General features: G+C 57.1%; 1 protein-coding gene across 2 annotated transcripts; it reads right to left on the bottom strand.

Annotated features, from left to right (window-relative positions):
* Nucleotides 1-6,842: 6,842 nt before the first annotated feature.
* Nucleotides 6,843-55,021, bottom strand: Fam222a (family with sequence similarity 222 member A). 2 transcript variants are annotated; one of them, XM_006993939.4, is made up of 3 exons: nucleotides 54,527-55,021; nucleotides 26,560-26,687; nucleotides 6,843-9,304 (listed from the first exon to the last, which is right to left on the bottom strand). In XM_006993939.4, the coding sequence occupies exons 2-3, from the start codon at nucleotides 26,639-26,641 to the stop codon at nucleotides 7,998-8,000; spliced, it is 1,389 nt and encodes a 462-aa protein (XP_006994001.1). In that variant the 5' UTR covers nucleotides 26,642-26,687; nucleotides 54,527-55,021; the 3' UTR covers nucleotides 6,843-7,997. The 2 variants fall into 2 exon arrangements, with proteins under 2 accessions (XP_006994001.1, XP_042123806.1); XM_042267872.2 differs by lacking the exon at nucleotides 54,527-55,021 and adding an exon at nucleotides 50,898-51,106.
* Nucleotides 55,022-61,839: the final 6,818 nt, after the last annotated feature.

Genomic DNA, 61,839 nt, shown 5'->3' with positions numbered 1-61,839 from the left:
CCCTGGAGTCAGGGCCTGCCTGCCTGAAGTGTCACTAAGGCTGGGGACTTGACAGACACCACATGGGGTCCCACAGCTTATCAATGACGGAGGGATCGACAGTTTGCTGGAGCACAGTCCCCGGCATGGGACAATTCCACTTAAAAATTTCAGACTTCACAATGATGGGCAAGTGATCCACTTGTGGTTGGGGCCATCTGTGAATTTTGATGTTTCCCCCCCAGTCTGGTGATCTGTGGGACAGCATTTTTTGGGAGAGAGCCAAAGCTCCCACCCTGTGCGGTGCTATGTCACCAAGCTGGGATTCTTTGAGAATTAGCTGTCTCATTAGGAATACTTAACCTGTGGAGACCGGTGATGGCACAGTTGGGCAGTGGTGTCACAATGAAGCACTGTGATGTCATAATTCGGAAGTCATAATTCATGACGACGGGGACATAGACCTGCTGATGCCGGCCCGAGGCCCAGTCCATCTCCTCCAGCGTTCCTTACGGTTCTGGAATGGAACCCGGGGCCTCAGGCATGGTAGGCAAGCACTCTGCCACCGGACCACGTCCCCCACCTTCCTTCCATGCTGTGAACTAAGTGCAGGGGTGTTTGGCTCAGGGGTACACAGCCACCCTGCGAGTGCAGACCTACAAGGACATCCCCCGCCCCATGCGCTCTTTTCGTTAACAGAGACAGACCCCTCCGGGCTTCTGTGTCACCTCATTTAAATCTCACGGGGAGTCTTACAAAGTTGACACTCGTTAGATTTTTTTTTTAATTCATTTTTTTTTGTGGGTGTGGGTATTTCGCCTGCATGTGTTAACCGTGTGCATGCAGTGCGTGCAGAGGCCAGAAGAGGGCGCAGATCCCTTGGAACTGGCGTTCCATACTGTTGTGAGCCGACTTGTGGGTCACAACATGTCGGCTAGGACCTAGGACAACGAAGCCATCTCTCCAGCCCCTCTTTTTAATTAAAATTTGTTACATTTATTCATTTTGTGTGTGCGTGGGAGCACACATGCCACGGCACAGGTGCGGAGGTCAGAAGACAACGGTCAGGAATCAGTTTCCCTCCCTCCACTATGTACTCAGATCACCAGTGTTGGTGGCAAGCCTCCTTGCACGCTGAGCCATCTTGCTGGCCCATGAGTAGTAGACATACTTTTTCTGTTATATGTGACATCTGCGTATGGCCTGGTGATTGAGTTTTCCTGGGTTGCCCAGCTCAGCCTCGAACTTGCTCTGTAACAGCTCGAACTGGCCACGAACCCAGCGCCCTAACTCAGCCTCCCAGCTGGAGGGGTCACAGACCTTCGCCACCTGGCTGGGCTCATAAATTGGCCCCTATGACCGAAAATGACCATGCAGCCTGGCTTCAGACATAGCTAATTCCAGGGGCTCAGCCGGGGTCCTCAAGACTCTGTCTTTTGGTCCTCAGTCCCGGCTTTTATGTGGCTTTTATCCCAGGACATCGTCACCAAGGTGCCGGCCCAGGAAGTTTCCAGCTTCATCCACCGTCCCAGGCCCAGACCCAGGGCTGCCTCTTGCTGGGCCGGCTCAGGACACGGGTCCACTCCTGAGCCAATCTCTGAGGGCAGGGAAGCGGAACGCTCTCTCATTGGTCAGACCTTATTTGCCCCGAGTCCCTTTTCCTGAAGACTGGACTGAGAAGGGGGAGCAGCCGTCTCCCCCACCCCAGGAAAGTTAGCTTTTAGCAGTTATGCTAGGTTGCACCACAGCCCTCTGCTCCCTTCTGCCCGGTACCCCAGACTGGCGAATGAGCTCTCAATCCCGTCTCCACCCCCCAAGTTCAGGTGTGACAGATGTGTGCCATCTGCTCGTCCCGCCCACTTCTCGTCCACACCCGTTAGCAGTTGAACTTTGCTTCGCCCCCTGCTGTGAGCTGAGCATAATTTCCTACACCTGGCCTTGACCATGTGACGTGTGTGAACCAATGGGATGCGAGCAGACCTTCGTGGCCAGGCGAGGATGAGCGTTTGCTGGTGCAGAGCTACCACAGATGCCTGAGAAGTGAACGCGTTTGGCTACTGCTGAGTTTTCTTGATTATTTTTTAAGTGATTTATTTATTTCTCGTTTTGCCTGCATGTGCCTGTGCACCACGTGAGTGTAGCGCCCATGGAGGCCAGAAGAGGGTGTGGAACTGGAATTACAGGTGGTTGTGAGCTACGGTGTGGATGCTGGGAACCAAACCCAGGTCCTCTGTGAAAGCAGCCGGTGATCTTAACGACCGAGCCATCTCTCCGGCCCTTTGGGGGTTTTGTTGTTGTTCATTTATTTATTTATTTATTTATTTATTTATTTATTTATTTATTTATTTATTTATTTATTTTGTGTGTGCGTTTGTTTTTGTTTTTGTTTTTTCAAGACAGAGTTTCTCTGTGTAGCTTTGTGCCTTTCCTGGAACTCGCTTTGCAGACCAGGCTGGCCTCGAACTCACAGAGATCCTCATATACTCTGCTCTGCCTCCCGAGTGCTGGGATTAAAGGCATGCGCCACCACCGCCCAGCTGGTTTTTTTTTTTTTTTTTTTTTTTTTTTTAAATAACGCCGTCAGCTATAGTTAATGGATTCGGAACCCACCCAGCCAAGTCCCAAACCAGAACTCTACGGCAGGCATTCAAGAGGCCGGGACCATCGCCAGGGCCTCCAACAGTGAAGGTGAGATCTGAACCCAGCACTGCGCCCTCATGGCCTCTGCCTCCCTGTGGAGGAGGCTGACTGTCAGCTGCCCCCCAGCCCCCATTGCTGTCTTGGCACCCTGTCCCTCCAGTGACTTCTGGCTTCCTGGGGGGGGGGCTCATTGGGGGTGAGTATGCATATAACATGTATGACGGACGCTGTCCCCCAAGTTTAAAGCTGTCTGAGAAATAACGGATACATAAGCAAAGGGTCGGGTCAAGTGAGGCTGTGCAGGAACTCGGGGGATTTTATAACCCGTATTGGCCCGGGCCTGTGGCTCCTGTGGATGCCTCTGTGCTTTGATTGGGTGATTAAGCAGCCCAGGCCTCTGTGCCTCCACTTCTGACTGGGCAGAAGCATGGACTTGAGGAAACTCCTGAGCCTTTTATTTTTGAGGACTCCAGGGTCCCTGAGGGCAAAGAGGGGGATTTTCCTAAAGGGGGGGTGGTGGGGATATGCGGCGGGGAGAGCGGCTGGGAGGAGGGCCGTGGCCAGCAGAGATCCACAACCCAGGGATTGAAGAGCCAAGGGGGTGTGGGGAGAGGCCAGGCTGGGAGTGCCCTTTGTGGAGGAAGGTTCAGACGACGGGAAGCCGGGAAGCCGATGACCAGGCAGAAGCCTGCTGTGTGTGAGCCTGAGGCTGGGCCTCCTCTTCCTCATACACCCTGCTCTACACAGTACGGACACCCCCACCCTATGACTATTTCCTCACTAGATGTTGGTATGGGAATAGCCCTGTGGCCCAGTTCTGATCCACAACGGGGCAAGTCTGATGGGGGAGTGGGAATTCTGGGAAAGCAGGAGAAACAGGAAGAGATGTGTGTGTGTCCGTCCGTCCGTCCATCCATCTGTCCCAGCTGCTCCTCACTGGTGGGTCTGGAAGTGGTGACTGGAACTGTAGCAGCTATCTTGTGACTAGGAAGGGAGGCTGAGAGACCAGACCAGATTGTGCTGGTTTGAATAAGAATGGCCCCCACAGGCTCGTGATTTGGATGCTTAGTCACCAGGGAGTGGCACTGTTTGGGAAGGATTAGGAGGTGTGGCCTTGTTGGAGGAGGCGTGTCACTGAGGTTGGGCCTTGGGATTTCAAAAGCCCATGTCAGGGTCAGTCTTGCTTTCTCTGCCTGTGGACCAGGATGTCGAACTCTCAGCTTCGGCTCCAGCACCATGTCTGACTGCTGCCAAGCTCCCACCACGGTGACAGTAGATGAAGCCTCTGAAACTGTAAGCCAGCCCCCAGTTAAGTGCTTTCCCTAATAATGCCGTGGTCATGGTGTCCCTCCACAACAATAGACTAAGACAGTGATGGGAAGGGCATGGGGTCCCTGATGACACCACTGAGCTCCTTATGACCCAGCCAACCTCTGGGCTACCCTGCCCTTAAGGCATCCTTTGATTATGTGAGAGAATACGTTTCTTTCTCACCTTAATGAGTGAAGCCATGGTCTCTGTCACTCACCACATAGGTAGGAAGCACAGTGTTTTAACTCCATTTTGTAGAGAAAGAAGTGAGACCCCCATAAAGGGAACCACTCCGGGACACACAGTGAGGATGTGGCTGAGGCAGGATTTGAACCTGAGTCCTGTCTTATTACAGGGTGCGTTTTCTAGTAGCCTTCTTGGGAGTTGCGGGAGGTGGAACCCAGATCTTAGAAGCAAGCGCTGTACCACTGAGGCATATCTCCAGCCCCACAAAAGTGTGTTTAAATTTAGTGTCTCAGGCCTTTACAAAGGTGCTGAGGTTTAACAGCTGGTGCTCCAGCTGTGGTCACATCTGGGGCCTCCTCAGAAGAGGCCAAAGGAACACGACTTGGGAGAAGCCTGTGTTCTCTCTGTGAGAAGAAGGTGGCCCAGCTTCTGGGGGGTTTAGGATCCAGTTGCTGTGTGATCTCAAGCAAATTGCCTTCCCTCCCTGGGCCTGTTTGCCCCTCAATATAGGGGTACCCACCTGGGTGTGCTAGGACATGCCGGTAACCTCAGCATTGGGGAGGCTGAGGCAGGGGGATCTTGAGTTCGAGGCTTCCTGCCTCGAACAAACAAATGGGTGTTCAGAGTGGCTGCCCACGGTCCTCCCCTTCCTAATAGGATGCTATCAACCTAGATATGAGGCCCAGCAACTCCTGGTTACGGTTGGATTCAAATCCTTGCTTCCCTGCAGCTCCTTATGAAGCCCGGTGTTACAATTGGGGAAACTGAGGCCCAGGGAGAAGGCCCTCATTTATTTTCCTCCACTGCAACACAAACACAATTTCCTGAACAAAGTTTTGTTCCCTGGGACATTAATAGAAACAAAAACTTAAGTTCAAATGTTGCCTGAAGGGCATCTAGCCTGCAGGACTTTTCAGAACCTTCAATATGCCGGTGTGGTCTGCGTAGCTCTGGGGTGCCGTTTCTTGTTTGGGGCAGTGCTGGGGCTTGGAACCTAAGGCATTTAGACTTGGTGTCTCTGTTCCAGTTGCTGTTAGTCCCTGGCTGTCCTGATCGGGTAAGATGCAGAAGCTGCCCCTTGGTGGCATTGCCAGGAGTGTGGTACAGCATGCCAGGACATGAGCAGCTAGGAGCAGAGATGGAACGGGAGGGCTTCCCGGCAGCCTCGGCAAGGGGGCTGTGGGCCGTGACTTTGCTGTGGGCCTCACCAATGACCTGTGCAGAGCGTGCTCCGTGCCAGCGGGGGCTGCTTGGTCCTGAGCCAGCTCTGACGGTCACCTTCCATGGCTCTGGTGGCCTGACCTGTCCCAAGGCTGCCCTGCAGTCCAGGGTCACCGTGAAAGCATGGGCCAGTGCCACAGCCTGGAGAATGCTCTTCAGGTCAGCCATCTCAGCTCCCAGAAGGGAAACTGAGGCCTGGGAAGAAGGAACCCAGCCACAGGGCAGACTGGTCTGCCCTCCTATGCATACTCCTGATGCTTTATTTCATCACAATATCAGGTTTTTTTTGGGGGGAGAGGGGGGAGCCCAGTTAAGAGCAGCTCAGTGTAGCAGCTGGGGCTCAGACCCTGTCCAGCTGCCTGCTGTGGCTTTAGGTGGTGTGGAGCTGCCATTATTTTCCAGGTGTTCCTCGGGTCCTGTGTCTGCGCTGGGAAACGGGTGTGATCTTATTCCTCACCTGATTGGGCCACTGAGGTCACTGCCGATTCTCTGGGTAGCCTGGTCTCCCACATCCCCCTGGGCTATCAGATATACCTGGCTCGCGAACTTCCCACGGAAAAGCCTGGTCTTGTCCACACGTGGCCACGTGGAGGCTGTTCCCTCTGAGTGGACTCTGGGTTGCTAAGAGGCTTCAGGAGACTGCAGCCCCAGCTGAGGGCTTGGCTGACTTGGGACATTCTTCCCTCTGCCCTAAGCCTCACCACACCGGCCAGGGCTCCACGTGGGGCGGGAGGGCTGCCTCAGACTGGAGGTCCCATTTTTTTTCCCTGGCATAGGTATGTGGCTCTTGGACAGGAGAGGAGCTGGAGACAAGCATGGGTGTGGATAGGGTGCAACGAAACCCACATGCTGTGGGGTTGGACCCCTCTTCCGGGCTCTCATCCTGCTGGGTGCTCTGGGCTCACACCCCCCTCCCCCACAGACTGTAGGACAGGTTTCTTGTCTTTCTCCATGTGGGCACCTGGTCCACGGCATTATATCCTTAGGCAAGAGACTCCCACCTTCCAAGAACATTGTGAGTCTCTGGCAAGTCCCAACTGGTCCCTGGTGAATGACGAGCTCTCGGTGACAGGATTGACAGGGTATGGGTATGTGCCAGGTGTCTGGCCCAGTGTCCTCTGGGCTGGCCAGGATGATGGCAAGCCTGTCCCCAGCTACTCTGCCACCATTTAGGCTGGGAGGATGATAGACAGAAGCTGGGGAGCAGCTTATGATGGGGCGGGGGGGAGTGGTGAAACCACCCCAGCCCTAGAGAGAGCTTTGGGCGCTCAGGTTTGACTCCGAGGTCTTGTTCCTGTGGATGGACCCTGGGCCACCGAACGTGACGTAGAACGCGTGGGGGCAGCACCCAGCTTGGAGAGTTTTGTAATAACTTGGGCATGGAACACAGCGTACGCCACCCTCCCGCCCCACCCCTGCAGGCTCCCTGGGGCGCCCTCCTGTGGATCCCTGAGGGAGGGAGCCAGCAAACAGCTTCACAGCGAGCTCACAGCTGAGACACCATCTGTTTTCTTTTCTTTTTTTTTCTCTTTCTCTTCGTTTTTAAAACAATATAGTGCAGGCTGCACTTCTCACAGTAGAATATAATGGTCAATTTTTAGTATAAAAAAAACATTCTCAGAGATTTGTAAATGCACTTAGTGCTTGGACAGGCCTTGGAGAGATACGGTACCGCTTCCGGAGCGAGCGCCGGGGGGCCGGGCTGGGGCCGGGGGACTGCAGGCCTTGACGACTTCGTGGGTTCATCTACCTCCCCTCCCCCGCCCATCTTACCCCCCCACAGCAGTGCAGGCCAGGCCTGGGGGTGGGGGTGGGGTGCAGAACAGGAGCTGGATTGGGTATTCCAGTTATAGCCAGTAGGTCACCCTCTCACTAGTTCCCAGGAGACCCCACACTGGAAGAAGGACAAGATCGTCCGTGTGAACGGAGTCGGAATTTAGCCCCTGTGACATCTTTGTGCGAATAGGGAAATGGTGGCCCTTCCTCGGAATGCAGACAACTGACATAAATATACAAGTCTAGGATGCAAGGGGAGTCTCCCTGGGCAATGTGCCCTTGTGCAGTGCACCGGCTGTTCCCGGCAGCCCTATAAGGTGTATGGGAGGGAACAGAGAAGAGGCTGGTCCAGGGTGTAGAGAGGAGGGTGGGGCGTGATTCCTATTAGGAAGGATGGGGAAGGGGAGAGTCAGGAGGAACAGGGGGGGCTGGTAGTCCTGAGGCCTCTAGGAGTCTGGAGTCAGAGTAGTCTTTACCTGGATTAGTTGGTGGAGGGGGGGCACTTTTGGACCCAGGGACTTCCTATGGATCCCTTCTGCTCCTTTTCTGAGAGACTAGGGAATTGTGGGTAGAAACCCAGTGCTGACTGGAGCACCCCTGGTCTGAGCGCCTCTGCTGGAGCCCCAGAAGGAACTTCCTGTCTGCAGAAGGTCCTCTCTCCCTGCCTCAGTGGAGGAAGGACAGTCGGGCCTTGCAGGCAGCCCTGGACCCCCCCTGCTTCCTGGGGCAGCAAGTTGGGGGAGAAGCCCTGGTATGTGAGGTCAACCTGCCTGCCTTCCGCAGCAGCCCGGACGGAGGGGTAACCAGCCTGTGCCGTGGCCTGCCAACCCCCAGCACCCTGTCCATCTGTCCGTCAGTCCACGTGCCCGCCGGGCGGGCAGACCTTATCTGTAGACAGGCAGGCGGATGTGGGCGTGCTGGTGGTCCAGCAGCCGGGGCACGGCCACCGTCTCGTACCCCTTGCCCAGCATCTGCTCCTTGATGCAGGGTGGCCGGATGTCATTGATGAGATACTCCAGCGACTGGAGACTGCTGCTCAGCACCGCGGTATTGCACACGCTCTTGCTGGCCAGGCCGGAGAGCGCGTCGGCGGGAGGCCCCGCTAGCTCCCTGGCAGCTCCTGGCCCCAGCTCTGTCACTGCCGCCGCCGCTGCCGCTGCCGCCGCCGCCGTGGGGTTGTAGCAGTCGCTGGTCGGCGTCACCAGAACACTGTTCCAGGGGGCCGCGAAGTACTGACCCACGGTGAAGCCGGCGGGCAGCCCCACGCCACAGTTGTGGGGCGACCCGTTGGCCCTCTCGAACGCCCGCCCGCCACACGTCTCGGGGGACTTGCTGGTGACAGTGCCGCTTCCTCCGTAGGCTCGGAGTGCCTGGGGCGGGGGCGGGGGCGGCTTCTGGGGCCACAGCAGGTAGTCCAGGCCGCCTTCGGCATACCCTGCAGGCTTGGTGGCCCCAGCCAGCGTCAGGGCCGACGTGGCCCCCTGGCTCAGTTCTGTGCCTTTCCGGCAGTCCGGCAGACCGGCCGTGGCCGAGTAAGCCATGCTAGGAAAGCTGGGCACCGGGCCGTGCTTGGCGGGGCTGGGGTGGGGCACAGCCACGCCCTGACAGGCGCTTGGTGCAGCCCCCGGGGCCTGGCACTGCTGGTTGAGCTGGCAGAGGAGGCTGTGGATAGAGGGCAGGTTGGAGGGCGGCAAGGGCAGGCCCCGGCCCGGCAGAGGGATCACCGAGGTGGCGGCGGTGGCTGCCGGCAGGCTGGGGGGTGGGGCGGGTGCCTCGGGTGGCTTCGGGTAAGCCAGGGGCCCCAGGGCGCTGGGCACCGGGTAGGGTGCGATGCCCACCCGCACGGGGGCCGGGGACAGTTTAGTCCGCTTGCCCTCCACACTCTTCAGCACACTCTTGGTGTGCCCCGCAGGCACGGCCGAGCCGGAGGAGGAGGAGGAGGAGACCGCAGCCTTGACGATGGCCAGCAGGCCCTGGTAGCCGGGCGCGTGCTGAGGGTAGGGGCTGTAGCGCTGGCCGCTGGTGTCATAGCCGTTGACCGTGCGGCTCAGGTGCTTGTGCTGGGGCACCCGGATGTTGGTGGGGAAGATTTTGATGGACAGTGGGCTGTTGGCCACCTTCTCGGCATAGGCATCCAGCTCGGCTGGGCTTGGGTAGCGGGCGGAGTGCATGGAGCTGGCCACTGACTCGCCTGCAGGGAGACGGAGGCACAGGTGAGTGAGGCCGGCGCCCGCCGCCCCTGACTCCCCACCAGGGCTCCAGGAGCTGCCCAGTCCCCTTCCTCTCTCACACTGGTCCCACACTTGCAACTTTTGAACCAAAGCGTAAGGTTCGTAGAGGACACCGCACCCATGCACAAGGTTGAGGTACAGGCCCCACCCACCACAGGCCCCACCCACCACTGGCCCCACCCACCACTGGCCCCACCCACCACTCCTCGGCCACAGCCAAGCTTGCCGCCTTGTTTCCTATTTGCAGCAGGGTGTGTGTGTGTGTGTGTGTGTGTGTGTTTGTTCGTTCCAGGTGGGCCTCAAACTTGATGCATATACAAAAATGACCTTGAACTTCAGATCCTGCTGCCCCTCTCCCCCAAGTGCTTGGGTCACAGCTGTGTGCCGTCACGACCTGTTACGCGGTGCCTATAATCGAACCCAGAGCCTCACGGTGCCAGGCGAGTGCCCGACCAACTGAGCATCCTCAGCCCCACCCCCACCTCTGGCGACCTAGACCAGCGGGGGCTGGGTGCTCATGGTGGCTGGCCCGTTAATACTGTGTGTGGCATTCTAAATGGTGAGACTTAACCCACTATAGGTGGTCACAACTGTCTCGGCCCTGGGGGAGGTGAGTTGCTGGTCCACAGACCCCCCCCTCCTGGCGTCCTGAGCCATTCCAGACCAGAGCACAGCCCAGAGCTTCCTCTGAGGCAGGGGGACAGGGAGGCACACAGGAAGACCTGTACGGGTGCTGGCAGGGTTGGGGTGGAACCCTGGTTATGTGGGCCCCAGGCAAGCTGTCTGCTTAGGCACGCTTCACTTCTCCCACTTGTGGAATGGGGATAATAATGGTGCCGGTCAGCAGGGTGACCTCAGCAGTGCCTGAGGGGCCCAGTGGCGTGAGTCACAGAGTGGGTGACAGGACATCGTAGCTCCTGGGGGACCTCGGGGCTTCACCATGCTGAGCCTCCCTTTCCTCATCTATAAAGTAGGGCAGTGTTGCTCCTAAGGCTGCCTCTCTCTCTGAGGGTGGCTGTGAGGAGTTAGCAGGTCCGTGTGGAGTAGGCGGTGCCGGAGGAGACCGGTGTTCGAGTCCGGCCCAGGGCAGGGCCTCCTCGGAGGGACAAACCCGCGAGGTCCTTTCAATTGCAAAGTTCCTATCTGTTCCTCCCAGGGCCCTGACCAGAGTGGCCCTGGTCCAGCGTCAGTCAGGATGATGGTTTTCTGTGTCGGGCAGGCTGGCGGCAGCAGAGTCAGCCTTCCCAGACAGGACTGCCAGGGGCAGCTGGGAGAGGTCGGGCCAGCCGGGGCAGCAGCGCCTGTGCACGTCAGGGCGGCTTCTCGCCACACTGCGCACTCCAAACAGTTGAGGATACGTGCTTGTCACGACTAGGGGTCTGCATACTGGTGGCTTCCAGTCGGTAGGCCCTCTCGGCTGCTTCACACCTCACACCCCACAGCACACAGAAGGGGTGATCTGCCCAGCCCCTCGGGCCAGCAAGGCCCAGGTGCAGCAGGGTAGGAAGAGGAGGTGACATGGGACAGGGAAGCATCCCTCTATCTCCCCATCCGTCAGGCCTCACCTGGGTCCAGAAGGTAAGTCCACCCCTGACCCTGCTCCGGGCATCCCCAGCTCCTAAGTGGCCTAAAATAAACTTGGTGTGGAGAATGGAAATGTCACTTTGGCCAACGGGGGAATCTTTCTCTGCGATTGGATTTAAACTACATTATACAAGCAATTTCATGGGCACTTAGCACCGCTCTGAGAGTCCCACAAAAAAAGGGACCAGCTCTTCATTTGCCAGCCATAAATCAGCAGTTGCTATAATGAGCCCAAAAATGTCACTTTTATGCAATTTTACAGATGAACAAAACTGGTGAAATTAGCTGTGGAAACCTACCAGACTCAGCAAAAGCAGCTGCCGGGAGGGGAAAAAAATGATAGCCGTGTGTATTTTCGTTCCCCTTAAACTCTCTTTCCAAGCAAGTGTCTGCCATTGTGGTGTGAAAACTCATTTGTCCCCCGCATTATGCTTTCATTCGGAGTTTATCTTGAGTATCCAATGAGCCACCAACTGTGAAAATGATTAAATCTACAAAATCTATCTAATGGATGGAATAAATTAGGTGTTCAAAACCTTAAGAAAGGAGAGGAAATGCCTACTTCCCTGGTCTTCTTACCAAAAGAGGGCGCACCTTGCCCCGATCTGGTTAGTGGGCGTCCTGCAGGTGGTAGCTCTCGAGGGCGAGGCGGTCTGGATACAGAGCCTCGTGGCCGGCACTGGCTAGGTACAGGCTCTGCAGCCACCATTTTCTGGGTGGCTTGTGTACAGAGGGCCAAACAACTGTGAGCGGGTGGGGGAGGCATCCCTGTGATGTACATAGAGATAGATGGGTGTGACGTGTGGCAGCCAGCCTGGAGACCCGCCTCCTTAATGATTCCGACCAGCTGGCACTCCAGCCCCTGCAGTCCCCAGGACCCACACCGGGCAGGGGTGACCTGTATAACCAGTAGGACCCTTTGGAAGGAAACATGGTTTTCTGCAGTCTGGTTCTCCCACAACACCCAGGCGCACAGGGACCTTGGGGAGGTCTATGGGGGTGAATAGAGGCCTTGGCCACAAGAGTCCTGCTCAGCCCCAGCTGAGCCTCCTGAGGGACCCCGAGTAGACACTCAGCCAAGCAGCCCTTGGGTTCCCAAGTCCTGTCAGCCACAGGGTGTCGTCACCTGATGCATGGTAAGATGACACACATCCCTGGTGGGACTGGAGCATGTCTGAGGGCCACCCTCATGAGCCATTCATCATCCAGCTGCTCAGGGTTGGTGTTTGGTGGGCGTCTTTCAGGCCGTGGCGACAGCGAGGCTGGAGTCCGCCATCACGGGCCTGGTTAAATCATGGGCTCCGCATACGCCTTTGAGATGGTATCCCCACTTAAAGCCTTGGTCCCTAAAAAACTTTTTTTTCTGGCTACCCCCGAGTGCTTCAAACACAGCCTCTTCTACAGTAGACCTGGCTTGGGACCCTAGGCTACTTGGCTCCTGGGCCCAGATTGTCAAAGTCCCAGTCACAAGTGCTCATATCCTCCCACGGTCTGGAAAACAGTGCCACAGGGAATAGGGAAGGGTCCTCTGGAGGGGCTGGGGAGCTCTGTGACAGTGGGTTCCTTAGGTGAGGACAAGGGGGAGGTGGCGTGACCCCACTGGGGAAGCCCGGCACCACCACCACCACCCCCGCTCCCCCCCGCCGCCCGTTCCAGTTGGTTTTTTGGAATCTCGGTGGCATCTGTCGTCGCTGAAGGGGGTCACAGTAGACTGACTGCAGCTGGCCTCGAGAGTCAGGGCTTCAGCAATGGCTTTTGCATGGCTGAGGCTCCGCTAACCACAGGACACAGTGGACGCTTGAGCCTGTCCATTCTGGCTTGAGCCTGTCCATTCTGGACCGTGGCCACCGCTCTGCCTGCCAGACATCCACCGTTCCCTGGGCCGTTCACTGTGCAGGCCGTGAGGGGAGGAGCCAGCACCCTGGATGGAGATGGCAGGCAGACAGGTGTGGTGGTGACGTCCACATTCTTGGGCACGTCTCCCATAAATAGTGGTACCTGGTTCCCCCTCGTTTGGCATGACCTGGACCAGTGGCTTCATTATATTGAGAAGAATGGAGTGTGGGTGAGCAGGGGGGTGAGACAGGGGTCTCTCTATGCAGCCCTGGCTGTCCTGGAACTTACTATGTAGACCTCACAAAACTTCTCACAGAGGTCCACCTGCTTCTGCCTCCCGAGTGCTGGGATTAACGGTGTTCACTACCACTCGTGGGGACTTGGTCCAAGGCCACGTGCCTGCCACTTGGACCCAGCTGTGTGGAGAGGCCCCAGACAGGTATCTTGCGTTCAGAAGACCCTCAACGCTTCCTCCTCCATCCCCGGGAACATCATGGGGCAGCTTCTCACTGTCATGTCCAGGGCATAGTGGCTGCTTGGCATTGACTCTGGGACAGTTTGACACGCTGCCCTGGGAATCGGCCGTGAGGCCCAGTGGACTGGAAGGGCTCGTGGCTTGGACCCAGGGGCCAGTGAGGAAGCAACCTTTGAAGGAGACGGGGGAGCTGTACAGGCTCTAAGCAGGGCTCAGCAACCCGGAGTTGGGTGTTGGAAACGGAAACATCCAGGCCACTGTGGCCAGCTGGTGTGTGCTTCATCATGTGACAGGCTCCCATCCATTATGAGTGGGGTATAAAATAGTCCCCTGAAGGGCCCACGTGTTGAAGGCTTGGTCCCTGTGGCTGGTGCCACAAAGCAGGGTTGACGGGGGTCTTAACGAGGGCACTAACAGGTTAACCCACCGATGTGTTCATCTTGAGTTGACCAGTAGGTGGGCCTGGCTGTGGGCGGCGACGGGGGTATGCCTTGGAGTATGGGCAGCAGGTGGGAAGGACAGGCCAACTGAGCACAGAGGGGTTTCTAAACCCCAGGTCTGCCCTGTGTACCCCAGGTCTGCCATGTGTACCCTCTGTGCCGCTGCCCCTCTCCACGCCGGGAGTAATTGGCTTCACACTGCTCGAGCCCCGGAGGGTCTTGGGAGCAGGCGCAAAGGACTGGCCTTCCTGGGTGTCCTTGGCCGGTGCCAGTGTTGACAGTGACTTTTTTTTTTGGAAGCTCTGGTGTGACACTCCCACTCAGCACCTCTGTCAAAGCCTTCACTAAGATGTGCTGTTCAAGGCGACGGTGGAGGTGCTAGCCCCCTGACCCAGACTTCCCTCTGCAGCCTCCTCTCTGGTGACAGGCCCTGAAGGCACACACACAGTGACACACAGTGTCACGCTTTCCCCTGGGTCAGCCACGGTGCCCTTGCGAGGCAGCTTTGGAGGAGGGCCCAACGCTCAGAAAAGGTTAGGCGTGCAGGGTTAGCCTCCAGAAAGGGTGACCTGGGCCGCTTCTCCCTGCTCAGCTCTCCCCCGATCCATCTCCATCCAGGAAGCCCCCATTAACGGCTTGTCTGGAGATTTAAAAGGCTGGCAGGAAGTGCCTGGCCGACTGTCGCCGCTATTAAGTTAATGTTATGGGCCTTTTACAGGTGCGTTAAATAGACGCGGTTATTAACGAGTATATTAAGCCAATTAAAACCAGCCCTCTGAGTGGGGTTTAATGTTGCCTCAGGGAGACGAGAGGGCTTCACTGCACTTGCCGCCAGCAGCGGCAGGGGAGGGCAGGGGAGGGAGGGCAGGCGGGCGGGCGGGGCTCCACGGTGGGGACCACAGAGCAGAGAAGCTAAGTGGTGGAGTTGGGTCACGGGCACCTTGATGGTGCAGACCTCGGGCAGCCTGCGTTCTTACCAGCGTGGAGCTGAAGGGTGGGTTCCAGGGGACTTGGGCATGCAATGAGATGCTTTTTTAAGGGTGAGTGGGGGGCCGCCATCCCAGAATGCCCGGCCCTGTGCTCCAGATGCCCTGCAGGAAGTGGCCTGGGGGACGGGCCGTTTTGTGAGGTGTATCCTGGGGCTAGCCTGCCTTGAAAAGAAATGAGGCTTTGGGAGGGCAGGCACCTGCTCGGGAGCCTGGGGCTGGGGGCAGCACACTTGGAACTGGGTCCTCCCCAGGTGGCCCGGCCCCCCTCCTGACTCATGGGCACATGCCCTGGAGCAGTAGTTCCAGGGGAACCTTGGACTTGTGGGTACAGAAGGGTGCTAGCTGTCACTCTCCCACAGGCGTGGGAGGGGGGCGATGGCGTCAGTGACATTCCTTCCTCTCTTCCGTCCAGCCCCTGCCTCTCCACAAGGGACCAGGAAGTCCTAGGGCACCGCCCTTCATCTGCATTCCCCTTCACTGTGACACCATGCCCTTGGAGGTGGCAGCCTCCTGAATGCTCAATTAACGTGACACTAATTAGCTGGTGGCACCAGGAGAATGCCTGATGAGGCCGCTTGGGGTCGGGGAGGGGGGGAGACGACTGGGCAGGGGGAGCAGCTGTTTTCTGGTCTTTATTGGGAAGGGACTCTAGCAGTCGTGGGGATGGATGGATGGATGGATGGCTGCTTGGCAGCATGCTGGCTGTCCCAGGGACCCCAGTCTGCTGCATGTGCTGACCCCTGCTGGTCGACCAGGGGATCAGACCCTGGATAATTCCAGGCGTGCTCTGTTAATGGCTGGGGACCTCCTGGTGTGTGTGTGTGTGTGTGTGTGTGTGTGTGTGTGTGTGTGTGTCTGTCTGTCTGTCTGTCTGTCTACAGCTCTCTGGCCTATCTCATCAGAGCAGGGGACGATGATGACATGGGAGAATATTCTAATGATCCAACACATGGATGAAGCCACTAGATCTAATCGGGGGACATCCTGCATTTACTGCAAGACACACACACACACACACACACACACACACACACACACACACACACACACGCCCGCCCCGAAGCCCCCCCCCCCGGTGGCCTCTGTGTCACCTCCATCCTTCCCCATCCTAATGTGCCTGTCCCTCACCTGAGCCTCGCGATCTCTTACCTGCCCCTCAGCCTGGCTGTTTCGCCCGCCCGTCTGACACGCTAATCTGCACCGTCCACACAAGGGGCAGCCTGAGTCGTCCCTGCCAGGCCAGGCCTCCTCCTCCGGGTCTCATGCCCTTTGCCCACTACCAGACCCCTACTTCCTTTCAGTTCTCTCTCTATATGCTCACATTTCAGAAGAGAAAATTAAATACTAGGGCTAAGGGTGTAGCTGGGGGGGGGGGAGCGGTTGCCGAGCGCGCACGAGGTCCTGGGTTCGATCCCCAGCCCTGGGAGAAACAACACCCAGAAACAAACCTCAATTCTGTTGAAAACAGCATCGAAAACAATAGGAGCAAACTTTCACAGAAGGAAGTGATCTACCAGTGACAGAATGCTGTTGAAAGAAATCACTTAAATAAATGGGAAGACAGTCCATGTTCATGGACTGGGAGACTTGGGATGGCAGCCGGCCGCCTTGCAGAAACTAAGAATCTTGTCCTGAAATTCTGCGACTCCAGAAACATCCAAACCATTTCTAATTCTGAATCTTAATGAAGAATTAAAATAATCGGGCCACTGTGGGTACCAGGCATAAAAACAGAGGCACCAGCATGTCATAGGACAAACTCATACCCACCCAGTAGGGAGAAATCGGCTTTTTCAGTGACTGGTATCAAAGACAACTAGATGTCTAGACTTCGGTGATAACTAGACAGCTGCATTCAAAATGATGATGTTGGATCATTTTCATATACAAAGATCAACTCAAAACTGTAATTAGAGCAGGCCGGCGGTGGCTCACACCTTTAATTCCAGCACTCGGGAGGCAGAGGCAGGTGGATCTCTGTGAGTTCAAGGCCAGCCTGGTCTACAGAGCGAGATCCAGGAAAGGCTCCAAAGCTACACAGAGAAACCCTGTCTCGAAAAACAAAAACAACAACAACAAAAAATTGTAATCAGAGACCTACACAGAAAACCTCAAACTTTTCAAATACCCTTTATTCACTTATTCTATGTGGGGGTGGAATGCAAGCCCCACGCATGCACAGGGGCGACAACTCTTTCCACCATGTGGATCCTGGGCGTCAACTCAGGTCCTCAGACTTGGGAGCAGGAGCCTCCAACCCCTACGCTCTCTCACTGGCCTCAAGACTATAGAGATGCTCAGGAGAAAACCCAGGAGGCCACCACACAACAGCTCGGGTCCAACGGAACCCTGTCTGACATGGAAGCACCTGACGATGGACGTGATGTCACCAGAACGAAACAGTCCGGTGCTTCAAAGCGGAATCGGGAAGTGGGAGGGATGCGCACGGCGTGACAGGAGAGGATTGTTGCAAACCACGAGCACGCACGAAACGGGACCCGGACCCGGAATACACGTGGGACCTGGATACCCCGAGGGAAAGGCAAAGTCACGGAGTTCAGAGAGGCGCTGCACAGACATTTCATCAAAGAAGATACATAAAAGCCAGGAAGCTCCTGAAACGGACTCAGAGCACTCCGAGACGGTAACAAGGACGGGGGGTCGCTGGCCGCGGGCACACGCCCGTAGCCCCGGCACCCGAGAGGCTGAGGCAAGAGGATCGCTGTCATTCTGAGGCTGGCTTGGGCTGCAGAGAGAGACCCCGTCTCCAGACAGAACATCGTGGGGCTGGGACTCGGGTCCTCACGCATGCAGGGGGAGCGCACACAGGCAGCTCTCTTCCGAGCCCGGCCACCAGTGACGTGTTATCAGAACAGTCCCCCTGCTGCTTCCTATTAAGTGACGCCCGGCCGTGTGGCCTGTGAGGTCCGCACGGACCACGCCAAGTCCGTCCGCAGCCTCTGCCGTGGAAGTCGGTCTACAGGCACACTCCAGCTCAGGTTGCCATCTCCCAGATGTTCTGTGTCGGACCCTGACGTGTGTTCAGTTCCCTCTGCTGCCTGCCTGGCTCCTGGAACCCCCTGCCCTGGGGTGGCCTGGGGTCTTTACTCCCGCCCACCGTGTTCCGGGCCCTCAGGTTCCCTGGCCGTGAGTCTGACTGGATTTTCCAGATGGGTGAGGGGCAGGAGCCCAGCGCACCACACCCCCTCCGGAAGGGCACGATGACTCTGAGACATTGCTCCTGATAGTTTTTCTTTTACATTTTTATTTTGACAGAGGGAAGGCAATACATGTCGAGGTCAGAGGACAACTTACAAGAGTCAGTTCTAGCCGGGGGGCGGTGGTGGTGCACGCCTTTAATCCCAGCACTCGGGAGGCAGAGGCAGGCGGATCTCTGTGAGTTCGAGGCCAGCCTGGTCTACAGAGCGAGATCCAGGAGAGGTACCAAAACAACACAGAGAAACCCTGTCTCGAAAAAAAACAAAAGAAAAAAGTCAGTTTTCTCCCTACCGTGGGGGTCCCAGGAATTGAACCTACGTCCTCAGGCTTGGCAGCAAGCGCCTTTTTACCTGCTGAGCCATCTTGCCGGCCCCTTCTGTGGCTAGAACCAGCAGCCCCCCCCCCCCCCCGTAGAAATGCTTGTGGCTCCAAGTTCCCTGGGGCAGAAGCTCCAATCGGTGGGTCACAGGGGATTCCCAGCGGTAGGGAAGGGTGAGAGTCGGGATGAACGTCTGTCTACCTGCTCTTGAGTTACATGCCCTTCAGTGTTTCTCGGCCATGGCGAGGAGCAGGGGTGGGGAGCCTCCTACACTTCTGTAGACCGAGGTGCTGGGGGGTCAGGGAGATGGCAGGCAAAGGTTTGGAACTGGCTGCCCACCCGGATGGTTCTCCTTCCCTCCTCCCCATGTCCTAGAGTCCAGTCCCCCTCCTAAAGCTGCAAATGTGCCCTGTGTGGGGTCCAGCCAGGACCTGACCCCTTGGATCCATCATCCACCTCAGTTCCTGGCGGGGGGGGCGGGGGGGGGCGGGCGGGCTCTGGCACAAGCTGTCCACGGCTCGTGGGCACCTCCCCCTCCCCCCACAGTGCCCTTGAGCACAGCAGTGCCCCCGTCCCTGAACTGGCCCCTGCCAGCTACACAGAAGAACTCCTTGGGGTTCTCTGCAGAGCCAGTCTTTTGCACCATGCACAGCCCAGTGTGTGTATTAGCAACCGCAATGAGCAATATTTGTTAGCTGGTGAGGTCCTGCCTAGCTGAGATGGAGGTTTCTATAGGGACGATCAGGTCTGGCTTGGGACTTTGGGACTCTGGCCAGTTGGGAAGCTTAGCTCTTAGGCCTAAGGGAGGGGAGGGGACACACACACTCTGTTCTTTCTTTTCAGGACACTTTCTTTAGTCACCTAGGATAGGCCACCCCAGCCAGCCAGGCAGGCTCCAGGCCACAGATTTAAAAAAAAAAAAAAAAAAGATTTATTTACTTTGTATACAGCATGTATGACCAGAAGAGGGCGCCAGATCTCACTGTAGATGGCTGTGAGCCACCATGTGGTTGTTGGAAATTGAACTCAGGTCCTCTGGAAAAGCAAGCAGGGTTCTTAACCACTGAGCCATCTCTCCAGCCCCATGTCTTAAGATCTTAAGAGATGTAACCTGTGGCCATTTCTGGTCCCTTAGGTGTATTCTGAGCACACGTGCCAGCTGGTTCTTGTCATAGTTCTTTAAGTCAGGCTACTGTGATCCCCCTCGTACAAGAGAAGGACAGGGTCTCAAGCTGGCTCCCCCACAGCTGGATCTTTTGATGTGACCCATCACTGGTGGCCAGAGCTAGATTTTTTTCTATCCATCTCATCTGACCCTTTGCTTTATAGAAGGGACACAGGCCCTAGGAGACCGATCAACTGGTCCAAGGTCACGCTGTCCACAGTCAAGACCTTCCTACCCTGCTGGTAACCCGGCATGGCCCAAAGCTCAGGCTGGCCCCTCCACTCTGAGCTCTGCTTGGGCCAAAAGAGAGGAGAAGAAGGCTCCTCCGCTATGAGCCACACCTAGAAGGAGAAGGCAGGAGCCTGGCCAGGTGTCACGCAGGGCTGGCAGCAGAGCCTGGGCCATAATTCACTCGTCTCCTTCCTTGCTCCCCCATGTGCTCCTTGGTTACACTAGACCCAGCATCCTTTCTGGCAGGTAGAGAGGTGTGGAAGACCGGAGCGGGAAGAAACATGCCTGCGATGCCCTCTGTACTCTCCTGCCCCAGCCCAGAGTGACAAAGGGAATGCAGCCACGGCCTAACTAGGCATGCTGGCCCGTACCTACGCTCCCAGCACTTGGGAGGCAGAGGCAGGAGGATTGCCAGGAGTATATGGCCCAAAACCTGGACTACACGGTGAGACCCTATCTAAGAACAAGGACAGATCCTGTGAGAGCTAGGCCCTCCTAGGAGAACTGAACCGACTAGAAACATCCCAGATGCCCGACCAGTGGTGTCTAAATGGCCACTCCCACTGTGTACAGTGCACATAGCTGCTCGGGCCCCAATGCAAACAAAGATGCCTGCTGGAAAGATCAGGTGAGGTGGGGGAAAAAAAAACTGCAGGAAAGCTGTGAGGCGCTGAGCTAGCAGCATGCACTCCCTAAGCCAGGGGACACCCCAGATCCAAAGCCTAAGTCCCTCTCCCAGTGACAGGAGAGGGGCATGGGACACACTTGGCTGACAGAGCACAGGACCACATACACAATCACACAGTCATGCCCCACCCGCTCTGCAGCCTGGGAGCGATGGAGGGGGAGGAGGATGTGCACCTGGGACACCCTGGGAGTCCAGTCAGGACATGGCCTCAGCTTTTCTGAACCATAAACTTCCTGCACACAGCCGGGCAGGACAAACTCCCTTCCTCCAGAGGTAAGGCGCGTTGACCAAGCATCAGACCTCATCAAAATAAAGCTCGGGCAAGGTCATGGTTGATATCAAAACTGCATCCCAAGGGAAGACTGTTACCATAGAGGAGATGGCCGTGACCGCCCAGGGCCTCGTGGAGAGATGGACTGCAGGGAGAACATGTAACAGCAACTGTGTTGTAAAGCAGGAACACAACGCAGCTTCGAAGAGGAGAGAACGGTCTGCAATGTGCAGCGGGGGGAGAGCATGGTGGGAGGGGATGAAAGCCAGGAGCCCGGCTTAGAGGCCATGGTCCCGGGAAAGGGGTACAAACAGGTCAACCCAAGACAGGTTGGTAAAGCAACTGGATACAGAGGGCATCTAAGTTTGAAAACCAGGGTACAGGGGTGGAGTGAGGCGGGTGCAGGGCGGCATGGAATTTCGTTTTCTTTAACCCTCTCAAGTAGAGATACCAGGGACGGAGCATTTGGAAGGTACGAAATCGGGACTTAAGAGTTACCTGAGGCCGCCCAGCCGCACACTGGAGGCCAGCTAACTTCAGCTGATGGAACGTAAGGCGAACACGTTGGTGCACTGATCCTGTTTCTCGAGGACACCGTTGAAGAAAACCAGGAACTGTGGTAACGCCACAGAGAGGCTGGGTGCGGGAATGAGGGGTCAGTTACACCAAAACGCCACTCTCCTCTTTACTAGCCGGGACCAGAAGATGCCATTTGCAGCTGCTGAGGTTGCAAATATAATGTCAACTCCAAGGAGCAACTGCAGAATGCATCGATTCCATCATTTTCTTCAGGGGAAAACACACACACACACACACACACACACGTCAGAAACACAGCTCAGCTCTGTAAAGCACCTGCCTTGCGAATGTGAGGACTTAAGTCTAGATCCTTGGCCATATGTGAAGGGAAGGCAGAGAGACAAGAGGGTCCTTGGGGTGCCTGGGCATCCAGCTTAGCCAGCTGGTGGGCACTGGGTTTAGAGAGATGGTGGGGAACAGTAGAAGGGGGCCACCCCCAGAAGTAGTAAAGGGGGAGGTGTGTTTGGATCACCAAGCTTCATCCAGTTCCACAGCATGAGAGTCCTATCAAAGTAACCCAGAGCGCTGGCGAAGGTGTCAGGAAAAACGTGAGTTAAAATCTCATCCAGTCCCCCAAGTGTTAAATACTTTGAAAGATTTACTTCCCATGAAGGTTTACAGTACCGATATCTGCACATTAAGCAGCACTAGTATCATAATGGATTCTACGAGAAGAAACAGCCTGGAACTCATTAGCAGAGGGCAACTAGCTCCTTATCCAGGTTGACGCAGAGGAGAATGAGGGTGTGTGGCAAACCCTGAATCCTAAAGACAGGCTCACCTTCAGAGTTCACAATGGAAAAAACCAAACCAAAGGTTACTTTGTATCACAGAGGACTGCAGACAAGATCTGGTATTTTTTGGGTGGTATGTCCTTAGACACAAAAAAAATTTCAATGAATTTTTAGGGGCATCTCTGGATTTCTCTCTCTCTCTCTCTCTCTCTCTCTCTCTCTCTCTCTCTCTCTCTCTCTCTCTCTCACACACACACACACACACACACACACACACACACACACACACACACCCTCAGATGGACACGCAGGGCTTGGAAAAGTCAGGATGAAGGGGGAAAAATCAGAAGCAACACTGTAAAACAACTAGAAAGTAAAATTCAAAATACTTTGTAGCCTTTTCCTTAAAAAAAAAAAAACCAAAACCAAAACCATTGCAGAGCGTTCGAGGAGGCTCAGAGGGAAAAGGAACTGCTGCTGCCGGACCGAGCTCCATCCTTGGGACCCACACGGTGGAAGGAGAGAGCGAACTTCTGCAGTTTGTCCTCTGACCTCCGCCCACAAGCTGTCCAGTCCACTATTTCTCACACAGATATATGGAGTTTTTAAAAAGTAAAAATCAAAACGATTGTCTCTAACTCGAAAAAAATAACTTCAAAAAGCAGGAAGATTTTAATAAAGAGAAAAGCATAAATCAATGAATTAGACTCCCTAAAAGGCTAATATTGCTAATAAATACTACAGATTGATCTTTGGGGACGGCCTTAGATCACATCATTAGCTAATGTAATCAAGGACAGGGGACGAGGCGAGGAGATGGCTCAGCAAAGTGCCTGTGCTCCTTAGACCCCACCTCAGATGAACACGGGGGACACCTGACTAACCCCTCCCCCACCTCTCCCCACACTGGGGAAGCCCAAACAGCCCCCTGCCTGGGGCTCACTGGCAACCAAGTTTACCACTTCCAGCCACCGGAGAGACTGTCTCAGACAAGGGCGGGGACCCTGCGGTGGTCCTCTGGCCCTTAGAGTGGTGCACAGAGCTGCACACATAAAAACAGAAGAGCCGGCGTCGGGGTGATCCAATTACACTACACTATGATGCTCATCCCTATGTCACCTCATCGATAAACCTGGATCAAATGATGTTAAAAACTATTTAACAGACCCATTCAAGGATCAGGAGAATGATTAAAACAATTACTACAGAAGAAACCGTGAGCAGCGTTAAAAGGCCACCGGCCCCACCCAGCGCACGCTGGCTTAGTTTTACCCCGGAACTGAACAAGCTTTACAACAGACAGTTCCGAGGAACTGTCACCCAGCGCAGGGACAGGGAAGGCTACAGATGGCACCAGCCAACAAGAAACGGACTGTTCGGATGTGGGGCGTGGGAGCAGGGTTAGGGCTCCATTCCAAGACCCTGTCTTAAAGAAGGTTGAAACACTGTCTTTCTAATTAAGGTAGGAATCTTAAATAACAGATCCACTCCCGAAAGGATGTTATAAAGATTGATTCCCCGATGACCACATGGGGTTCAACCAGAAAGCAAGGACACGTCAACATGAAGGCGTCCAGGGACATCATCGCTCATAACCTGCAAAGCCACCTGGAAGTGTTCCAACCCCCATTCTTGATTGTAAAACTTCCACGAAATGGAGACGGACTTAACTGGATCAAATACTCATTTCACAGCTCGCATTTCCTTGGCAGGGCAATCATCGGCGCACACAGTACTCTTTGGAATGATGACAGGCACACAGTCAACCCTATTCAACAAAGCAAAAAACAAAATCGGAGGAGCCAGGCATGGTGGCCCACACACCTTTAATCCCAGCACTGGGGAGGCAGAGGCAGGTGGAGAGTGGCGAGTTCGAGACCAGCCTGATCTCCATGGCGGGCTCCAGGCCAGCCAGGGCTACGTAGGCGCTGTCTCAAAACAATAAACATACTCAACAAAAACCAGCCTGGCGGCGCACACTTGAAATCCCACCTCCTTACAGGGAGAGGCAGTATGACGAGGAACGCGGTCTCACGGATGTGGCAAGTTTGAAGCCAGCCTGGACTCCATGGGACTGGTCTCAAAAAGACAAAGTATTAAATAAATGACCATTTTCGCTGCTTGCTGTAAATCTAGAGGACTGCACTGGGAAGCCCTTTTAGCAACAGAATGCTGCGAGAAGACAGCGGGAGCCAGCCGCGGTCACAGGATCAGCCTCCGCTAAGGGAGCAGCAGTGCATCAAAACGCTCTCCTCTCCAGCCGCGAACGGGCCCCCAAATGTGTGGGAACTAAATGCAGCGACTGTTAGAACGTTCCCGGGGAACACAGGAGGAAGTCTGAACACTCGGGCCCGCCTCGCTCTCGGAGGGAGAGAGCCCTACAAAACACCATTTCTCCGGGATCCACCTGTCGAGGTACGCAGCCCCCACTGTGAATGCCACCCCAAGAAAGTGGCTCCCCAGGTTAGAAGGCAAACAAGCAAGGTTACCATGGAAATCTGGAGTGGGTTACCAAGGCGCATGAAGCTATCCATGTTATGTTATCCATGCTGCACTGGGGCTGACCGTGGGGGACCAGCCCTCGGGCTCGGCAGGTAAAGGTGCCAGCCACTAAGCCTGAGGGCCCGGAGTTTGATTTTGGGGACCCACATGATGGAAGGAGATAAGTGATTCCCACAAGTTGTCCTCTGACCTCTCCATGTGCCCCGGTGACGCGTGTGTATATGCTCACACATGAAGAATAAATCTAATTACAGGAAAACAATCACAAAAGAACACACACAGTGTGAATGAGTCAGTTATGAAAGAGGTGAACTTCTCTATGGAGGAGGGGTGGGGGGAGGGGCGGCTGTCACTGGGTGTGAGGCTGATGTGACCCCTGATGCTACCTCCCTCAGTCTGTGAGGACACCCAGAGCTGAACAGGGTGGGTCACAGCTCAGGGAAACTCGCCCAAGTTTCCAGCCCTCAGCAATGAGAACAGCTGGCTGTGTGTGTGACCTGTGTCCCGGCACTGGGGAGGTGGAGGCATCAGGAGGCCAAAGTCATCCTTGGTTACACAATGAGTTCAAGGCTAGCCTGGGCTACACAAGACCTTGCCTCAAAAAAATGAAAACAAAGTGGGGCGGGGAGAGGGGATAAATATGGATGAGAACAAGGTGGACCTGGGAAGCTCAGTGGTGAGAGAACATGCTTAGCATGAGTGAGGCCCTGGTTCAGTCCCCAGAGTCGCCAAACAGAAAGGGAAGAGACCAGCATTGGGCAGACTCTCGATCACATTTAGATCTCAACCTCATACTTTACAACCGATAAGTTATGAAACAATGTTTTGTTTTGTTGACACAAGATTTCTCTACATAGCCCTGGCAGCCTAGAACTCACTAGGCTGACCAAGCTGGCCTCGAACTCACAGAGCTCTGCCTACATCTGCCTCCTAAGTGCTAGGCAAGTACTTTTTAATACTATATAAAGAGAGAGGGGGGTGGAGAGAGAGAGAGAGAGAGAGAGAGAGAGAGAGAGAGAGAGAGAGAGAGAGGCCTTTTGAAGCATGTAAGTCATACGTTTAAACAAGAAACTGGAAGAAGGCTTGGGGAGGGGTCTCCTAAGTATGACTTAAAACCCAAAAGCCACAGGAGTTCTGATGAACTGAGGCAGGATCTAGACAAAAGATAAGCCAGGGAGGCATGCGGTTCTTATATTCCATACAACGGCCCCCACAGATCAACAAAGATGGACAGAAATCACCACCCCATCAAAAAACCGACCAGGAGACTCACTCACAGGATGCTCAGAATGAAAACACATGGCACGACAGAGAGACACCGAACTTCTGTCGTTTTAAATGAAAGCTACACAGTGAACCCATGCACACTGTCCCAGGTGGGACCGCTGAAGCTCCCAGACCACACCCACCAGCGCGACAACGTGTGTCACATGCCCTGACCCCGGTACTTCCTCTTCCAGCGTTTGCCCCACGCTGTGTTCGCACCTGGCGACTACAGGATTTATTGCCCCATGGCTTATCAAATCAACAAGTCATGGACAGTTTAAACAGAGAGTTAGCCAAAGAAATTACGGCTCATCCTTGCCGGGGAACGGGGCAGGCAAAGAGGCAGCGCCTTGGCGGGTGACCTGGAGGATGGAAGGTCAAGTGAGGCGCTGGACCATATCAGACGTGCGAGCATTTGCCAAAGCACATAAAACCTCTGAGGGGGCGCACAGGAAATGGACACCAGCTGCCTCTGAGGGGGCGGGGGCTTCGGCCTCTCATTCCTTCCTTAGGAATGTTGGACGCGAACGCTACTTTCAAGATAAATAAATAGCTGAAGAAAAAGCAACAGTGTAAACAGCTGCTTCTTGGCTACAGGGCGGAAACTACCGTTGTGCCTTTGCTGGAGACCCATGTCCCCATCCCCACGTTATGGCATGAAGTGTGTCGTCTAGACTGGCCTCCCTCCCGAGGGCTGGGGTTCCAGGTGCACAGTCAGGTCCAGCTCCAGAGCTCTGACTTGGAGGCATGTGGTGAGTGGGCTCCCTGGAGGATGAGGCCAGGCCTCCCAGAGAGGGGTCAGACTGGGCCATGACCGGCTCGCTCTACAGAAGCCCGAGGAGCAAAGAGCAAATCCCGGGACTGAGTGCGCAGAGGAGGGCACAGGGCACAGGAAGCAGCGGCGGGGTCTCACTCACACTTGCGCAGCTCCAGGCTCTTGCTTGGACAGGCCAGGTGCTGGCCAGGTGGGTTCTGAGTCCTCTGCAGACAGGCCAGCATGGCTGAGCTGGGAGCCCCGGGTGGGGGGCGCGCTGCGGCAGGATCCCTGTGAAGAGGGAGACGAGGCACTGGTCACTGAGAGCTGCTCCAAGCCGACCTCCTGCCCTCCCTCCCGAGCACCTCAAGGAACATCAATCAGATCAGCTGTTGTTGAGACCGCTCTCTTCGTAGTCCAGGCTAGCCTATAGCATATAGTCCCGGGGGGTGGGATGAGGGGGGGCATGTGCCACCGTGTCTGCCTTTGGGCCAGATGTTCAGACTAGACATCCCATCTCCTTCAGACGGGGAACTGAAGCATCCATAGGTGCCCCCAAGGCAGCACAGGACGGGATCAGAAGTGGCCTTCCACCACATGGCCAGAAGGGACCCATCTGGTCATCTTTGAGGTCCACAGAGTAGCCAGGTAGGGCTAGTGGGTGCAGTGTCCCTGTTCACGTCAGTCACTCATGTGGCACCTGTCTGGGGTGTTCCCACAGCACCCCTGGAGAAGAAGTGTCAGGGTGGTGTCCTGAGGAGGCGGCCTGGGGTACTCTACCCTGGCTGTGCTCCCTCCAAGTAGGAAGGGGAGGGCCAGAGTCGCCCCCAGTAGCTCTTAGAGGGCAGCTCAGATGGACCTCCTCATGGCCCATGATGTTATTCATCTACCCACGCCAAAGACTAGGGGTAGGGGGGCACAGGAAGCCCACATGTCTCCCCACAAAGCCCACCTTCCTGAGGGTGTGGTGCGCCCTGAGCACTGGGGTCAGGACCAGCCAGCCTTGGAGGCCCCCGTGGAAGATGGGTGAGTCCCAGTGGGGTCCACCCTTTCTCTCTCTCTCTCTCTCTGCCACAGAGAAGGGTGCAACCTGGGCACCCTGAGGTCCTTGTATCCTTCCCACCGCCATCCATCCCTGTCCCTGGCAGCCGGCCTGGGCTGCCTCCATCCTGAGCTGGTTGGAAAGGGGGCGGCGGCGGCGGGGGGTGGTGGTGGGGGAGTTTGAGGGGAAAGAGGGAAGGTATTTAATACTAAACAGGTGTCTGAAGCCCAGAATTCTGCTGCTTCTAATAATGAAGTATTCATGAGGAAAAGCCTTTTTTCACCACTTTCTTAGGATACTAATTTCACAACAAGCTCCTTGTTACGGCGCAATTATTCCAATCTTGTATTCCCCGAGACGGTGGCAGCCTCCCGTCTGTCCTGGCCTCTCGGTAAATGAAAGACAATCACGTAACCACCTTTCATTATGCTCTATTTTACTTTCAGCAGAGGGTACCCGTGAGTAAAGATTTCCTCTGAAAGGGACTTTTATTCAGTTTCAAAACCAATTTTCTCCTATTACTGTCTATAAAAAAAAAAAAAAAGAGGAGAAAAAAAAAGAAAAGAAAAGAAAGAAAAAGGAAGTGGGGGATGGATAGGTGTGGGGGAGGGTGGGATGCTCTTCCCCCCCAGTCACCAGTCTTAACACAGCGAGGCAATAAAAGCAGCGATACCCACTTCTCGGCTTTGATTTCTGGGAATTTTAAAATATGCCATTACAATCAGGCAATGGCTTACGGAGGGGGTGAAGTGGGGCTCATTGCGGGAGGGAAGTCCTTGACTGCAGAGGGTAGCGAGGCTCTCCAGGGACCCGGGATGGGAGCAGGTGACAGAAACGGGCCTGCGGGGGGGGGGGGCACCGCCACATGCCACAGTCCGGCCAGGAGGCCACCGTCCACCCCATTCGGACCGAGGGTGCCGGGTTCCCCCACACCGCGGGTGCTCACTTGTGCACAGGCAGTATATACCCGGTGTCACGCTCCATCACGTGGTGTGTGTGTGTGTGGGGGTCCCTGAAACATATGCATTGACAGTCCATGGGGTCACTTGACTGGTACACACTCAAGTGAGGGGGCCCGGCAGCACCTGCCTTGACCCCGCCCACTTCTCCCCACCCCCCCTCCATCACGGCATCTGTTTCCGGCCACCCCGATGCACGAAACCTGCCCACACCCTTCTCTTCACAGGTGACGCCAGACTGGAGGGGGCGGAACCTGGGGTCCCCAGGGGCTGTCTGTCCTCCACAAGCCAGGCAGCGTTTTTCTGGAGGAGGGAGGACAGAGCCTGGAGCCTAGATTCCCCCAGCCCCTGTACTGGCTGGGCCATGCTCTCCGACTTGTAAAAGTCACGCCATGAATCTTCTAGCCTCACCACCCCACCCAGGCATATTATTCTAGGGTCCTGACCCGTTCTCTTACCGGGTGCAGGAGGCCAGGGTCCCAGCCTCCCTCCAGGATGAGGGGACCCCAGTGGGCCACCCCTCCTAGTACACTGGAAACTAAAAAGGACATGATGGGTTACAGCTGTTGAGTGAGGGCAGCCTGCCTCCCAGGGCCTCTAGGATGTCCAGGCAGTCTGGGGGCCCTGGGGGCCATCAGGCTGGGAGGACATGGACGATGTCCCGTTCTGGCTCCCCTCAGCTTCTCAGGGCAGCTCCTGTTGCTTTTCACCTCTGGAGAAACCAGGCTGACTGAGCCACACACAGCCCCGGACACCAGCTTCACCTGGAGGAGGAGAGGGGCTTCTCTGCTTCCTCGCGTCTCCCAGATCACGGGCCATTCTCCCCAAACCCTGTGTCCTGCTGTGGGGACTGGGGCGGGGTGGGTCTCAGATGAGCCAGGGGCCAGCTGCGCCTTACGGGGAGGGAAATGCCCACCTCAAGTTCCCAGAACACCCCGGAACACGTTGGCCTTTAAACTTCTCCCAACACAACCAGCTTTCTCGGCCTGGCCCAGCTCTCCCCCGGCCGCCCGGTCTCTCAAGGCTCCCCGCCCTCCAAGGCCCTCCTGGCTAACTGCCTCATACCTCCAGACCACGGCACCTGCGGCCCGGCCTGGGGCACTGCCACGCAGCCATGTTGATTCAGGCCTATTTCGGATGGCTTGGCTGGCGGCCATCTGGGCGTCCCTCGCCACAGCCCTAATCACACCAAGTTGTGATTGCCGACTTCATGTCTGTCTGTCTGTCTGTGTGAGACCGTGGGTTTCCGGGGGGCGAGGGCCACGTCTCGTTTGTTTCCATCTCCCCAGGGTCTGGCCAGGAATAATCACTTCGTAAGTGATGTTGGGGAGGTGGCTCCGCAGTTAAGTGTGTGTTGTTCTTCAAGGGGACCTGAGTTTGGTTCCCAATGTCACTCCAGCTCCTGGAGGTGCACACGCGGCACACCCCCACACAGACATGGCACATGTGCACACACACGGCACACCCTCACACAGACATGCACCCGTACACACACACAGCACATCCTCACACAGACACGCACACATGCACACACAGGGCACACCCTCACACAGACATGCACCTGTGCATACACAGCACACCCTCACACAGATATGGTACCTGTTGCACATACACGGCACACACACACACACACACACACACACACACGGCACACCCTCACACAGACACGCACACATGCACACATATATGCACACCCTTACACAGACACGCACACAGATATGCACACCCTCACACAGACACACACACACATGCACACACAGGGCACACCCTCACACAGATATAGCACCTGTGCACACACACGGCACACACACACACACACACACACACACACACACACACACGGCACACCCTCACACAGACATACAAATAAAAATAAAGTAAAAATAAGGGCATCCAATGAATGGCTGCACCAAACTCACTGGCTATTGTGAGATAAAAAGCCCAGAGACATCAAGGGCCCTGCACAAGGTCACACAGCAAGCCAGGACTAGGCCTGGAGTGGGCACCTAAAACACTCATGCCTTTCCCGTGACTTTTGGCCTGCCTTCTCCTTGCCTGGCCCCACCCCATCTGCAGATGGTGGGTCCCTCAACCGTCCAGCACATAATCATCACCGCCCGGCCCCGCCGGGGACCATCTGGAGAGCCACACTGTCTGCAAACCGGACTGTTTATAAGCTCAAGGCCTTTTGTGACTTTGATAATAAAGGGGGGCGGGGTGGGGGAGGGGAGGGGAAATGTCTCGAGCCTCAGTGATTAGAATGCTCTGGCACCAGCCCTGACGTGGGGGCTGATAAGACGTCTTATCTGGGAGACACCCAAGGAAAAGGTCCCCTCCAGCAGATAACACCCCCAGCTGTCAATGTTGCCCTTTCATAGCTGGGCTGCAGATAAGGAGCTGTGACGGGCGGGAAGGAGGAACTCTCGGGGCTGAGGAGAATTAAGTCTGATGCCCGAGTGGCAAACAATGAGCCCACGCTGTCTTTATTTGATTCAAAGCGTCCTCTTGGGGGTGGGAGGCTGGCCTTGTTACCTTGTGTCATCCATCCCTCTGTGTCTGGCTGGCTACAGGGGGTGGCGGGGGAGTCCCAAGAGAGCCTGGGACGAGCAGGGTGCTGGGTACTGAGGACAGGAGTCCCTGCTGGCCTTTTGATTATGCAAAAGCCCTCCTCACGCATCCAGATCTGAGAGCGTCCCGTGGTCCCTCAACCCAACCGGCAAGGCAGCCTCGGCTGGCTTTAGCTTCCTTTTACACAGTAGGAAATGGACACCGTGCGGGCGTGGGTGTGGGTGCGGGCAATGTGTACAAGATCACAGAGATTTTCAACTGGCAGAGCCCAAGGGTGTCAGATCCTGAACCTCAGGCCCCTGTGTGGCAAATCCATCGTAGTCGGGGGAATCCTCGAAGCCCCTGGCTTCAGCCACGCCACCACCAAGGAACAGCTGCAAGGTCCTGATTCCCCTCCGTGCCCACTAGCCCCTTGGATTCTACCCTGAGAGGGGCTGGGGAGAGAAGAGAGGCAGGGGAAGAGGACAGAGGCTCCCTGGAGAGCAACCCACACATTCCATAACCATTCAACAGAACCCAGCGTGTGCCATGCAGCAGGTGGGACCCTGCCCTCCCCCACTCACTCCCTCGGGCAGTAACACTTGGGGACACCTTTTGGGGGGGCACCCCTATGCCACATACGTAAGCGTAACCTGTCACAAAGGCCCCGGGAGACCACCCACTCAGAGCCGCTCTCCCTGGCTAAATCCAGTGTAAGTTGAAAAGAGATTGTCCCAGCCTTCCTCTTCCTCTCCCTCGGCAGGGGAAAGATGCCCTTGTGGGCAGCCTGTCCCTGGAGAAAGGCTGGATGTGGAGAAACGCTTGGCCTCCGGGGAAGGTTGTGACCCCACGAAGGCCACAGCCTGTGCGGCTGGCTTCCAGCCTCCATCGCTGCCTTTATCTAGAACTGCCTAAGCAGATCTCTGCAGCTCCGCTCAGGGCCAAATCCAGGCTGAGGCCTGCAGAGGAAGGTCACACGAGGCCTGACAGGGTGAGGCGTTCAGAGGAGAAAGGCAGCCACAGGGAGCTATGGTGGTGGCGGCCAGGCAAGGGCTAGGCCCTGGGGTCCGGAGTGACTCAGGGTGTACAGTACCCCCGAGTCTCTTTCCCTGGCTGGAACTTCATGGGAATCAGCCAGTCTGGACGTGGGAGCACGTCACCCTTTGATTTGTCAGAAAAATCCATAGCACCGGCTATATGTAAGACCCGAGGAAAGGTGCAGTTCCTATCCCTGAAGGAGCCAGAACCCAGCATGAAGAATCTGGGGAGCCCCGGGGGTTCACACAGGGTCTGCTCCACCCCTGGCTGTCAGAGATATCTCCCTTCTCCTCACATTGTCCTGACCACACAGCTGCCTCCGGACACAGGAGGGGGAGCCCTGCAGTGTTGAGAAGCCCAGACCCAGGAAGAAGATGATGCACCAAGTTGGTGGCCCTGGGGTCAAAGCCTGGCTGTGCGGCTCTGGGAGAACACTACCCACCTCCCTCTGTGAGTCACCACCTCAGAAAACACCAACCAGCCCATTGCAGAGAGGTGCCCAGAGCCCCCAGGCTGCACAGAACCCCACAGGGACCCCTCTCCGCCTCCCTCTCCTCTCGCTGTGCCTCCCTGCCTGACTCCCTGGGCCGGCCCTCCCTGTCTTACTCTGGGTCTCTCTTCCCATCAGTCTCTCTTCGAGGCAGCCCGAGCAGAAGCCCACCCCACCTTCCTGCTGCCCCCCCCCCCCCCGGGTTCCCAGAGCCCAAGGCCTTCCAGGGGACCCTGTTAATAATTAAATGTTAATCTAAAAAGCAATTTGAGCTGCGGCTGGGCAGATCTGGTTAGAGATTACATTAGCATGGAGGAGGCCAGGGTAATTTTCCTTAACCCTTCTCCCGATCTCTCTAGCCGGGGAATCTTCAAGTCACGGGGCGGGTACCGCTGATTAAACAGGCCCAGGGTTGGGTACGGATAAGGGGACCTATAAAAAATGATTATTTCCCGCTGCCGGCTGGGCAGGCACAAGAAGGGGATTTTCACTCTTAAGGGTGGGGGTGGGGAGCACTACCCCTTCAACAGGAGCCTCATCGCCTGCCAGGATTACTATCCCCACCCCACAGGCCAGAGGCGCCCGAGATGCCCAGCTCCACCTGCTCTTGCCTGGCCCAACACCTCTCCATTCAGAGCTTTCCCTGCCGTTTCTAGCTTCGTGTCTGGGAAAGGCACCAGAGCCATCGACGCCGGCAGTTCTGGGCCAAAGGGAAAAACCAAAACCAAAGTGGCGATCTCGGAGTCTGGAGGTCGGCAGAGCGCTTGGGTGGCGGGCTTCTGTGCTGGCTGGTTTTATGTCAACTGGACACAAGCTGGAGTCGCTTGGGAAGAGAGGATCTCAGCTAAGCAAATGTCTCCACAAGACATTTGGCCTGTAGGCAAAGTTGGCCGTGCATTTTCTTAGTTACGGATGGAGGTGGAAGGGCCTGGCCCACGGTGGGTGGGGCCACCCCTGGGCAGGTGGTCCCGGGGCGTAAAACAAAGCTGAGCAAACCCTGAGGAGCGAGTGAGCGAGGAAGGAACATCCCTGCCTGGGCTCTGCTTCAGTCAGTCTGCACTGACTTCCCTCAGCAGTGGAGTGTGACCTGAGAGTTGTAAGATGAAATAAACCCTTTCCTCCCCACAGTGCTTTGGGTCACAGCATCTTACTACGGCCACAGGAATGCTAAGACGGCTTCTCCCGTCACAAGCCTCTCCCCTACGCGCTCTGGTCCCAGTTCTGCACTTGCTGGTCCTTGTCGGCCCTTCCTTCTGGTAGAATACTCTTTGTTTGTTTGTTTTGTTTTTCAAAATCCTGGAACTCGCTCTGTAGACCAGGCTGGCCTCGAACTCACAGAGATCCGCCTGCCTCTGCCTCCCGAGTGCTGAGATTAAAGGCGTGGGCCGCCGCCACCCAGCCAATGTTCTTTATGATGCTTCTTGACCTTCACTTGAAGCCCAGATTCCACTGGGGCTTTGAAGATGTCCAGGGTGCCTGAGATACACGACACAGTGTTGACAGGTGGGCTCCTAATGTAGATTCCAAACCTTTCTGCATGGGTCACCAGGGCCTGCACACAATAGGTCCCCAGGAAAACATCTCCAGAGGGGAGAATGGGTAAGATGTGGATCTTAGCAAGTGTCTCGCCCTGAGGCAGGGCAGGGGCTGCAGGCCTGAGCCCGTCAGCACCACGGCCAGCTCCCAGAGCAAGGTCCCAGGAAAGGGGCGGGGCCCACCCTGGGAGGGCAACGATGCCATGCCAGTAGCCGTGGGAACCATCTGTGTCTGCCTTTCTCCGAGCATGCCAACTTCTGGGAACAACATACGAAGCCCCTACTGTGTGCCGGGTCCTGTGCTAAGGCTGAGCTGTCAGGGGTCGGAAGAGGTAGGAAGCTCAGAAGGATAAGGCAGGGAAACGGGGTCACCATGATGGGGTCATCCAACTCAGTCTGGGGGCACCAAGAGGAAGGCCACCCATCAATCTCATAAGGTGACGGTACTGTGTCCTGAGCTATGAGGCCAGGTGCTTGAGTTCTCTGACCCTGAACTAAGTCGTAGCTTCACGTCTGGACTTAATTTGAACCTCAATTTCTTCATCAAACTCCTTTTCACAGACTGGCAAAATGACTCAGAGGGCAGAGGCAGTCACCACGCCTGACAACCTGAATTTGACCCTGGAAACTCACAGGAAAAAAAAAAAAAAAAAAACCAGCCCGTGGTGCTGATGGGCTCTGCTTGTGGTGGCAATTATCTGTAACCCCAGGACTCGTTTTTTGGGGGGCAGGGGGCGGTTGAGACAAAGTTTCTCTGTATAGCCCTGGTTGTCCTGGATCTCGCTCTGTAGACCAGGCTGGCCTCGAACTCACAGAGATCCACCTGCTTCTGCCTCCTGAGCGCTGGGATTAAAGGCGTGCACCACCACCGCCTGGTTAATCCCAGTGCTCTTATAGTGGGAAGGAAGATGGAGGCTCGAGGAACATCTTGGAAGCTCCTGGACCCCGGCAAGCCTGAGGTGTGCAGCAAAAACAAGGGTAACCCTGCTTCGGACAAGGTGGAAGGCAAGAACAGACTCCCCAAAGTTGTCCTCTGGCCTGCACACATGTGCACAGCCCCAGCCCCAGGTGCATGCGCGCGCACGCAAACACACACACACACACACACACACACACACACACACACACACACACACACACACACGCTACAAATTCCTAAACATTCCTTTCCATCAGATGTACAGGCATGCACCAGGTCGAGTGAGCTACCTCAAGTGAGAGCAACTGAAACCAACTCAACAGCGAAGTAGCAAACAGTGAGCAAAGAGGACAGGGGTGATCCTGAGGGACGAACACCAAGAGCCGAGACCTTGGGAGGTCTCCGGCTGCCGCAGCACACACCTTGATGGCAGTGGGGGTGGCCACTAAAAGCGCCTAGTGTGTGTGAAGCCAGCCAGGCCCTACCCTCAGGAGGTCTGCTCCAGACGGACAAGAAGTCTAAACTCAGCCCAGGAACAGACTTGAAGGTATAGGGCTGAGGGCTCACTGTGAAGGTACAAAGGCGCGTGTGTGCACGCACGCACGCACATGTGTGCACGCACACACACACACACTCACATAGTACACACACGTACACACACACACACACACACACACACACATACACACATACACACACACCAGTGCAGTGACAGAGGAGTGATCATGACCGCTGTCAGGTCACAGCTGATCCTCTCCCAGAGCCAAGGAGATGAGTGGGGCTCACACTGGGGGGCAGGGGGCTCTTCCAGCCAGAAGCATGGGCTGGTGCTGATGGACCGGGTCCCAGCTAAGGAGACTTGCAGATCCCCTCCCCAGTTCCGACCTTCTGAAACACTCTCTTCTATGTACCACATCCCAAGGTGGGAAGTGTGGGGTCCTCCTCGTTACATCCCAGCAAAGGTTGCGAGAAGCCAGGAGTTGATAAGAACTGTGGGTGTCGTGAGGGTACAGGCCTGGAAGAAACGCCCTGGCCCGGTATTTCTGAAGGGAGGTTGTACATTTTAGAGGATCCCAAAAGAACCAGGTGACCCCGGGTGTGAGGGGTTCTCTGCAGAGGCAACACTGTCTGTCAAGTTAAAGCCACGTAAAGTGGGAGAGCACCCCAAGTCCCTGAACCCACAGTATAGGAAAAGCCAGGCAGTGAGAAGTGGTAACAAGAGCTGGGGGGTGTCTGTGTGTTCTCTGTTGGCTTAGCACGTCACCGACATCACATTAGCCCACTCGACCACAGGCCCCGCTGCTTTACACCCAAGGAAGAAGCGTGGACGGGGCTGGAGCGGGATTCCTAGCGGTCAGGATGACAGAGAAGGTCCTGGGATGAGTGGGCCTCGGCCAGGGGACCCCGGGATTTATACAGAGCTGAGAGGAGGCAGGCTAGGTGGAATGGTCCTAACGTGTCCTAAGACAGAGAGACGAGTGGTGGCAGGGGAGAAGCCACATGGCAGGTGAGGGCTGAATGGTGGTGGGGAGAAGCCACGTGGCAGGTGAGGGTTGAATGGTGGCGGGGGAGAAGTCACGTGGCAGGTGAGGGTTGAATGGTGGCGGGGGACAATCCACGTGGCAGGTGAGGGTTGAATGGTGGCGGGGGAGAAGTCACGTGGCAGGTGAGGGTTGAATGGTGATGGGGGACAATCCACGTGGCAGGTGAGGGTTAAATGGTGGTGGGGGAGAAGTCACGTGGCAGGTGAGGGTTGAATGGTGGCAGGGGAGAATCCACATGGCAGGTGGTGGCAGGGGAGAAGTCACGTGGCGGGTGAGGGTTGAATGGTGGCAGGGGAGAATCCACATGGCAGGTGGTGGCAGGGGAGAAGCCACATGGCAGGTGAGGGTTGAATGGTGGCAGGGAGAAGCCACGTGGCAGGTGAGGGTTGAATGGTGGCGGGGGAGAAGCGTTTGGGACTAGGATGAAGACACTGCCTCGTGGCAGCACCAGTGCTAGGCTGGCAACGTGAACGGGGGGGGGGGGCTTGTGAGCCTCAGGGAGCCACATGCGTGGTCCAGTCTCCAGCTTTCAACCTCTGCTGTGGAGCCAGGGGTGTCTGACACCCCAATTCCTGAAAAGGCCCCACCCATGTCACCCAGTCACGGGGTACCACAGTTTCCAAAGAACCCAGGACAAGAGCTGGGGCACCTGGTTCAAATTTCAGCTCAGCTGGGAGGCTGTTTTCCTCGGTGTTTGTGGGAGGGAGGTGTATTTTTCTTCTTCCTGCTTTCCGGAGCTTAACACCTCTGCCTCAGACAAGCGTCACTTGTGTTTCGTTAGTTTTCAGAATGTTGGGAAAGGGGTTTCGGTCTCTGGCTGTCAGGAGACAGAAGACTCAGGGTAAATCCATCATGGGACAGGCAGCAGCTGCTGATGGGGTGGAAGGGCTGGATGGGGGACAGACAGACAGACAGGACCAGAAGCTCTGACCCCAGAGGCAGAGAAAGCATTCAGCTTTCAAGGGCCAGCACAAGTGACAGCAGGTCCCAGCAGCGACCCTCCTGCCACAGACTTGGCTCTGCCGGAGCCAAGGCCCCGCAGCTGCCACACTGCTCCTCACCCTGAGGGTCCAGGCCAAGCTTTCCACCTACCACCCATCCCCCACCCCCACTGACTTCTAGCCATTTCCAGTATCTTCCTCGGGACAGCCTACACCGCCTTGTTAACTGCCTGGCCATGATGGTTTGCTTTCTGATCTGCTAGACAGCTTTTACATTTCCGGTTCTGTCTCTCTGCACAGCGCTGCCCAACAGACCTAGGCAAGCTCCATTTGTAAGTATAAATCCTCTACAGCCAAGAGGAGTTCAATTTAGCAATGTACCCTGCTTGATCCAACAGGTTCACAGCGAGACCTTGAGACACTGACAAGGCATGCCATGGTCCTTTCTGCACTAAGCCTTTGAAGTCTGGAGGAGACGGACTCGGCAGCCACCTGTGGACAGCACTCCATGTCCACCTGTCCCCAGCCTGTCCCTATCACCATGTTCTGCAAGTGGCAGTCCCTGGCCAGTGCTCTCTCTTTTTCCTGCCTCAGCTCCAACATCTTCTTCTCCATGAAGCCCCTCCTTAGCCACCGGGCCACAGGGCCACAACCCCCTCGCCACCGTGGCACACTCTCAGATCAATCCCTCGCTTCATGGCTAGGGCTCTGTGCTGCCAGAGTGCAGACTCCACTGTGCGCACGCTGTAGCACACAGTAGGTATTTGAGGTCGGAGGAGAGAATGACAGGGTGAAGGGGTGAGCCAGGGACCCCTTGGCTGCCTACGTTATTTCACATTCTATTGAGTGGTGAGAGGCAGGATAAGGCGTGCACGTGTGTGTGTGTGTGTGTGTGTGTGTGTGTGTGTGTGTACATGCATGCATTGCGGGGATGTGTGCATGTCCACACATACACATACCCCTCCCCGCACATGCCGTGTGGAACCGAGGATGGGCCCCCTTTCAAAATCAGTCTGCATGGGAAAATGGCCGTGACAAGCACAAAGCCAAGATTGAATCAGCCATGGGCCGACTGCCGGGTGACAGTTACAAATGATCTGATGTGGGAGAGACGGGATCAGATGTATGCAGAACAAGGGCCACCCGGCGCCTGCACATGCCAGACGACAAGCTGCTCCCCCAGAGCCTGGGCTCAGCATGCGGCCCAGTGAGCTCAGGACAGGCTGAGCAAAGTCGGCTCTTCCTAGGACCAGGCCCTGGACGTTGTCACGGCCCCACACACCCTCCACTGAGCCTGCCTGCCCAGGTCGGCCATACTGGACAGGTCTCAAACACTCTATCCCCGGGCAGACCCTCCCTCAAGTGGCACCAAGCGTTTAACTCGGGGCCTTGAGAGGTGACTGCTGCCAGCATCCATCAGACTTGACACTTCCAAATATCCAAAGCAGAATGTTGCCTTTGTAACAGGGAAGGGGTAGTTTACAGCCCCGCCCCTCTATCCTCCCTCGGAACTTGAGGAGTAGGCTACCTGTCGCCATCTGCAGCTCTCCATGGACCCTTGGGACAGGCCTCTCCCCTGAAAGCGGGGGTGGGTGGGAAGGTGGGCTTCCAGACCTCTGTTTTCAGTTACCTGATACAGAATGTCACCTCACTGAGACCGCCACCCAAAGTGCTCTGTGGAGCTAGATCCAGAGAGGCTGTGTGGCTTCTGCAGGGGCGCCCAGCAGTGGGGGGCCTCGAGTCAGGCACACAGGTTCTTCAAGTCCACAGGAATGGCTGGGCTTTTGTGCCCCAATTCTCGGAGGGTTCTTTCCTAAGTGGCTGGGCTGAGCCGGCTTACCTGGCTTTTGGGGTCTCCCCCACCCCACCTGACCACAGAGTTCATCATCTCAACCTGACAAACGCCAGCACAGTGGGCCACAGAGGGCTGAACACGCCCCGCCCCCCCGCCCCCCAATCAAGGCAGGTGGGGCAGGCAGAGGAGGAGGAGGGCTTCCATCTGGGCTCCCTGTCCTCGGGGCTGAAAACCAAGTAGTGTCCCAACCTGAGTTCCAGAAGAGTTGGGGAGCTCCTGAAGGAGGGGGGTCCCCTTGCTTCCTCTAGTGGCAGCTAGGCAGGGGGACCCATCCCTCGGGCCTCCCATGCCCAGAAGGGCAAGCTACAGAGGCTGGGGAAGGAAAGGGATTCGTCCAAGGTCACCTGGTGGGCCTGAACGTGAACCCATGCCTACTGGACTCTGGAGCCACCGGAAGGCTGTGCTAAGGGGGAGCTTGGGTCTGTAGGTAGGTACTGGCCCCTCCTGGGGTGGGCATTGGGCTACTTTCTCTGGCCACTGTCTCGGCCCTGCTTAGCTGCCCTGATGTGGGTCAAGAGGCTGAAGCCCATGGGGCCACCTAAGGCCAGTGAACTTGCCCTCCAACCACCGGCGCCACCATGGTGTCCTACTGACCCAATTTCTATTTCCACCAAGCACCATTCCCGTCTGTCCCAGCAGGTTCGGCTCCAGGAAGCAAAAAAACCCCAGCTCTTCAGCTAAAGTGCGGACCCCAAACTGACTCCCAACCCAGCTCGGCCAACTCCACTCACCAGCAGGGCTGTCCTTAGTCACGGAGTCCCTTGCTGCCTCAGTTTCCCCTTCTGAACTGTGACATCAGAAACCATACCCACGTCCGTGGCTGCGTGAAGGCTAAGCTGGGTGACACGGGCTGGGGAGAGCACTCCCATGTCACTCGCTCTTGGCAGGGTCAGGGATCTGTCCGTGGTGGCCCTGAAGCATTGGGGGAGGCCAGGGACTCAGTCCTCAACTCCCAGAGGGAGGAGGGGGCTCCTCAGGGCGCATTCACCAAACCTTTTCAAAGCACCCACATGCACCAGATTGCAAGACCCACAGAAGACAAGGCGCACGCATGCCAGCAACCTGAACCTTGGGTCCTGTGATTTTGGGGGAGCCGGGAGAGCGCTATGCAGGACTGACAGCTTCCTGGGAAGGAGGGCCCCGACTGGACATCTGAATACTCCAGGGTCAGGGGGGCCCAGCAGGGGTGGGTGGGTACCACTGAGTGAGCCAGGAGAGCTCAGCAAACCACAGCAGATGACGAAGTAACCCAGGGAGAGGGTCCAGGAGGGAAACTTCAGCCCTCAGCCTCCCATCCCATCCTCCTAACCTCACTGGAGTGGGGATTGCTACTACCCCGGTGTTCAAGGAGGAGAGACCGAGGCACAGTCACATGCTAGTCTTGAAACTGAAATTGTAAATCTCCTGCCTCAACCTTCTGAGAGCCAGGGCTACAGCCTGGGTACAGTTACAGCTAGACAAAAGGTCTGAAGTCCTTCTAAGCATCGGGAAAGCATGGGCCAGAGGGAGGCTGTGTGGGCAATGTATAAGGAAGGACACAGGCTGGAGGCCCAGGGTCCTCACCTGCAGCCCAGAGAGCGACGTGCTAAAGGCACTGGGATTCCCACTCAGCCTGGAGCTCGCCCGTTTGCCAGCTGTGGCAGGCTTGGGCAGGACCACTCAGCGCTCCGTGCTCTGGTCGCCCCATCTCTAGAAAGGGGTTCATAACAGACCTACCTACCTTACAGACCAGGGAGAAGAAATTTGGTACACAATAAATACTACTCATTGATTAAGGAAGACAAACAAACAAACAAACGCACACCTTTAATCCCAGCACTCGGGAGGCAGAGGCAGGCGGATCTCTGCGAGTTCGAAGCTAGCCTGGACTACCAAGTGAGTTCCAGGAAAGGCGCAAAGCTACACAGAGAAACCCTGTCTCGAAAAACCAAAAAAAAAAGAAAAAGAAAAAGAAAAAAAAATGTAAAGGGTTGTAGGTATGGCTTAGTAGTCGAGCATTTGCCTAATGTGGTCTTGGGCTCAATACCCAGCACTTTAAAGATAAAATAAACCAAGAGCTGCTAGCCTAAGTGCATGCCCAGCCAGTGTGGGGATGATGTGGTCACTGGGCCAGCCCCTGTCTCGGTCCAGGTAGGTGCCAGGAAGAGGGGCGGCGGCGGCGGCACATCTCAGCCTTGCCAGGGCACATGCTGGCACGCGCGTGTGTGCTCGCGCTTCTGTGTGTGTGTTGCTGCTGCTGCTGCGGCTTCTATGCAAACATGTTAATTTGTTTTCATTTTGTGTTTTTTTTTTCCTTCGCAGGATAATTGGGTGAGTTTGAAGTCTTGGCGAGGCTGCTGATTATAGCTGTTTGGGTGGTGCCCTCACGGGGCTTGGGCCCTGCCTCCTGCCTCTGGTAGAGCCGACGCAGTGGGGGGTGTTTTCTGGGGGGCAGGTGCGGGGGGCTCGGGGTGGGTTCTGCGGGCTGGAGGGCTGACCCGGGACCTCTGACATGCTCCCCGCCCAGACAACGTGGCATTGCTAGAGCGTGCGCGTTTGCCTGCGCACAGCTTCTTTGTGCTGCTGACTGCATGCAATTAAAAAAAGAAAGAAAGAAATGCGGCTGCTGTGGCAGTGCATGCCTGTTATTCTAGCATTTGGAGGTTGAGGTAGGAGGACTCCAGGAGGTCCGGCACAACCTTGGCTACCTACGGAGCGAGTTCGAGGCCACCCGAGGCTACAGCGAGACTCCTCCAAAACAAAACCCAGAAAATGAACTTTTTCACTCTGTCTCTTGGTCATCAGGACCGAACCGACCTGACAGCTCACGTTTCTGAGGTCAAGTGGGAGCACCTTGCCTTGGGATTCAAAGACCATGGCTGGATATGACAAGCATCAGAGGGCCTCAGAGTCCAAGCTAAGGCTGGGGCCCTTTGCCCTGTGGGTATCCTGCACTTGACCCCATCTTTGGACTCACAGGGTCCAAGCTAAGGCCGGGGCCCTTTGCCCTGTGGGTATCCTGCACTTGACCCCATCTTTGGACTCACAGCATTGGCGCTGTTTGCGTCTGCCCACTCCTTGGGCAGGGACCAGTGCCTGAGGCTGGGCCATCTTTGGCTCTCATTCTCTGTGTCAAACTGTACATAAAAACCACTGTATCTACCAAGCTGTAATGTTTGACTATCTCATCGGCGTTCATAAGGGCCTGGCCCCAGGGTGGCACACAGTAGGCCCACAGCAAATGAGGTGATTGGCGGTGGAGGCTCTGGATTAGGTGGTGGTGGTGGTGGTGGTGGAGGTGGAGGTGGTGGTGGTGGTGGTGGAGGTGGTGGAGGTGGTGGTGATGGTGGAGGTGGTGGTGGTGGTGGAGGTGGTGGTGGAGGAGGTGGTGGAGGAGGTGGAGGTGGTGGAGGTGGTGGTGGTGGTGGAGGTGGTGGTGGTGGTGGTGGTGGAGGAGGTGGTGGTGGAGGTGGTGGTGGAGGAGGTGGTGGAGGAGGTGGAGGTGGTGGTGGTGGTGGAGGTGGTGGTGGAGGTGGTGGTGGAGGAGGTGGTGGAGGAGGTGGAGGTGGAGGCGGAGGCGGTGGCGGTGGCGGTGGCGGTGGCGGTGGCGGTGGTGGGAAATGACAGACAGACTTCCGGCTGGTCCTGGGGGTGGTGGGCAAACCTCTGAGGAGGGCTTGGCCTCTTCATCACATGGGGTGGCAGCTGGCAGCACCCCTCCCCCACGGAGAGCCACAACAAAGGGTCCTCTATTTCCCTCTGAGCATTTGCTCCTGGCCGGGCTGGGCCACACCACCCTCTCCCCGCTCTGCTGGCCGCCCAGCCGGCTGAGCAGACACAAAGGCCAGTGTGTCCCTGTGGAGCCGGCCTGGCCCCAGAAGACCCTGCGCACAGAGAGCGCCTGAGGCTCAGAAGGGTCCTGGGAGGGGGTGCAGTGAAGGTGCATGGTGGTGAGGCTCCCCATCCAGGTGCAATGGGGAGGGGACAGAGGACAGGAAGGAGTCTCGGGTTCGAGGTCCAGCTTCTGCACCTCCTAGTCACATAACCCCGGGGGGGAGGGGGGGACTGAACCTCGCTTGGCTTCCCCTCTGTAGAGAGGGGCCTAGGACAGTGACATGTCCAGCCACCTGGCTTGTCACAAGCTTGGGGCACTGTCCCACTGGAGGGATAGAAGGCAGGCAGGCGCCTCACGAGCGTGAGCATCCACGTGCATCTCTTCAGTTTTACTCGGGAAGTTGATGAGTAAACCGAGGAAACCCCCGTCCTATCCAGCAAAGTCCCAAGCTGATGGCGCCGACTCTGAGCCAGGCTCTGAGGTCCTGTCTAGGTGGTGGTGTGACAGCAGCCTCGGGGTATTAAGCGCCTACTGTATACAGGGACTGGGAGCTACCTCATCTCCTCCCAACTCCACCGCTGCTCTGGAAGGGCGCTAACAAGATGGCACCATGGTCAGAGTCTGGAGCCCACCAACCAGGGCTCAAATGCCTCACCCTCAGAGGGTCTGCAGTAACCTGAGAAAAGAGACTCATGATGTCTCCAGGCCCAGCAAGCCTGACATCTTTTTTTTGTTTGTTTGTTTTTTGAGACAGGATTTCTCTGTGTAGCCCTGGCTGTCCTGGAACTCACTCTGTAGCCCAGGCTGGCCTCGAACTCACTGAGCTCCGCCTGCCTCTGCCTCCCGAGTGCTGGGATTAAAGGCGTGCGCCACTCCAGGAGCTACACTGGGCTTTGTAGGCGGCCATTCCACCACAGACCTTGGAGACAGTCTTTAGCAGGTTTTTATTTTCTTATTTCACTCCTTAGACTCTGAGGACCAGAGCCCTGGAAAACCTGCAGCCTGCAGAGGGTGGGGCCGGAGATCCGGGCCTCTCACCCGACGACTCATCGTCCCTGTTGACCCCTGGACCCTTGACCCTTCCACACAACATCTCCCTGTCCCCCTCCTACCCGCCTGAGCTGGGGCAGCCAAGTGAACAGCGGAGCACCAAGTAATTAAGACGACGCACCATCCGGGTGCCTGGGAACGCTGTGGAGTTTCCCTTTTATGTTTATAGCAATTGTATGAAAATGTGCGACACGGAGCGGCACCAGCTGACAAACGAGATGAGGCAGACAGGATTCCGGGCCGGCTTTTTTCTGGGCCTGATTGGCATTAATTGTGAGCGTTTACAAAGCACAACTCGGCGCCTGACATTTGCTTCAAGCGAACGTTTCCTTCTAATAGTTTTAATGATTACATCGGGAGCTGGTGATCACCACGGGGTGGGGGGAGAGGCTGCCTGGTGCCTGACTTCCCGGCTACCTGCTGCAGGAGGGCTGTGTCAAAGGGCCAGGCTTTGGGCACAGGATCGAACCCCAGTGTGGGCCTAGCTGCTGGCACCCACGGTCTTGCCAGTTTGTAATGCTGAACAGGAAACACCGGGGGTCCCGGGGCGGGGGTGGGGTGAGCAGGGAGGGGACACGGGTCTGGCTTTGGCGGGAGGCCCTCGGTTCCTCATGGACTAGGAAGGACCCTACAATGGCTGGTCGCAGTTTTCTTACGACTTTGGCCAAATCTCCTCCGAGCTCTGGGCTTGGTCCTCTTACCTGTCAAGAGGGGGAAGGATTCAGACATCTCGGGCCTGTCTCCACATGCATGACCCGGGAGAACCCTCAATCTCTTGGTCTGCTTCCCTTACCTGAGATGAACTTAAAAGTGATTTCTACACTCTAGGGAAAGGGGGCATGGGGAAAGCCCGAATTCCTGACAAACCAAGACCCTCGACTGCTTCCTCCCTGGAGAAAAGGCTGCAAATCCCAGACTGACTCGCTAGCCGGCTCACTCACACTCTAGGCCGCTCGCTCACTCACGGTCTCGGTGCCTTGCTCACGTACACTCACTCAGGCACTCACTGGATTGCTCGCGTACTCAGTGGAGCTCAGACCCACGCGTGTGTTCGCTCACTCACGTGCTCACTCCCTCATGTGTGAGCCTGCTTGTTCCTGCAATCACGTGCTCAGGTACTCACTCATGAATTCCCAGAGCCATCAAATGCCCGATTAGGAGCCTGGGAAGGCATCAGGGGACGGCGCTAAGAGCCTCGGAAGGGCCTCCTTGACAGGGCCCAGAGTCTCGCGATCAAGAGAGATCTGCCATCCTTATCTCCCATCTACAGCAGAAGAAACTGAGGCACAGACAAGGAGAGACAGACTACAGTGTAGAGCTCTGCCATCCTTATCTCCCATCTACAGCAGAAGAAACTGAGGCACAGACAAGGAGAGACAGACTACGGTCAGTCTGGGAAACAGTCCTGGACAGGCGGCGTCAGGGGCAAATCCTCTCAGAAGCTGCCGAGAACAGACTCTCGAGCCCTTGAGGGGAAGCCATATCTGGGGATGACACCCCCCCTCCCCGGATTGCCCTTCTGTCTTGGCAAGGACTCAAATGCACAGCCAGGCAGGGCATCAGGGCAAGGGGCATCGGGGACGTGGCAATCAGTGATGCCGCGTCAGCCCCACGACCAGGGTTCCACTTCCTAGAAACCCGACACTCTCTCATACATGGCTACATGCTAAGTCTGGCCAGAGGTCATGGGAAACCCCCCCCCCCCAACCCGGCCAGGTATATGAGAAGGGCATCCATGGCACATGCGGAGGCCCAGAGATGTGAGAGAATCCAGTGGGGCTGGGAGCAGCTGGCTGAGCCCTGCTGGCCTTGCCAGGTTCTCCCTGCAGAGTGTTCCCAAGATGAACCCCAATTTCTGCACTGGCTTTAGCCAAAAACCTCTCACAATATTTTTCAGTTAGTTTGGGATGGCAGTGGGGGGAGAGAGTTAAAAAAAAAGAAAAGAAAAAGAAAAAAGAGGGAATTTTTTTTTTCCCTTTTGCATATGGTGGCACAGATGGGCCCATGATCCGTAAAAACTGTCTGCAATTAAACTCCCACTTTGCATGGCTGGATTTTGTCAGTCGTCTGAACCATGAGTGGAGGGCTCCACACTGACAGGACCGGTGGGGGGTGGGGTGGGGACGAGGCAAGATTCCTCAGGATGGGCAGCAGCCCAGGGACCGCGGACTGGGACCTGATGGATGGCTGGGTGGACAGGGAGTGACAGGGGACACATCAGCTCTTTCTCTAGGTAGCCCATGGCGTTTACCAGGACAGCCAGAGGGCTGGGTGGGGCCTTGGCTAGGGCTGGGTACCCGGACTGCAGGTGGGGTGGACAGTGAGGCTAATAATCACAGTCAGGCCCTTCCAGAAACCGGGTCTAAGGCCCTCGACGGGGCGGGAGGGTAGGTGCCGCCGCCGCCGCCTGCCACGATGGGGGTTCCTTAACCGCAGTCCAATTTGCAGGTGCAGGGCCAAGGAGCCAGAGCCTGCAGCCCAGTTGGCAGAAGGGATGGGAAATGGTGCCAGGAAGAGCTGCCAAAGGCCAGAACCGACTCACTCTGGTCCCCAGAGGAATGAGTCCAGCCTCCACTTAGGGGAAGCAGGTAGGGAAACCAAGGCACGTGCCAAGACGCTCTCAAGGATCCAAGCCGGCTCTGCCAAACTAGGGGGCTTGGCATGGGTCAGCCTCTTCCCACGGGCTCCCTCCCGCTACCCCTGGGCTTGGCATGGGTCAGCCTCTTCCCACGGGCTCCCTCCCGCTACCCCTGGGCTCCTAGAGCGGGTTGATGACCACGGCGGCTCCAGCTGCTGCCCTGCGATGCTCCGTTGTTTGGGTTAACGAATGCCTCATTTGGCGTTGGGACATCCTGAGATCACTAATAATTGTCCCATGATGAAAGAAATAAGGCCCTGCTGGACCTTTCCCTGCCCGCTCCACGCTGGGAGAGAAAAGTCATAAAAACAGCTTCGCTATCTCAACTACTGAGGCTCCGACTGGATGTCACTGCTAATTGGGTATCACACCCTTGTCTTGTTCTCTCAGAAGCTAAATCAAGGAAGCGCCACTGCCGCGGACTAATTATATCTCCGGCCTGCAGCTTGTCTCTCTCCCTTTATTGAGTTAAAAAATGGTCACGAACCTTCATCTTTCATCCCCCCCTTCCCGCCCTCCCCAGTGCCGGGCCCACACTGTCCTCCAGGCGAGGCTGCTCAGGTGCACACTGTGCCTCGGAAGGTCGGGGAGAGAGAGGCCTCCGAGACAGGCAGGGCTGTGGAGGGCGGAGAGGGCCCCTGCCCCGGTACCTGCTTAGCCTCCTCCCTCCCCAGCCACTCCCCTGCCAGGCCTGGGTGTTCCAGCTTTTACTGGAGAGGGGGACTCTGGGCACGCTCCACCTAGCAGCTGGATCCCCTGGGTGCTCAGGGGTGGGGGAGGGCACTTCTGCCCTGTAAGCACGCATGCATTCATTCAACCTACCTGGATGTGTACTAGGCACTCTGGTCTACAGCTTCTAGTAGCCTGGAAGTAGGTAGTATCAAGCCCAGCACCCTCATTGGTAGAGGTACTAGATACTGAGATGGTACCTCATGGCTCCTCTCTGCTCAAAGCTGCCTCCACCAAATGTCAAGGCCAGCATGTGGCTCCTTCCAGGCCCCTCCCAGTCACATCCTGAGGGCCCTTTCACCTAAACAGTCCCACCCACCTGTCACGCTGTCCCTGACACACTGCCTCTCAGCCCTTCAGGCTTCAGAACACATGGCAGCTTGTTCAGGAGGCTGTCACATCTGCCTGACACTCCCGGGCTGTGGCCTTTGGGTCCCAGGTTTGAAGTGTGTCACGAGATACTGCTTAACAGTGCTGAACGTCAGTCTCCTCATCTTTGAAATGGGCCGAGCTCTTCCTAGAGGTATAGAGAGGCGTGCGGGTGCCCTGTGGGGTGATGCACCAGAGGGTGCCGGGAAGAACTCAGTAAGCACTAACTGTGGAGAAATTCCAGGCTACAGGTGCTTTGGAACTTGTATGGCGCGCAGTAACTGACCCCCACACTTCAACCGTTCTGGAACAACCCCTAGACTCAAAGAAGGCCCCTCGCCATCTCCAGGTGTGATCCCCTGGCCCTCTGAACCACGGACGGCAGAGGGGCCCCTGAGCTCATTACGGCCTGGCCGTATTTTAGCTCATAGGCCCTGGTGACTGATTGGCGCTGGCTGCCCAGAGCGCTGGAAGGAGCCCAAGGTCAGGAGAAGAACGAGGCAGGGGAAGAGGGGGCAGCGATTGATTGGCAATGTCTGCCAAGGGCGCCCTGGCAGAAGGGGAGCCCGGCCTGCCACAGGACTGGCCATCCTTGACATTTTAAGGGATGCGCTGGCGTCTGGGTTGAGCTTGGGGAGCAACCTGCTCAAGGTTGAGCAGAATGTGGAGATGGCTGGTCTAAAGTAGGCCCCTGGGCTCCTGCTCAGGCATCTTCCTAGGACAGCCTGCCCGGTCCTGCCCTCTACAGAGGAGGACCCTGCTCACCTGCCATGTGGCCCTGGCTGGAGACTTCCCCTTCACTGCACTGAGCCTCTCACTTCTCCACTTAAACAACAGGGATAAAAGCGCCCTTGGCGGGACAAGAGGGGCCTTAAAAGAGGATTCCAAAGGCCATGGCAGGAAGCTGGGTCTAGCACACAGCAGTTGTCAGCCTTAAATGAGGATTCCAAAGGCCATGGCAGGAAGCTGGGTCTAGCACACAGCAGTTGTCAACAGTGATTCTTACGACAGAGGAGTTGAAAGGGGAAGGACCAGGACCGTGCCGGGCAGTGGTGGTGCACGCCTTTAATCCCAGCACTCGGGAGGCAGAGGCAGGCGGATCTCTGTGAGTTCGAGGCCAGCCTGGTCTACAGAGCGAGATCCAGGACAGGCTCCAAAGCTACAGAGAAACTCTGTCTCGAAAAACCAAAAAAAAGGGGGGGGAGGGCGCGCGGACCAGAAAGCAATAGGACCTCCCCCTCCAGGGAGCCTACCCTGCTCTAAGTTTCTACCCGAGTCCCCACATGCCTTGAGAGAGCTGAGGTCTGCAGGGACGGGGGACCATCTCACCCCCTGGCTCGCTGGCACCCACCGCACACAGTGAATCCCTCTATCGTGGCGGTCAGCCCAGTCCAGCCTCGCCCTCAGCGCTCACCACCTTTTTTTGTCTCCAGTGCCAGGAGCGGAGAAGCCCTCTGGCTGGGCAGCAATGGGCATTCCCGTTCCCCACCCACCAGCTCACATTTCAGCCAGACCTCACAGCCTTCCTCTCAGGTGGACTCTGGGCCCACCTGACAGACAGATGAGGAGCCTGTGGTCACACAGATGGCGAGGGTGTATGGGCCTGGAGAAGCTGCTACCTCTGCCTCCAGATCAGTGCCAAGCTAGGCCTTGGCTCTGCCAGGCGGCCGGCCGGAGCCAGAAGTGAATCCTGAAGCAGACAGCTGATGGCGGGACTCTTTCCTCCCAGGGAGGCCCCTCTCCCCACAGACCCTGGGTCATTAAGTTCTGTGTCTACACGTCTTAGAGCCTGTTCACAGCCAACGCCTCTGGCCTCACCTCCTGACCTCCCAGGCCATTGTCCCCCGGGCCTCTATACAGTAACAAGAGCTCCTGGGGGGACCCCAAACAGCTGCTAGAACTGGGGCAATGGCTTGATCTGGAGAGCTGAGGTGACTGGCCAGGACCTGAGGGAGTGTCCTGGACACACAACATTTTCCCACCCACAGTCCATAGGAGAACTGCCATTGCCAATAAACCACCAGGAAACTGATCTGGATGGGAACACACATACCCAATGAGGAGAGAGACTTAGGGCCACCCCAGACAGGCCTAAGGACCCAAGGCCCCTGCTGAGCTCCCCAGTTCCCAGGCCATGATGAAGTCCCTCCTCCCTTGGACCACATGGGACCCTTAGCTTGGATGTTGAGTTGATTCCCCACCCCCAAAACCCTTATGAGTTTCTCTCTCCATGACTCACACTCCCCTCTGGTAAGCTGTACTTTTCGGGCCATGCCAAGGGTACTCCCTCAGTCAGCGACACCCCCACGCATCCTGGGCTGGGCAGGTTCTCAGCCCCCTCTGTCAGGAAGCCCTCCCTGAGCAGCTGCAGCCTTTCCCTCCTGGGGATCCCTCCAGCCTTGCACCTATCCAAAATATCCGAAGGCCTCTTCTCCCCGAGGCCCGAGCAATAGTGGGCACACCAGGAGTCCCTCATCAAGACCGAGACTGTGTGTCTTCGCAAGTCCAATTACCCCTCCTCACTGCCCATGTCCCCACCCCCAACCCTGACTACAGGAATCCACCACCCTCCATCACCCGCCACTCCCTGGCTCTGTGACCATGGGCATGAACGCATCCTCTCGGGTGTCCCTCAGTGAAAGAGATTAGGGGACCTGAGAGGGACTGAGATATCCATGGGTCATCGGGCTCCTCAGGGGCCTCTATTTCCCCATCTCTGAAATGGCACCAACTCCACTAGGGACCGGGAGGAGCGTCCCACCAGCCACCGGCTCGGCTCGCCTTTTGTTTGAGGCTCGCAGTAGGCCCTCAGCTGTTTCTCAACTAAGCAATCAGTGGTCCAGGTGGAAAGAATGCACGCACATACCCCCCCCTACCCCGCCCGGCGCCCCCCCCCACAGCCTCCACCCCTTCGCAGAATCCCTCTCCCCACCCCCAGCCCGGGCAGACTAAAATAGTCATTAAGCAGGTTTCAAAAGATGTCAGTAGCTTATAATTATAGTCGACATCCTTCTGAGATAAAAGTGATTACCTTGGATGCAAATCGCTTAGCAACCAATCAGGGCGGCGGGCGGCGCCCGCGGAGGTGACCGGCCGGCAGCGCAGCCCTCCTCCCTCGGCCGGGCCGCAGCGCACAGGCGGCGAGGAAGCGCACAATAGCTCTTGACACGCAAATGGGTTAACACAATGAAGGCGGCTCCGGCCGGTGCTGGGGGAGAGCAGCAATTCCCGGCCCGCGGGAGGTAATAAAGCGGCCCTTTTGTGCGCGCCTCCTCGTTCTCACCCCCGCCCAGCCCCAAGGAATCGCTGCCTGATTGAATTACGGTTCATGAATACGAGCTGCTTGCCTGCTTCCTCTGGCTGGGGAGGGTTGGCAAGGCACAGTGGGCAGGCGGGAGGGGGGAGGTTGGGGGAGGACACCCTGGCCAGGCCCCAGAGGCCCCTGGCACTCAGATGGGAGCCACGTGTGCTGAGCACACCCTGCGGGCTCATCACCACGTGGGGGCCCCCTTGCTGAGGTGCTGGAAGGGTAGGGGACCCCCCAAGCCCGGCACTGGGTCTTCTGCTTTGGGCTCCAAGACCCTGGGAGAGCTGGAGATTACGCTCATAAGCAGGGATACACTACATTTATCCAATGCTTTACTGTAGGCCGTGGCCTGGAGCAGCCCTGGTGGAATCCCCACCACGCCCCTGGGAAGTGGGTGCCGCTTGGAGCTCTCCACAGATGAGGAAACCAAGCCTCAGCGAGTCAAAGCCATGCAGCGGGGTCACACAAGCACTCAGTCCCGGACCCAACCGTCCCAGAGGCTGGTTCTCTGCCGTAAGCCTCTCTGGGGGAGCTTCAGGTTTCTTATCACAGACATCAAGCAATGAGGCAGGGCCTAGACCTAGTCCAGACCAGCTGCCAGGCTCCAAAGCCCAGGTCACTGGAGACGCGTGAAACCACTGGGCACAGCGAGGAGGGAACCTTAAGTGGAGGCTGCCCCACCTGAGACTCCAGGATACAAGGCACATCCGGGCCACCCTGACCCAGCCAACCTTCAGACAGCTCTGAACCACTCCTCTGGGACAGCCGGGACTGCTCTTCTGTCTGTCCCTTTGGGGGCTCATGTCCCATCTTCTTCACTATGGCCCCCACCTGCTGCTGGGCCGGGAGCTCCACCCAGTCTTGAGCAAAGGCACCCAGTCTTGAGCCTGCCACTAGCTGAGCCTGCCAGCTCTGGGTGGCTGAGGTCCCTGGGTGACCCAGGGCCACCACAGGCTCCTCTAAGCAAACCCAGGGGGCCCGAGCGGACGACACACGGGAGCTGGCTTCTTGACTATCCCTGGCAGGTGGGTTTCAGGCTACACATTCCTCCTCCTTGTCCTCCCAGGGCTACAGAAAGGGACCCAGCCGGTGCGGGCCACAGGCTGAGATCACAAGGCCTGGCAAAAGTTGCCACTGTGCTGGACTGGTCTCGTCTCACCCAGGAACCCGTCCCAGGGCAGGGGTGCCTCCCCTTGTGCCTGTCTGTGTGTGTGTGTGTGTGAGGCTGGGAAGGTCCTGCTGCAGATTGTAAAAGCCAGGGCCACTGAGGTCCACCCACTGCAGCTGCCTGAGCTGAGCACCTACAAAAAGACCATCCCTTCCTTGGCTCGAGCCTCGGGTTTCCCATCCGCAAAATGGGTCACGGTGGCACAAGCCACCCCGAGCAGCAGTGCTGAGATGCTGCAAAATGCCTGGCACTCAGGACGACGCCGGGTAAACTGGCACTCCCCCTGCCTGTCGTCTGGCGCTCGCTGCCAAGCCCGGGGAGCCGCCGACGGAAGGGAACAGAAGGAGTTGCCCAACTCTGACAGCCTTTCCCTCCGCCTTGGCTGAGGGAGTGTAAATACTCCACAGAGGGCCTCCAACCGCCTGTGTGTGTATCTCTGGCGCGCACTCCAAGTTTGTTTCTAAACTGGGAAGTGTCGAGAGGCCGTGCAAACAGCCCTGTACCCGCAGCCTCCCCCTCCCCCCGCACCCCCCCCCCAATCTGCTGTCCGCGGAAGCTTTGTGTTTAAGGAAACTGTTTCAGCTGGAAATACCACTGCCACAGCAGACCCCCAAAGCTGCCCTCCTGGTGTTTATTGACCTGTTACAAGAAAATCCCGGGGGGGGGGAGGAGGAGGATGGGAAATGCTGTCTGTACCGAGAAACCGGGGGCCGGCGTCTCAAAATGCCCGCGGCTCGTCCCTCCTCCCTCTCACCTGTCCCCTCACTGTGGGAGCCATGACGCCAGGTCTCCCCACCGTTCCTGTCCCCAGGAATTCGGCTGTAGATGTTTTCACCCGTATCTAATCCTGGCAGTCATTGCTGGGATGGGGCATAGACGTGGCCCGGGAGTTCTCTGGGCTCTGCCCTGTACAGGGCTGCTGTGAGCCTGTGGTGGGGAGAGGGGGTTCTCGCCGCCCCCACCCACCCATCCCACCCCCCGGCCCTGGCAGAGATGGACACATTCAGACCTTGGCTCCGACTGGCCCTGCGTTTGCTTAATAAGCATCCATCACCCCGCTTGTCAAAATCATCTTAAACACCGGAAAGAGAGTGGCTTAGGCAGGAGTTCCAGCTGGGCCAAGGCCCCTCACCTTGGGGTTGAACAGCTGCGGGTGGGGGGTCCCCCTGGACAGACACACACACACACACACAGACATGCAGACACACCGACCCAGGAAGGTCGCAGCTCCTCTCTCTCTCTGGCTGGGAGCAGCACATTCCCATTTTCAAGAGAAGCAGCCCGCTTTTCTCTGGGGACCCCAGGAACTTGGGCTGCTGGCTGGGTACAGGGTGGGGGTCACGGGGTCCTCCTTTAGAGCACCCTGCTTACAAGTGGGAGGCTGCTCTTCAGGGAGCTGGGGGCTCCCGGGAGACGCAGGGTAGAGTCCGGAACACCTGTCCTTAGGGGCAGGAGGCCTCGGCGGCGGTGGCGGGGACAGCTGGCACTGGCTCCCTCCCCCACCTCGAGTGGTGACTGGGGATTTAGGTCATAAGATTGCAGTGGAAAAGGATGGAAGTCGATGGCCTTCACCTTCCATTACTACCCGAGGACATCCGGCTCTGGCCATTCTGGCTCTGGGTTCAAGGCCAGCTGCGCTGTGGCCACAACCCTCTGACATCAGAGGTCAGGCAGTGATGTCACAGGCAGCCCGCTGGGACATGCCGGTCTTGGTGAGTTATTTGTAACAATAGAGATGCAAATGTCTTGCCTCAGAGGACACGATCCTCAGACAGAAGTTTGGGGGCTCCACACCTCTGGCCCTTCTAGGTCTCCAAGGTTGCTCTGGAGACCCTCCATGCTGGCTCACCCTGGATGTTCCCCCAATCAATCCCTACAAACTGCAAGAGTTCCCCGGGAATTTCTAGGGGGCAGGGCAGCTAGCTACCTTTGTTAGCTCCATGGGTGGGGTGACCTTCCCTCTCTGGCATCTGCCGAAGCCCAGCAGAATACCCACCAGGGGTCCCCACCCCTCCACTCCAGCCTGTCCATATAAGTTATGTGGGCAGGACAGGGGCGGACAAGAAGCCCTGCTGCTGCTGGGCGCTCCACGACCTAGGGCCCCCTTCAGGGCCGGTCCAGATTGCCCGGTTGCCAGAGGCTGCTCCCAGCTCCAATCCAAAAACCCCGTGCCCCCGGAACTCACTGTGTCAGCCAGGCAGGCGAAGGGCACCAAGTCTCAGAGGCCACGACGCTCCAATCTGCGGGTCGCGGCGGCCATGCAGGGGTGATAAAGATTGCCCGAGGAAGGCCCCCCCGCCCCCGCTTGGGGGCCAATGCTTTTCTTCGGCTGGGAAGGGGAGCTGTCGGTGAGGGCGATCCCTACGCCCGAAAGCGCCGTCCGAAGTCGGGGAAGGGGTTTCCTCTGCTCAGCACCGGTCACGTCCGCCCGGGACCCCGGCCGCTCGCGCGCTCAGGCGGTGCATCCTCGCCGGAGACTGTGCTCCATGCGTCCGGCGGGAGGCGCTGCGCCTCCCTTCAGGGCCGGGCTCACCGCGGCAGCTCTGCCCGCGCCTCTCCCAGGGCGCCCTCTCCGTCCGCTCTGGGAGGCCGGCGGCCGCGGCCCCTCTCGCCAGCCCCAGCTGCAGCCTGTCTTTGTTGCTTCCTCTCGCTTGCCCGCCCGCCCTCTGCTTGCAGCTCCCGGGTTTGCCCGGGGGGTGAAGAGTCCGGCTCCTCGGAGGATTGCACGCACCTGCAGCGGCCCGGGTTCCTCGCCCGGCGTGCACCGGCCCCCGCAGGTTGCAGAGAGCAGCGCCGAGAACGCACCGGCCCCTCCTCCTCCTCCTCCTCCTCCTGCTGCTGCTGCTGCTGCTCCGAGCCCCGGGTGTTGGGGGAGGGGAAGCCGGCGAGCAGCGGCAGTGGCAGCCGCAGCGAGCGACAGAGGCTGGGATGCAGCCTCGCGGGCCTTGGTGCTGAGGACCAGCAAATCCAGCTGGGCGCAGGGCAGACTCGAGGATGGAGAGCCGTGCACCCGGCGTGGGGCTCGAGCGCTGCAGCAGAGGCGATGCACCGGTCTCTCCCCGCGCCTGTGGCCCGGGACAACTCGCGGGGCTCCCGGGGCTGTCGCCTCGTACCGCCCGGCACCCTCGCCTAGCCTCGGGCCCCGGTCTCGGCCCGGCCTGGCCGGCGCGCGCAGCCTCTTCGCCGAGCTGCCGGCCCGGCAGTGCTGCCCGCTGCTCCGCTCCGGCACGACTGACAGGCGCGAGCGCCCGCTGCAGCCGCGGCGTCTCGCCCCCGGCCCGCCCCCCGCGTCACCGCCCAATCAGCAGCAGCCGAGAGGCGGTTACCACGGTGACGCGGCGCCGCGTCCTCCGCGAGGCGGGGCCGGGGGCCGCCACGCGCGCTTTTCGCGGCAAAATTCAAAGGCCGGCAGGGCGGCTCTCCAACCTCTTTCCCCAAGCTGGGATGAGGCGGGGCCTGCTCCTAGAGGACTTCAACTCCCGGCATGCTGCGCGCCTAAACCCGGCAAAGGGGCCCCGACTGGGGGCGCAGAGCATGCTGGTCGTTGTAGTCCCTTTGTTGAGACCCTAGGGTTGGGGAGAAAAAACAGTATTATTTATTGAGTGCCTATTTGAGGGTAGGCACTGTGTTAAGTGTACCATCTGCATTATTTTGTTTACTCTTGGAACAGACATTATGAGCAGTGTGTTAAAGATAATAAAAAGGTTGGCGTGCTGCCAAATGGTAAAGGGTGTACAAGTGTGCATGGCCCAATGTTAGTCACACACACACACATACACACACACACACACACACACACAGCACACTAACACACATAACAAAGTGCATACGCTACCCAATCTTCAAAACTGTGAGATCAGCATTATGACCTACATTTAACAGTTTGGCACTTATGCTCAGGTTACTAAGACGGAAAGATGTGAAGGGTCCATGAATGTCTTGTTCCGTGGAGTTTGGGCATGGTGGTGGGGTTTTTGGCACCAACGCTGAGACCTGTGGAGCACAAACTACGTGCTGAGTTCTTTGTAAGCTACATCCCACAGATGTGTACTGTGACCTCAGGAGGCAGGCACCAATACCCTCTCAGTATGCCGTTCACGCTGGTCTCAAATTCCTCGCTTCAAGCAATCCTCCTGCCTCAGCCTCCAGAGTGCCGGAACTAGGGGCACAAGCCACCATACCTGGTGAGGCACGGATTTTTCTTCCACTTAACAGATAGGGAAACTGAGGCATGGTATCACCTAAATCTAAGTAGCTGTTTCCGTTCTTGTTTGCCCGACGGCCCGCAGGTAGCATTCTCCTTTACAGACCGGGAACGGAATCCCGGGAGAGGAGTTGCCTCCACCGTGAGGTGCCTGTCACAAAACAAGGCAGATATCCAGGCAGAACCTCAGAGTTCCTACAGAAACATGAAGCACTGGAGACACCCCCCCCCCACCCACCCACCCAGTCTCCACCTTCGGCTTTATCTTAGTGATGCCTGGGGTCCCTCAGAACCACGCTTGCTGTTGACCTTGGCCATTTATCTTCAGGGCTCAGTGCCTGTTTCCTTTCTGTAAAATGAGAAGACAGGACATTTTAATCCCCTCCGTATCGGGCTGGCGTGAGGGCACAATGAATTACTGCCAGGAAAGAAGAGCAAAGGCGTTCGATAAGTGTTAGCCGTGGTCACACTCTGGAGGGCCGGTGAGTGTATCCAGGGTTTGGTGTGGATTATAATCAGGCCTTAGCCTACTTTTAGGAGCCAACCAACCCCTTCGCAGGGGACCTCCAGGGCAGGCCCCAAGTAGGCCACCCATTCCTTATCTAGGGCAGACGCTGGCCCTGTTTCGGGTCTCAGGGCAGCGCTGTGAATGAGGTTCCCAGCAGCTCCAGGCCTCCCTGCTTGTTCTAGTTCTCAGTGGCTGCCCGTCCTTCCTCCCCTCCCTCTCCCCGCTCCCCGAGTGAGTGCCGATGGGGGTGGCGATTTACCTGGAAACATGATCAGCTGCCAGCTGCTTCCCCTCTGGGCCAGCGGCCAGAGCAGCCCTGACGTCAGGGTGAGTTGCCCAGGCGACGCGCTGGCTGGACCCAGGGCAGGGACAGGTGGGAAGACCAGATTCAAGCCGGACAGGGCAGGCGACAGTGGCAGGCAATGTCTAGGAGAAGAGAACCGGAGAGTTGAAGGTGAACAGTGGGCCAAGCTCCGTAACGTACAGCCTCCTCTAAGTCCGAGATTCTCTCTGCGCAGGTCACCGTGACGGCCCCTTATGACCTAGCTGGTGCTGTTCATGTCACACAGTCCTTTCTCCTTCAAAGCAAACCTGTGTGGTGCGTATAGAATTACTACCCACATCTCGTATGGGAAGAGGGCCGTGGGACTTGTCCAAGGTCACCCAATGACAGAACCGGAACCCAAACACCAGAGCCCTCCACCGTGGTGTATGGCGCCCCTCACCAGCCACTGACTGGTGATGTGTGCCCTTGACAGCACATTCCTTCTCTTTTCTGGGCCCATTTCCTGTCTCCCTGATGTGGGTCAATAGTTTCCAAAGGACCTGGCAGGATTCCAAAAACAGTGCCGTGAGGCAGCTGGGGTGAGGTCTGAAGGGGCCCTCTGTCTCTGAAGGTCAGGAAGTTTGGGAGGCGCCAACGGTGGGCTTTTGGGGGGCGGGCAGTGTGGGCTCAGAGGCAGTTGTGTTTGTAGAGAGATATCTCCCAAGCAGCTGAAGGCCCTGCAAGATCTCAGCCTGAGCCTCTACGGTGACTCCAAACACGCATTCACAACGACCCTCGCCCACAGTCTCACCTTGGAGAGGTCATGGTCCTGGCCTTTGCTCTAAGTGGTAGCCAATGATAACATGATGTGATTGGAAATCCTGTTAAAATTCCTTTGCTGCCGTCCCCAGACCCCCCAGGCAGGCCAGCCCTTGAACACTGGTTACAGGGGAACCAGGGGTTAGCTCACTCCCTCAGCATTCCTGTAAGACCCTACACACCACTCTTGTTGAGATACATGTGTATATCCTTCCTTATGTGTGCCTCTGTCACCCCAGGGCCTTTGCACAGGCTGTCCTCCACCTGGAGGATCCTCCCTCCACCTAGAGAGTCCTCCCTCCACCCAGAGAGTCCTCCCTCCACCCAGAGAGTCCTCCCTCCACCCAGAGAGTCCTCCCTCCACCTAGAGGGTCTTCCCTCTACCCAGAGAATCCTCCCTCTACCCAGAGAGTCCTCCCTCCACCTAGAGGATCCTCCCTCCAGGTAGCCAACTCTTGTCCTTCCTTCAGAATGCAGGTAGTGGGCTTCCTCCTCCGGGAAGCCTTCTTGACGCCCACCTATCCTGGGAGCAAGGTCTGCGGCCTTCGTGATATGTCTAGTCTGATATTTGTGTGTTTCCCTAAGCTTGGAAGCTCCCCAGGGCTCCCTAGCACAGGTCTACAAACAGTTGGTGCTCAAGAAAGGTGTGTTGAATTCATCTTCCAATTAATGAACGAGGCGGCCCAGACTTTTTCCTCTTTTCTTTCAAATAGAGTTTTGCTATGTAGTCCAGCCTGGTCTTAAGGCAGACCTTCCGCCCCAGGCTTCCTGAGTGCTGGGACTGCACGCATGCGGCATCCCACCAAATTACTTTCTCTCTCTCTCTCTCTCTCTCTCTCTCTCTCTCTCTCTCTCTCTCTCTCTCTCTCTCTCTCTCTCTCTCTCTCTCTCCCAGCAGGCCTGCAACTCCTTATGTAGACCAGGCTGTCCTCGAACTCACAAAGATCTGCCTGTCTCCACCTCTCCACGCTCCCCAACTGCTGAGACTAATGGGGCTCTGTTTTTCTTACCTTGTAGAGGACGGACATGAAGAGAAAGGGAGAGTGGAAACAGACTGGTAGGGTGTACCACAGAGTCAGTGCCTCTGTGCCTCAGTTTCCTCTCTCTGGGAAGCGAGATTCACGGCCCTACCTGGGAGATTAGTCCTGCTGCTCCCACTACTATGGAAGGCCGCTTGTCCCATCCCCACTGCTGGTCCCCACTACACCCAGCCTGTTCTAACAGCTGTCCTGTGCCCGACCCTAGGATCTGCAGTGACAGATGGAGATGTGGGCCCTGTGGACTTCGGTCTCCTGGGATCCTTGAGGAGGCAGCGAAAGAGGGTGGATGCAGGGTGCCCGGGAAGGAGTGCCCGGGGAGCAGGTGCTGCCCCAGCGCGGGGCAGGTGCTGCGGGACACAGACCGCCAGCTACTGATGGCCCACTGCGAGCCGCGGGCAGGAACAATACATAGCCAAGGGGAAAAGGTGAGCGGGGCCTTGGCAGGGGACAAGGCCGATGCAGAGAACCCCCCGCCTGCCTGCTTGCTTCCAGCTGGGGACCCAGCGAGTCCCCGTGGGTCAGGGGCTGAGCCCCGACTGAGCCGGCCTGGATTCTGGCGGGGGGGGGGGGGCAGGCGGCCTCAGCCTCCCCCCCCCGCCCCGCCCCGCCCCGCCCCCCAGTCGCCTCACCTGCCCTGGTGGCTCTAATCTAGGCCACAGCCAGGAGGGAGCCGAGCCCTCATTGGTGCTCACCACGTAGGTTTTTCAGAGATAATTTAATCAGAGCTATTAATAAGCAGAAAAGAAAGAGCTCTTTATGCTTCTCCGGGAGAAAAGGGGAGGGAGGGAACCCTGGTAACCTTGGCATTCACCTGCCCCGCCCCCCCCAGTACCTGCAGCCCCTCAGCGGGGGAGGGGCAGGCAAAGGGGATGGGTTAGCAAGACCAGGGCACCAGCAAGCCATGGGGGGCGGTCATGGAGAGGCCCGGGCCTTCTCAGGGGTGGAGCTCCCCACCCACAGCCCACCCTTGCCCCCTCTGGCCCCTTCCTGACTGCCACACCCCTGCCCCCTCCCTCCCCCCAGCTAGGCAGAGGCTGCTTTTTCGCCACCCATCCTGCCCCTCGCCCGCCCCAAGTGTTATTCTTTTGCTCTTTGCACCTCTCTGGCTTAGCGTGGTTCAGGTCCCAGCTCAAACGTATCCGTCTCCTCTTCCGAGACCCCCTCCCCTCCCCGGGTGATGGCGAGTATTAGATGTCACCTTGACGGGCTCTAGATGGTCAGTCACTAGGGAGAGATGGTCAGTCACCAGGGAGAGGGGGTTCTGTGAGGGATGACGATCAGGTTGGCCTGCGGACGTGTGTGTACGTGTGTGTGTGTGTGTGTGTGTGTGTGTGTGTGTGTGTGTGTGTGTGTGTGTGTTGGCGCTGGGGGATGACCATGACCACTGCCTTGAGTGTGTTAAGACAGGAAGAGCTGCCCGCCGTGGGTGGCTCCATTCCCTTGGCAGGGCACCCACGATCACAGTAAGACTGGAGCGGGCAAGCTGAACGCTAGCGAGACCTTCTCTCCCTTCTTTCCGAGGGAGGTCATAGGACCAGGCTACGTTTGTCAGGGTTTTTTAAGTCACAATGGCGGAAAAGAGACCAAGATGCTCCCTCATCAGAAGCCGCCTCTCCCTACCCAGCATTCATCACGGCTGGCGTCTGTCCAAGCCCCTGTAGGTGGCCTTGCTTATTGTTTGCCTCACCCAGTTGCCCAGCGTTGCGGGTTCTAGGTCAGTGTTTGCTGATGGAGTCGGAAAGGGCTCAGGGGCTCTTCCTGAGGGAAGAGGGCAGAGCTGGAACAGGAAGTCAGGTGTCATGGGGGTTCCTTCAAGGTGCAAGAACTCTCTGAGAATCCCAGAGCCATTAATGTTCCCCTATTATATCACCGTGGTGGGTCTTGAGGTCCAGAGAGGGGAAGGCACTTGCCCCGGGTCACACAGCAAACTTGGGACAGAGTACAACTTGAACACAGAGCCCTTTGGGAACTTCAGTTCCATGTAAGTCCCATCTGGAGCACAGCTCCATCTTGAAGAGGATTCTGAGGCAGGCTCAGGAGGGAGAGTGTGGTGCTGTCATCGACTAGTGATGTCTGTTGAGTCTTGGAACGGGTAGCTTTTGCGTGTGTGTGTGGGGGGGTTATCCCTGTGTTTATGCTTCTGAGATCTGAAGAACACAGGGTTGTGGGCACCACCCCCTCTCTTGTGGATTCCTGGATGAGATAACCAAGTCCCTCAGTTTACACATCTGAAAATTGGGGGTATTGCTTTCAACCTTGGCTACCTCAGGACGGTAATGAGAAATTGGGCTTATGTCTTATCGTGAAATACGTGCGACAATGGCTATCATTGACCCCTTTGGGAGGGTCACTGTGACCAGCCACTGCCCCCAGTACTTCTGATTTTTGGTCTGTAAACCCCGCACAAAGCCATGCAGAAGACTCATTGATTGGGTTACCGAGGCGGCGGCGGGCTTTGGTGATCTTGGCCCTTGCTCAAAGGTATTGCGAGGGTGGAGCTGGGGTTTGAACCTCCCTGGGTCTTTTCCAGTCAGTCTTTCCCAACTTTGCCGGAGGCTTTCAGTAACCAGACACAGACTGGAAGTGAGGATGACCCCTGCCCCCACCCCCTTGGCAGGTGCTAGCCTCTGCGGGCCGTGGACTGGCAGAGAGATTTCCAGAG

The sequence above is a fragment of the Peromyscus maniculatus genome, chromosome 23, assembly GCF_049852395.1.
Source record: "Peromyscus maniculatus bairdii isolate BWxNUB_F1_BW_parent chromosome 23, HU_Pman_BW_mat_3.1, whole genome shotgun sequence".
NCBI lineage: Eukaryota > Metazoa > Chordata > Mammalia > Rodentia > Cricetidae > Peromyscus > Peromyscus maniculatus.
The sequence above is the reverse complement of the archived record's forward strand: the minus strand, read 5'-3'. Positions and strand labels throughout refer to the sequence as shown.

Coding starts and splice junctions, on each gene's coding strand:
- Fam222a (XM_006993939.4), bottom strand. CDS start 26,641: ATGCTGGCCTGTCTGCAGAGGACTCAGAACCCACCTGGCCAGCACCTG. Junction 9,305..26,559: donor GAGCCTGGAGCTGCGCAAGT/GTGAGTGAGACC, acceptor GTCTCCCTGCAG/GCGAGTCAGTGGCCAGCTCC.